Source organism: Lethenteron reissneri, chromosome 37 (assembly GCF_015708825.2).
Source record: "Lethenteron reissneri isolate LAM-NWPU_2019-01 chromosome 37, ASM1570882v1, whole genome shotgun sequence".
Lineage (NCBI taxonomy): Eukaryota > Metazoa > Chordata > Hyperoartia > Petromyzontiformes > Petromyzontidae > Lethenteron > Lethenteron reissneri.
Window position 1 is genome coordinate 12,664,791 of NC_083815.1, and position 66,482 is coordinate 12,731,272.

Here is a 66,482-nt window from a genome sequence, read left to right on the forward strand (position 1 = left end):
TGTAATGTATTACTTACTGTTAGTAGCTCAGCTTATTGGAGAGTATATTTAGTATACTGATGATACTATGGAGTTTATACTTTAGTTTTTTACGTGGTTGTTTGGTTGCTGCAGCTGCATACTATTCACATTCCTTCCCTTTGTTGGTGCTGCCCCTGCCCCTGCCCCCTCCCTTTGATGCTGCTAATCCTGCATAATGCATGGGCATAATATGACTTTGAAACCCCCCGCCCACCTCCCACGCATTTCACAATTAGCACTATTCGCATTCCTGCATTTCCCATAAATATGCTAAATTCCTCTTCAAATGCAAATTCTTTTGTCAAGGCTCTCTTCCTCCTCCCTCACAGCTTAAATAGACACTCCAAGCCTAAGACGTGTCATTTAGACTCTGTCTTATCGCCAGACATGTTCTTCACCTGAGGATGGCTGCTTGCGTTGTGGCCGAAACGTCGTGAGAATTATTTTATTATGTTTTATTTTTATTATTTTATTACTTCCCTTTCTACGTGACTTTACCGAAAGAACCAAGAAGATGAATCCCTGCAGTCACGAAAGAAGCTTTAAATCGAAATTAAATTATGTTTTATTATTTTATTATTTCCCTTCTACGTGACTTTATCGAAAGAACCAAGAAGATGAATCCCTGCAGTCACGAAAGCTTTAAATCGAAATGTAAAGGCTATTTCCTCCAATATTTGAGGTGCCGCAGGCCCAGCAGGGCCAATCCCACTTTGCCCCGTTTTGTTATATGAGCGGAGAGATTTCTCCTCCCCCAAGAACTCAGAAAAGCTCAAAATATATTATACTAGATTCGAAGCTTTCGTGACTGCAGGAATTACTCTTTAGTTATTTTAGTAATCGAAATGTCGGATTCTATTATTATTAAATTTATGTTCTTTCTACGTGACTTTACCGAAAGAATCACAATATATTCCTTCATTCACGAAAATATTTTAAGTCAAAATGTATGCTGGTAGTGATTACAGTGATGGGCCAGCTTCATGGTGATTATGGGACTCTAGTTGGTCGGGTGATGCGGATGGAGTGATGGAGATTGGTGATGTTCGTGGGGGTTGGAGAGGGTGATTGCAGGAAGGATGGGGGTCATGCTGATTGGGAGAGTGGCTTAGGTTTGATGGGGAAAGCAACTGCATACATGTCAACCCCTTATCAGTGCCTACCTTATTACACACCAATTCAGACAGTATTAGTCACCCCGTGCCCTTATAAATCTCAACGTTCATCCTACAAAGTCCCATCACAAGGGAGAAACAAAAACAAATTGACAAAAAATAAAAAATAAATATTGAATATGTAATATATAATATATGAAAAAAATTGCCTGTATTAAAAGGGCTTTACGCCTTATGGACCTGAAAACTCAATTTCCCCATACAAGAATACAGGTAAATCGTATGGGTTGACAGGTATGCAACTGAGATGTGGAGGGGGTACAGGGTGATGGGATTGGGTAGGGAATGGTGATGGGCGGTGATGATGGAGTACATTGGGGGACATCGTGATGCGAGTGGAGTTTTGAAGTCGCGTCCCGCTCCTCTTCACAAAATCCTCACAGGAGTTCCGCAGGTTCCTGCTGACGTCGGCCTCCCCGAGGTCTACCTCAGCATCATTGAGCACCGAGTGCGGTGTGTCAACATCCCCACTGGGTAGACAGGCAACCGGACCTATTGCTGCCCATCCACCTCGTGTGCCGTGCCGGCCATCATAAATGTTGCTCTCTAAGTGCACTTGCCCCAAGAGTATGTTAAGGTTACAAGGGGGATATTTGTCTTTGTGTTCGCATGTGAAAGTGTGAGTGTGTGTTAAATTTTGAGAGTTTACTCCTGAATAGCGCTCTGCTCCCCATCATAAAATCCACGCAGAAGTTCCGCGGGTTCCTGCTAGTTAGTAGTATTACACGTGTTGGTTTACCCAGCAAAGCCTCATTAAGTCTCCAGACTCTCTAACAGGAGGGCCCTATTGCCCAGTTTTCATCGCAGTAGGGGCGATGTTGCTGTGTGTGTCATCACAATGGAATAACTGGCAGGTCATTTTTCAGCAATTGGATGCTTGGCCAATACCAGTTTTACGATGGACGGAAACCATGCAGAACAGCGGGAGAACATACAAACTCCACTCAGAAAGGCACCCTAGTCGGGAATTGAACCAAAGCCCTTTTTGCTGTGACGTGCAACCACTTGGCGAACCTGCTGCGCTGACAGTCTGTCACCCAGTACCAATGATAGCGAGAAAGCTTGGAATCCTGTCATCGGATGTGACTGCATACCACACAGGAAACATTCCAGACAGGTACAGTCTTCATGTGTTTGGTGGCCTTGGGAAACAAAAACAACCTCATGTACCCCTAGAGGTCACCAGCAGGGATAGAGGTCACCAGCAACAGGGTGGTCTCCGTCTGTCCTTGTATGTCGCTGTCACTCTCTCTCTGCATCTCTCTTTACATCTCTGTCTCTCTATCTGTTTCTATGTCAGCCTGTGTATCACTGTCTGTATCTTTCTCCCTATGTCTCTGTATTTATGTTTCTATCTCTGTGTCTGTCTCTATATTCAATTGGAACTTCTTTCGTACCGTAGATAGCCAACCGTGCTAATCGGAGGTGCGGGGGAAAGACAGCCTACTAAACACAAAAAGAAGTTTCAAGAAATGAGTTTTCAATCTATGTTTAAAATCGCATATCTCCAGTGGCTTCCTTATATCGGGACAGCGTTCCAGACGGCCGTAGAACTGCATCATTAAACACGCGATGCGGTGACCATCTTTGTTCGATGGCCAGCCAAAAGCCACTGTGAGGATGACCGGAGTCCGCGTGATGGTTTTTCTCTGTGTCTGTGTCCCTTTGTGTGTGTGTGTGTTTGTAGGCCTGGGCTCTGGGTAGTTCTTCGTGCTTTCGAAGTCCCTAACCCTCTGTTCACGATCATTAAGGAACTTCATGATGGTGAGCAGGCCCGGGTAAAACTACGTGGCCGGGAGTCAGAGCAATTCCCTGTACACCTTGGGGTGCGACAGGGATGTCCTCTGGCTCCCACATTATTTAACATCTATTTTGACCACGTAGTTCGTGAATACTTCAATAGCTGTACCGGAGGAATTTCCATTTGGTACAGATACAATGGGAGGCTGATCGATGCGCGGGTAATTTCTGCTCACTCAGAGGAGGAGTTGGAGGCTCTGCTGCTGAACCTGGAGCTTGCCACCAAGGGAATCACGTTTACAAACGGTGCATCTATCACCTGCTGTGACGTATGTATCAGACACAGCGATATATCAAATGAGTGTAGCTAATACTTGAACGAGGAAGACAAGGACATATGATCTCTCGATGAATGTATCAGCATCTGCGTGCTGAAGAAGGAAAATAAATGCATGGAAATGTTAAACATCAGAATGATCTGAGATTGAAAACATCGGTAGACCTGCTGCTGGCGGATGGTTCGTAGGCACCCAGTTACGTAGCCCACCAGTAATTCAATTCGTCACAATTCAGAATTTACAATTGCTTATGCCTCTATTTTTTTTACCGTTTCCTGTGTAGACACACACACAACAAAAGCTGGGCGGTGGCGGCGACGCTGCTGCACGTGGCTGCAGCACTGTGGAGGCAGCAGCGACTTGTTGTGAAACTCCCTTGCCATGGGCGTCGAGGAGGTGCCATACCCTGGCTATGCCAGGAGAAGGCGGTACAGAAAGAATGTGGACTGCATGGGATTGAGTGTTGGCCCCCTTCGCACGCATGGGAGCCACGGTGGTGAGATGTTACCTACCTCGCCTGGTATACAGGAGGTCGTGGATTCGATCCCGACCCAGACGCCTGTTGTATATTTGGAGTTTGCATGTCTCTGTTTCCCCGTGGTCGCGTGGATTTTTTCCGGGTCCTCCGGTTTTTACCTCCTCAGATTCAGAATAAACGAGCGTTTTGAGTATTTGACTGCTGTAAATTTCCACAAGATAAGCCACTTCGTTGAGCTATCATTTGGGGCCAGGTCGTTTCTGAAAAAAGAGCTGGAAAGCTGAGTGAACTTTACCTGGTGAACATTTTTTGTTTAGTTATTCTTCAGGTGCTCCGGTTTCTTCCCACATTGATTGGCCCACACAACCTCAAATTGTAGAGGACCGCAGAACTTGGGCAATCGTTGGCGCCGACTAGTCGCCTGGCTGCTGCCTTCCCGCTCATCCGTGGTTCCTCCTCGCGCCTCAGAGTCGTTGTCCTCTCTGCGAGAGCGAGCGAGTGATGTGCGGTAGCGGCGTGTTGGAAGTTGACATTATTATTATTATTGACACACACACTCGGGGACGGATAAGGTGGCGTGAACTCACATGCATGACAACTGACCCATCGACAGACACCGCTCACCATGCGGGCACTCACCACTCACCATATATCATTCACCTGGCACACACATGATATACTCACCAACCACCACACACCTGATCCGAACCACACACTCCAGGCATTTGCCATTCACTCGCACACACACTCACACCATTCTCACATATTCGTCCATAACATTGACAAAAAACAAGTCTCATTCACAATCGTGTATCTGTCTCATCGCATAAAACAAAAAAATCAATAGTTTTTTTTATCCCATCAGCCCCACGGTCTTTTGGAGTGCAAAATGTCAGCAGTATTAGTTCAATACAAAGCAAGCTATGGGCTCGCTTCGACATTCAGCGTCTCATCAGTAGTCAGGCTTGCCCCAACCAACGTTGGTGAATCGCAAGATACTAAAGATGCTATTAAGCAAAGACGCCCCAACCCCGCTAACTTCGAGATAATGAGTCCGAGTTTTCACGCAGAACGGTATACTGTAGTGTAATATATTCTGATATAAAGTACACATTACTCAATTGGGATTATACATAGCCATCCCCTTACTGTGAAAACTGGCATGACCCTCCTGAAAAAGAGCCACGAGGCTCACTCAGTGAGGCAGCGGCGGCCCTGGACCCGATGCTGCCAGCAACTGGCGCCCGAGGCAAACCACCCAATCGGCGCCCCCAAGCGCCAGGGGCAGATCGAGGCTGAGTTTTTTGGTAAACTGGGAAACATTTTGCCCCCATTTTCCGTTTAATGTTTTATTATTTTTGTATTTTAAAAGGAGCGTAATTATTCGGTTTGTCCGTCCGTCTGTCCAATCAATCAATTGTCAGAAATGTTGAGAAATTAATTATAAAAAATGTAGTATTTTTTTTTCTTTTAAAATTGGGCACCCCACTTAACTTGGCGCCCCAGGCGACCACCTAGATAGCCTATATGGACGTGTCTCGCCTGCAGTGAGGCTTTCCTGGGTAAACAAGCCTCATAATAATCATGATCATACTTGACACCACTTGCTTTTGGCCGTCTGATGCGTATTGTCTCCGCGGCACAGTACCGTGTTTAGTCCAGCAGGGGCTGCTCCGGCAATGTTGTTGACGCACGTGTTGGCTTTCGTGCTATGAAGAAGAGCAATTGACCAAATGTGGCGTATTAAAAAATAAATACTTTTAAGACCACGGTTTGTTATTTTACGAATTTTCGCTGAGTTGTCATTGCACTGCAGCACGTGACTTTTTTTATTTATCGAGGTCAAGAGTCATAACATAGGCAATTTGCAATTTCAAAGATCCCCATGGATGATTCTGGTGGGTTTCGATTTAAAGCTTTCGTGACTGCAGGGATTCATCTTCTTGGTTCTTTCGGTAAAGTCACGTAGAAGGGAAGTAATAAAATAATAAAAATAAAACATAATAAAATAAAATAATTCTCACGACGTTTCGGCTACAACGCAAGCAGCCGTCTTCAGGTGAAGAATGAGACACTGCCAAGCTAGGAGCTTATATATAAGCTGAGTTGGAGGTGGAAGAGCGCCTTAACAAAAAGAATGTGCATATCAAGAGGAATTTAGCATATTCATGAGAAATGCGTAGGAGGTGGGCGGGGGGGGGTTTCAAAGTCATATTATGTCCATGCATTATGCAGGATCAGCAGCACCAAGGGAGGATGCAGGGAGTAGCATTAACAAAGGAAAGGAATGTTAATAGTGTGTAGCTGCAGTTACTAAACAACCACGTAGAAAACTAAAGTATAAACTACATAAAAAACTAAAGTATAAACTGCATAGCACCATCAGTATACTTACTATACTCTACAATAAGCTGAGTTACTAACAGCAAGTAATACATTACAATTCTACGTCGTAAAAAATATAATATGCTTCCATCTAAACTGATTCCAAAGAACACAGGATGAGATGTTACTATCCTTTGTGCAAGCACTTCCAAGAGTTCATGAACAGTGAGCCTGGTGAAATTTGGGGAGCGCATCGTCAGTAGTGACCCTTTGGTTCCTAGGGTGTTTCGGCCTTTCATACTATACACCCTCCCCAAAGGCGGCCAGCGACAGGGTGATCAATCCTACGCTTGCGTCCCATTCCCAATTAGTCATAGGAGTTGCCTTGTTGTTGATAGCCAACATCCCATGGGACTATGCATGGCAGGGGCGTCCTCCTCCCTGAGTCAAGCATTGTTGACTGCATACCTCCTAGCCCTCTCACTTTGGGGCCCAGCTGGGGTCTTTCCTCTTCATCCAGAGCCACTGACTGCTGCCTTCTGCCGCCTCCGATACAGCTCTGATTGCCGAACGCTGGCTCTGGCCCTTAATTCCCAGGTCTCTAAGCAGTCTGGTTGTAGATGTTGCCACAAAACCTCTGCAGCCCACCTCCACTGGTCGGACTTCTGTGTTCCAGCCATGATGCTGTGCTTCGGCAGCTAGATCGGCATAGCGCAGATGTTTTCGCTCATAAGCCTCATCTACTGAGTCCTCCCAGGGTACTGTGAGCTCAATGATGAAGACCTTCTTGAGCGAACGGGACCAGAGCACCATGTCAGGTCTTAGGGTGGTGGTTGCGATCTCCGGAGGAAACACAAGTTGCCGGCCAATGTCAGCTAGCATTTTCCAGTCGCGGGCCAAGCGCAGCTGGTCTCGCTCTATTGGTGTAGAGCCGCTCTTCGGTGGTTTAGCCCCTTCGCGGACAAAGGTCGTCCGTAAGGGGTGTGATGCTGCTGGGGGTGGTAGGGAGTTGGTGGCAGCTCGCTTGTCCTCCAGGGCGGACGCAAGGTTTTTAAGGACGTGGTTGTGACGCCAAGTGTAGCGTCCTTGGGTGAGGCTTGTTTTACACCCTGTGAGAATGTGCCTGAGGTTGGCTGGCATGGAACAGTCCGGATCTTCACCATACCATTGGTGAAGATTAACTGGTGTTGGAAGGATGTCATATGTTGCTCTGATGGAAAAGCTCAACCGCCTCGCTTCCATGGCCCACAGATCCTTCCAGCTGATCTTCCTCTTCTCCACACTGTCCCATCGAGTCCACTGTCCTTGTTTGGCAAGAGAGACTGCCTTGGCCCACCTTGCAGCCTCCTCCTGATGGCGTACTTCCTGCACTACCATCTTCCAGCCGCTCTGGTGCAGTGGCCTTACTCCAAGCAGCACGGCTAGTTAGCCCAAGGCCTCCTCTCCCTTGCTGAACATGACCCACAATGTCAGCATGTCTGAGGGCTGCTGTTGCCTCCTGGACTGCTTTTCCTGGCCTCCATTTGCGCCCAGTTGCCAAGGTCGGCGCGTTGTTGCTCACCACTGGGTCTCGAGATTCATTCAGTGTCATCTGAATTCTCTTATACATTTTAATATAACACTATGTATTATTCTACCCACCCTAATGTGTATCACACTGCTATATGTTTACTATAGTATCGTAACTGTATAGTAAACATATAGCAGTGTGATACACATTAGGGTGGGTAGAATAATACATAGTGTTATATTAAAATGTATAAGGTATAGGGTGGTTTATAGCAATACAGTATGTAATTTAATGTTGGGTTTATCTATGGCAGTATATAGTACGGTGTATGCTCGTGTGATGTAAGAGAATAAAGTTTAGATGGAAGCATATTATATAATTTTTACGACGTAGAATTGTAATGTATTACTTGCTGTTAGTAACTCAGCTTATTGTACAGTATAGTAAGTATACTGATGGTGCTATGCAGTTTATACTTTAGTTTTTTATGTAGTTTATACTTTAGTTTTCTACGTGGTTGTTTAGTAACTGCAGCTACATACTATTAACATTCCTTTCCTTTACTATGGGGACCTCATTTGCCAGTAAAAATATGATAATTGGTTCTTTACCCTTCTATCTGGCAACAAAACTCACACCTTTTTGCAAGGAGTCATGTTTGCATAGACCGCAATACCTGCAGTCATAATACAAACAAAAGAACATAACTCTGATAATGTGCACTGTCCTTGAAGTTGATTGGTCCACACCCGAGACAGCTTTCCTTCGAGCCTAGTCTCATATGGGTTGGACCAGATGACGCCAAAAGGCGCACAACTCAAGGACAATGCACCATCAGAGTATGAGAGCTCGGGGCAAGCATCTACACTATGGGGACCTCATTTGCCAGTAAAAATGATAATTGGTTCTTTACCCTTCTATCTGGCAACAAAACTGACACCTTTTTGCAAGGAGTCATGTTTGCATAGACCGCAATACCTGCAGTCATAATACAAACAAAAGAACATAACTCTGATAATGTCAGAGTTATACATTATCAGAGTTATGTTCTTTTGTTTGTATTATGACTGCAGGTATTGCGGTCTATGCAAACATGACTCCTTGCAAAAAGGTGTCAGTTTTGTTGCCAGATAGAAGGGTAAAGAACCAATTATCATATTTTTACTGGCAAATGAGGTCCCCATAGTGTAGATGCTTGCCCCGAGCTCTCATACTCTGATGGTGCATTGTCCTTGAGTTGTGCGCCTTTTGGCGTCATCTGGTCCAACCCATATGAGACTAGGCTCGAAGGAAAGCTGTCTCGGGTGTGGACCAATCAACTTCAAGGACAGTGCACATTATCAGAGTTATGTTCTTTTGTTTGTATTATGACTGCAGGTATTGCGGTCTATGCAAACATGACTCCTTGCAAAAAGGTGTCAGTGTTGTTGCCAGATAGAAGGGTAAAGAACCAATTATCATATTTTTACTGGCAAATGAGGTCCCCATAGTGTAGATGCTTGCCCCGAGCTCTCATACTCTGATGGTGCATTGTCCTTGAGTTGTGCGCCTTTTGGCGTCATCTGGTCCAACCCATATGAGACTAGGCTCGAAGGAAAGCTGTCTCGGGTGTGGACCAATCAACTTCAAGGACAGTGCACATTATCAGAGTTATGTTCTTTTGTTTGTATTATGACTGCAGGTATTGCGGTCTATGCAAACATGACTCCTTGCAAAAAGGTGTCAGTTTTGTTGCCAGATAGAAGGGTAAAGAACCAATTATCATATTTTTACTGGCAAATGAGGTCCCCATAGTGTAGATGCTTGCCCCGAGCTCTCATACTCTGATGGTGCATTGTCCTTGAGTTGTGCGCCTTTTGGCGTCATCTGGTCCAACCCATATGAGACTAGGCTCGAAGGAAAGCTGTCTCGGGTGTGGACCAATCAACTTCAAGGACAGTGCACATTATCAGAGTTATGTTCTTTTGTTTGTATTATGACTGCAGGTATTGCGGTCTATGCAAACATGACCCCCTGCCCACCTCCTACGCATTTCCCATGAATATGCTAAATTCCTCTTGATATGCACATTCTTTTTGTTAAGGCGCTCTTCCACCTCCAACCCAGCTTATATATAAGCTCCTAGCTTGGCAGTGTCTCATTCTTCACCTGAAGACGGCTGCTTGCGTTGTAGCCGAAACGTCGTGAGAATTATTTTATTTTATTATGTTTTATTTTTATTATTTTATTACTTCCCTTCTACGTGACTTTACCGAAAGAACCAAGAAGATGATTCTGGTGGGTGTTTCAGATTGCCATCAAACACCCGACCTGTGTCACGCACATTGAACACCATAGCCAGCTGGATTAATACGGGCAAAATAAGTTATTTTTCGACTTTGTACGTTGAGAAGTACTCAATTTAATCCTGCGAAAACACACCGGCTTATGTAAGCCGATTCATAATCTGTGCCATAACTCACACATGTCTCCCTTGTTGCCTCTCCAGAGGCTGGCCCCACTCCTTCCCTTGTCCTCGCCCCTCCAACAGTTGGCCCTGTTCAGCGCCATCCACCACATGAACCACGGATTTTTTTTTTATCTAGTTTAGAGGCGATATGCAGTTGTTATAGGTCATTAAAATACACTAGGTAATTGGTTTCTGGTTAAAATCAGCTGGACCGTAAAACGAAAATTACAGGCTTATGAACACCCGACTTAGGAACACCCGACTTACAGACACTAGCACTTAAGAATCAGCTTTCATTAGATCTTTTTTTTTCTTTAACATCGTCTTAAAAACGCGAACTCACACTTTGTAAACTGACCCGCAGAACTATTTTGTCCAGCGGAGCGATCCTCTGCAAGATGTAACGAGTCAGCCTCATGCTTTTCACAATCGAAAAAAAATAATACGCATAAATATTGAAACGATTGAATAATGTACATAAATAATTAACCTTCGCAGGGAATTCACCAAAAAGATCTGCATCTTGGAATATATGAAGGCGTCGCTGTTGCCCTGCAGAGGTGCCGTGAAGCTGTAGTCGTGTAGTGGATGGATGATGACGTGGACTCCCGTGTGGCGCTTCTTGTTTGGCCATCTCGTGGCGCTCGTGGAAATTCGATTTCGTCAACATAATTTGTAACGTAGCTGGCTGTGTGTGGGTTTGGGGCTGGCTGTGTGTGGGTTTGGGGCTGGCTGTGTGTGGGTTTGGGGCTGGCTGAGTGTGGGTTTGGGGCTGGCTGTGTGTGGGTTTGGGGCTGGCTGTGTGTGGGTTTGGGGCTGGCTGTGTGTGGGTTTGGGGCTGGCTGAGTGGGTGCTGTGTGTGGGTTTGGGGCTGGCTGAGTGGGTGCTGTGTGTGGGTTTGGGGCTGGCTGAGTGGGTGCTGTGTGAGTGAGTGCTGTGTGTGGGTTTGGGGCTGGCTGAGTGGGTGCTGTGTGAGTGGGTGCTGTGTGTGGGGTTGGGGCTGGCTGAGTGGGTGCTGTGTGTGGGTTTGGGGCTGGCTGAGTGGGTGCTGTGTGAGTGAGTGCTGTGTGTGGGTTTGGGGCTGGTTGAGTGGGTGCTGTGTGTGGGTTTGGGGCTGGCTGAGTGGGTGCTGTGTGAGTGAGTGCTGTGTGTGGGTTTGGGGCTGGCTGAGTGGGTGCTGTGTGTGGGTTTGGGGCTGGCTGAGTGGGTGCTGTGTGTGGGTTTGGGGCTGGCTGAGTGAGTGCTGTGTGTGGGTTTGGGGCTGGCTGAGTGGGTGCTGTGTGTGGGTTTGGGGCTGGCTGAGTGGGTGCTGTGTGAGTGAGTGCTGTGTGTGGGTTTGGGGCCGGCTGAGTGGGTGCTGTGTGTGGGTTTGGGGCCGGCTGAGTGGGTGCTGTGTGTGGGTTTGGGGCTGGCTGAGTGGGTGCTGTGTGTGGGTTTGGGGCTGGCTGAGTGGGTGCTGTGTGTGGGTTTGGGGCTGGCTGAGTGGGTGCTGTGTGTGGGTTTGGGGCTGGCTGAGTGGGTGCTGTGTGAGTGAGTGCTGTGTGTGGGTTTGGGGCTGGCTGAGTGGGTGCTGTGTGTGGGTTTGGGGCTGGCTGAGTGGGTGCTGTGTGTGGGTTTGGGGCTGGCTGAGTGAGTGCTGTGTGTGGGTTTGGGGCCGGCTGAGTGGGTGCTGTGTGTGGGTTTGGGGCTGGCTGAGTGGGTGCTGTGTGTGGGTTTGGGGCTGGCTGAGTGGATGCTGTGTGTAGGGTTTGGGGCTGGTTGAGTGCTGTGTGTGGGTTTGGGGCTGGCTGAGTGGGTGCTGTGTGTGGGTTTGGGGCCGGCTGAGTGGGTGCTGTGTGTGGGTTTGGGGCTGGCTGAGTGAGTGCTGCGTGTGGGTTTGGGGCCGGCTGAGTGGGTGCTGTGTGTGGGTTTGGGGCCGGCTGAGTGCTGTGTGTGGGTTTGGGGCTGGCTGAGTAAGTGCTGTGTGTGGGTTTGGAGCTGGCTGAGTGGGTGCTGTGTGTGGGTTTGGGGCCGGCTGAGTGAGTGCTGTGTGTGGGTTTGGGGCTGGCTGAGTGGGTGCTGTGTGTGGGTTTGGGGCCGGCTGAGTGAGTGCTGTGTGTGGGTTTGGGGCTGGCTGAGTGGGTGTTGTGTGTGGTTTTGGGGCTGGCTGAGTGAGTGCTGTGTGTGGGGTTGGGGCTGGCTGAGTGAGTGCTGTGTGTGGGGTTGGAGCTGGCTGAGTGGGTGCTGTGTGTGGGTTTGGGGCTGGCTGAGTGAGTCCTGTGTGTGGGCTTGGGGCTGGCTGTATGTGGGTTTGGGGCTGGCTGTGTGTGGGTTTGGGGCTGGCTGAGTGTGGGTTTGGGGCTGGCTGAGTGGGTGCTGTGTGTGGGTTTGGGGCTGGCTGAGTGGGTGCTGTGTGTGGGTTTGGGGCTGGTTGAGTGGGTGCTGTGTGTGGGTTTGGGGCTGGCTGAGTGGGTGCTGGGTGGGTTTGGGGCTGGCTGAGTGGGTGCTGTGTGTGGGTTTGGGGCTGGTTGAGTGGGTGCTGTGTGTGGGTTTGGGGCTGGCTGAGTGGGTGCTGTGTGTGGGTTTGGGGCTGGCTGAGTGGGTGCTGGGTGGGTTTGGGGCTGGCTGAGTGGGTGCTGTGTGTGTGTTTGGGGCTGGCTGAGCGGGTGCTGGGTGTGGGTTTGGGGCTGGCTGAGTGAGTGCTGGGTGTGGGTTTGGGGCTGGCTGAGTGAGTGCTGTGTGTGGGTTTGGGGCTGGCTGAGTGGGTGCTGGGTGTGGGTTTGGGGCTGGCTGAGCGGGTGCTGTGTGTGGGTTTGGGGCTGGTTGAGTGAGTGCTGTGTGTGTGTTTGGGGCTGGCTGAGTGGGTGCTGGGTGTGGGTTTGGGGCTGGCTGAGTGGGTGCTGTGTATGGGTTTGGGGCTGGCTGAGTGAGTGCTGTGTGTGTGTTTGGGGCTGGCTGAGTGGGTGCTGTGTATGGGTTTGGGGCTGGCTGAGTGGGTGCTGGGTGTGGGTTTGGGGCTGGCCGAGTGGGTGCTGGGTGTGGGTTTGGGGCTGGCTGAGTGGGTGCTGGGTGTGGGTTTGGGGCTGGCCGAGTGGGTGCTGGGTGTGGGTTTGGGGCTGGCCGAGTGGGTGCTGGGTGTGGGTTTGGGGCTGGCTGAGTGGGTGCTGGGGGTGGGTTTGGGGCTGGCCGAGTGGGTGCTGGGTGTGGGTTTGGGGCTGGGTGAGTGAGTGCTGGGTGTGGGTTTGGGGCTGGCTGACTGGGTGCTGGGTGTGGGTTTGGGGCTGGCTGAGTGAGTGCTGGGTGTGGGTTTGGGGCTGGGTGAGTGAGTGCTGGGTGTGGGTTTGGGGCTGGCTGACTGGGTGCTGGGTGTGGGTTTGGGGCTGGCTGAGTGAGTGCTGGGTGTGGGTTTGGGGCTGGCCGAGTGGGTGCTGGGTTTGGGGCTGGCTGAGTGGGTGCTGGGTGTGGGTTTGGGGCTGGCTGAGTGGGTGCTGGGTGTGGGTTTGGGGCTGGCTGAGTGGGTGCTGGGTGTGGGTTTGGGGCTGGCTGACTGGGTGCTGGGTGTGGGTTTGGGGCTGGCTGAGTGAGTGCTGGGTGTGGGTTTGGGGCTGGGTTTCAGGGTCTGGAATTGGGCGGGCGGGGCTCCGGATCCGCCCAGAACCCCGCAGCCTCGTCCGCTCGACGCCCTCGCCTCTTCATTACCGCCACCACCGCGGCCATGGCCACGTCCCCGGTGAAGTCTCCGACCGGATCGCTCAAGGGGAAGAAGGACGACTCCTTCCTTGGGAAGTTCGGCACCCTGACGAGGAAGAAGAAGTCGAAGGAAGGTGAGGATGGCTTGCCGGGGCCTCATCACGAGCGTCAACAACCGCCATCGTTATCAGCACCATCACCACCATCATCGTCGTGGCTACCGCCACTACCACCGTTATCATCATAAAGCTGCACAGATTTAGAGAGCGGAGTGGCCGCGCTAATGAGTGTGACGATGAGTGGGTTTGGTGAGAATTGTGGTTATTTTTAATGGTGTCGCGAGAGAGGACGTGCAGCTCGCATGCTGTAAGTTGTGAGTGGGGGGGTTGCTCTTCGTCTGGAATTCCCCTCGACTGCCAACGCTTTCGTTAAAACGAAGTTGACTCGGCTTTCATGCGGCTCTATTTAAAAAAAAACATTCATACGACGCGTTCAGCGCAAGCACCAGTGTACATCTACAGCTGTGTCTATTCACTTTTGCACGTATAGCGCGCTCTATCCAAGTAATAAAATGTTTATGAATAATAATTATTGGCGCATAAATGTGCAGAAATCCCGGTCCCGAAAACGCCGGGCGTTGTACGTCGTGATTCCCCCCTCCCGACGGGGGACCCCCGGGGCCGAGAGGGTGGGGGGGCTTCATTCCTGGGGGCGGGGTCCCACTGTGTGTGTGTGTGGAGTCTCTCACCAGATTTGGTGATTTCTCATCCACGCGTTGGGTCTCACTCTGTGCGTAGTCTGTCATCGGGATTTGGTGAATTCTCTCACCCACGCGTCTCACGCTCTCACGCATTGGGCCCCACTTTGTGTGGTGTATATCACCAGGATTTGGTGAATTCTCTCACCCACGCGTCTCACGCTCTCACGCATTCGGCCCCACTGTGTGTGGTGTATATCACCAGGATTTGGTGAATTATCTCACCCACGTGTCTCAGGCGTGAAAGACATGAGCCGGAGTACAACATGATTCCATTTAAGGTAGCAAATATGTTAGATGTGCCGATAAGAGTGAAATACAGTACTTAAAAACCCGCTCATTTCAGACATCACAATTCACTGTTATGAGCCTCGTAAAGAAATCGTAACCACTAATGAAGTGACAACCACCAAAGGTGGAAGCAACATGTGACATATCTGGACTGTTGTGCGTGGAGGTTTGCTCACCAGTCTCATGCCCCTCCACTCTGACGCATTGGGCGTTAGATTGTGTCAATTGCACGCTGATTCTCATGCACGCGAGTGTGTTTCACATCTAGACCTGGAGTGGCAGTGATTTAAGTGAACGCGTCACAATGTGGTGGCTGTATAATCGGTGAAGTATGTACGTGTGAATAGAGGGCGGCACTGCATTGAGCGTCGTGCTTGTAGGTAAGGCCGTAATTATAATAAATATATGATTGTGGCTATGGTTATACTTTATTAATTCCTAATCTCTGCCATTACATACAATGAAACAAGAAAATGTAAAAAAGAAAAAACAGAGCAATGTAATAAAATACACTATTAGACATTATTGTAAAAAATAAATAAAAAGCCCATCCTATGTGTTAGTGAATGTTCTAATATTTTAGGCAGGAAATTCGTTTTCAAATTTAGATTTTTTTTTTCTGGGGCGGGACCCCCCAGACCCCCTGGAAGATCCCCCCCCCCCATGTTCACTCCATGGCTACGGCCTTGCTTGCAGGGCAACTGAAGCATAGGGGGAGATGTGTGAGAAGGTCGGGTAAGTGAATGTCTGTAGAAAATGACAAGTTACACCGCTGTGCACAAATAGGTCACTGGGCAAATATTCAGCACAATCTGCTGTACACGTAGACGAATGCGTTGCTGTACTTTAGACATAAGCGAACGTATACGAGATACGCGCCTTGTTTTGTGTAGGTATGCACATTTGTGTGCGATGTACATACTCTGCAGCTTACTAAAGTATTGCTCAAGATTTCAGTTTCTATCAGGGCTACCGTCAACTCGGCGTGCGCCAGTCGATTGCTCGTTACGCTTCCTGGACTCAAATCGAAATGCGAAAGGGAGACACGTTCTTATTTACAAGCAGCTTGGGATCATCTAGGCAATCAGAAGCAATGGCATACAGATCGCAGCAACTATAATCTCAAATCCTCTTATTTGTTTGGTTACAAGCAACCTGATACGCTTTGTTTTGAAAGAATACAGTTATAGCAATAATCAAGAAATTAGGCTTCAGACGAAAATTATGTTAGTGAAAACTGAAACCGAGTATGAAGACAAGGTAATACCGATCGCCTTTACACTCACATCTGCTGCTGTCACTTCTGTCTCTAAAACCTTCTGCTGCTAGACCACCCAGATTTTCCCATATAACCTCTTGTCGCAGCAGCTCTTTCTCCTGCGTCAGCAGTTCTCCCGCTGTGTTTGTCTCACCTGATGACGATTGTTTGTGTTGGGATCGAAACGTCGTGATCTATTTTTTTTCTACCTACGTGACTTTACCGAAAGAACCAACGAATACGAGTATGTCTTCTTTGTGTATTGTTTATTGCTAGAGGTGCTACAGTTAGCATTAAGTGTCAGTTTCAGTAGATACTTTCAGAACCAAACCTGAGTTCAAATCACATCAGAAGTCCCACGTGGTGTACAGAGCAGGCTACAGCTCCAGAGTTATAATCTCTTCTGGCCTCTAATCTCTCTGCTACGAAGAAGACCCACTGCTCCAAATATCACGTATTATATTTGTATATTTTCCTTTTTGTTGGGAAGCTGATGTTTGATGTTATCCCTGGGGTTGACTGGATATAATGATTACCTCATTTGACGTGCGTGACACTGTGACGATAAATACGACGGCCAGCCTGATGCTGCCCTCACCCCTCTAGGGGGGCACGTTATGCACTCTACCCTTCAGTAGCCTCCATGGGCCCCCTTGGCTGCTCGACTTGAGCCGCCGTTGAAAATTTCCCCAACTGCTAAACAGTCGCCACATGGCTGGAATAGTGTCTGTGATGGAAGGAGTGCGTAGCGCAGCGGTTAGCATGCTGCTGCGCTACGAACACCGTGTCCCGAGTTCGATTCCTGCTCACGGCCAACACCAGTGATGATTATCTAAGTGGATGCTGGACCTCTCTCCTAGGTCGACTCGGACTCAAATGAGTACCTGGGGCGGTATGTAAACATCGCCACTCGGAAGACAAAGGTGGCCGGGCGTAGTGTTGGCCACCCACCCCCTCATGTGCCACAGTGCGGGCCTTCGTATGTGCTCGCTAACAGCACTTGCCCCAACAGTCTGATGCTATAGGGGGATCTTTACCTTTGTATTCGCATTGAAGAGCCAGACTTTAATGAACTGGCAAAGAAGCTTCTTCTAGCCTTGGAATATAGGCATATGTGGATAACGCTAGAAATGTCATGTAGTTGTTGCCTCCTTTATTAAACCAGGATATGAAATAATAAACCCATTGAGACACATAAGACATACATTCCTAAATTGTAAGATCAATCTGGGTTCTATTAAGAACAAGTTAAGATAAAAACAAATTGTAAAGAAATGCATACATTTAACAGATCTGGACTGAATATGGTAGGATATAGTGAGCAACTTGGGAGTGATCGTGATGGTTTCAACTTGAAACGCACAGCACAGTATTCGCTTGCCCTTGAAGAGAGAGAACAACTTGGAGGTGTGAGGAACCACAGACAAGCAGGAAGGCATGCCAGGCGGTGGGCCGGCACCAAATCTCCCCTCAAAGCTCTGTGGGCCTCTATATATTCAGATATTTTGCTCAATTAATGAGAGTCTACGTGTCATTAAAAAACGGAGCACCCAGAGAAAAACTCATGCATGCGATGGGGCAACACTATTCCATGCAGATAGAACAGGTGAAATCCACATTAGCTGTACCACATTCTCGTGGAAAGCAAAGGGTATGGGCACCTTCACGACACCCACGGGAAGGGAGTTTCGTAACATTTGTGTGATTCACCAACCCTCACCTCCACAGTGCTGGTTTGCAGGCAAACGCAACTGCCACCGCCCGGCTAAATATAACGTCGCAAGAAATCAATGTGGAGGTTGTGCTGGCCGAGGGGCATGTGTGTAGGAAAGAGTTGTGCTGAATGCAGCAAGCCATTGGAATGGTATTCCAGACGCGGCTGACTCGAGCAAATACTTGAAGCCAGATGTTGAGATACTGTAAGTGAACCTTGGCGTGCAGGTGTTGACTTGAAGCAGTTACATAATCTCAGGGAGAGGATGATGAAGGACGAGAATAATTACGATGATGATTTGTGGAGACATCATCAGCATTGGTCGTGTTACTAATCTATTTGTCTGGATGGCTAGAGTTTGTCTATGTGCAGTAATGCACATCTTGATTTTGGCACAGTGTGATATTACTATATTTTCGACGTAGGATCAAGATTAACGATAATACAATGGAAATATATTTTTTAAAACAGGTATTATAATAATATATGAGTGCTTATCATGACACCTTCCCGTCTTCACCAACTGGCACCAACTAGCATGGTGAAGTATGGTCACACAACCCCCATGACGATACAGTGGGTGTGTGTGGGGGGGCTTTGGCAGTGTATTGACTAAGAACTCTTACACATAGACACCTCTCAGTTTAGCACTCATCTGGTGAAAGATCAGGCTTCGTAAACTTAACAATTTTTAAAACTTTATTTTATTTTACCAGGTATGGAACACTAAGCTATACAATAGTTCCTTGGTTAACGCTTTTAATCCGTTCCACTAAAAATACGGTGAACCAATATAACCCTTAATCGAATATAGGAATTACATGTTAAAAGCATTCATCCATTTCAAGACGATCGGAAGTTGACCTTTTTGACCCTAAAAGTTTATAACATTTAAAAACCAATTACTTTCCTACTCCTCTTTTCCTCTTGCGAATTCACTTTAGGGGCCATTGCAATCACTATTAATTCCCCTATAAGTTGGAAATAACTAAAAGTCTGCAAAAGAGCTGCTTCACACTCCCAAACCAGAAAACATAATATAAACAAAGCCAGTTGAGGGTCTAAACGATCATAAATGGACATCGCTGATTGGCTGAAGAGGCATGGCTCAGCCCTACTTACGAGCGCTCGGATTGGCCGAAATCGGCGCCCGCGTGCATAACGTAAACATATCGTTAATCAAAATGTTAACGTTAGTCGAAACCATGGGGTCCTATAGGAGGCGCAACGCCTACCGAAAAATCGTTAACCGATATCATTGTTAATCGGTGTCACTTGTTACCTGAGGGGCTACTGTAAAGCTCTTTTCAGAAGTGACCTGGCCAAAAATGACAGCTCAACGAAGTGGCTCATCACGTGGACATTTATCGCAGCCAAATACTCTAAACGCATGTTTCTAATTGTGGAGGGAAACACCAGAGGAAAATCCACGCGACCACAGGGAGACCACGCAAACTCCAAATATACAGCAGGCGTCAGGGTCGGGATCGAACCCACGACCTCCTGTAAATCAGGCGAGGTAGTCAACATCTAGCCACTGTGATAGCGACCACAGGGAGACCACGCCAACTATAAATATACAGCAGGCGTCACAGGGTCGGGATCGAACCCACGACCTCCTGTATACCAGGCGAGGTAGTTAACATCTCACCGCCGTGGCGCCGCAAATGAGAGCATTCTCCTGTTCGAGGCTTGTCCTATCTCATTCCAACCCCAGCAGCGCCAGTGGCTCGCAGAGCGTGCTTATTTTAGGTGGTGTATTCGTGTGGGTGCTTGAAACTATTTTAAAAAAACTATTCCGTTATTGGAATGGGGTTTGGCATCGCATTGTACAAGACCTGGGGTCGTTAAGGTTCTAAAGTCAAGCTTGTATTTACGTATATATTAAACATAAACTGTGTGTGTGTGTTGTACCGTACTGAGTGGGGTTTCGGTGGCCCAGTGCTTAGCACTGCACTACGAATCTGTTCACCCGAGTTATATTCCAACTCGCGACCAACTATAACATTGGCGGATATTTAAACCCGGTCCTGGTGGGCCTCCACTAAGTTGGCGCAGCCTTAAATAAGTACCTGTTGCGGTGTGTACAAACATCAGCATTGGGGAGACAAAGGCGGCCTGGCTTGGTGCTGACCACACAACCCACTCTCGTCCGCTGTATGTCGGCTTTGATGGGCGCTCATGAACAGCACTTACGCCAGTCTTCTTCATATCAAGGCCCGCGGACCACTTGCGGCCCCTGGTGGATTTTAGTGCGGCCCCTGACGTGCCACCCCTGACAATACACAAATCGTGAAAACATCAAACACCCCCCATCATCATCATCGTGCTGCTGTCAAACCCCAATGGTTAACCAATGTGTGGCGGTCCTCACACTGACGATGGATGTCTTATCGGCAAAAGTGACCCCTCCCCCTGAAAATTATTGAAGGACACTGCCTTAGGCCAACAATCTGGATGGCTTTTTGTATCCGTAAATATGCGCAGGTCACGTAAGGGCACCTTTAAGATAAATCATCGTTAAATGTACAGTTTCTGGGCAGCGGCGCGTTGGATTGGCTGGGAGGTTCAAATCGAGTGAAAGGCGGGAGTGGAGGATGCGTAGGGGTGGAGAAGTAATAAAGAGGGCGTTTGGCGGAGATGGGGAGGAGAGGGAATATTTTACTGGTAGGAACGAAGTGGACCAGACCACCAATAGATTAATGTGTCCGTCTGTCCGTCCGACTGTCTGTCCGTCCGTCCGTCCGTGTATCAACATCGCCCCCTACTGCAAACATTTGGCATGACTCTGTCCGACAAGATGGCCGCCCGCTCCCCCTGCGATCTGTGAATTAAACAAGATGGCCGTCGCTTCCGGCGCATCACGGCAAAACTTTAAACTTCGCTTCAAAATTACTTTACTGAAACGCAGCACGTTTTTTTTAACACAGAGACAAGAAACATTTATTAACACAGAGACGAGATACATTTAATCGCCTTGTGCACGAAAAGCACGGCGCGAGGCCTAGTGCGGCAGGCTTCGCGAGGCCTAGTGCGGCAGGCTTATTAACACAGAGATGAAACGCAGCACGTTTATTAAAAAAAAATTTACTTTACTGAAACGCAGCACGTTTTTTTAACACAGAGACAAGAAACATTTATTAATACAGAGACGAGATACATTTAATCACCTTATTTGTGCACGAAAAGCACGGCGCGAGGCCTAGTGCAGCAGGCTTCGCGAGGCCTAGTGCGGCAGGCTTATTAACACAGAGATGAAACGCAGCACGTTTATTTAAAAAAAAAAATTTACTTTACTGAAACGCAGCACGTTTTTTTAACACAGGAGACAAGAAACATTTATTAACACAGAGACGAGATACATTCAATCACCTTATTTGTGCACGAAAAGCACGGCGCGAGGCCTAGTGCGGCAGGCTTCGCGAGGCCTAGTGCGGCAGGCTTATTAACACAGAGATGAAACGCAGCACGTTTATTTAAAAAAAATGTACTTTACTGAAACGCAGCACGTTTTGTTTAACACAGAGACAAGAAACATGTATTAACACAGAGACGAGATACATTTAATCGCCTTATTTGTGCACGAAAAGCACGGCGCGAGGCCTAGTGCGGCAGGCTTCGCGAGGCCTAGTGCGGCAGGCTTCGCGAGGCCTAGTGCGGCAGGCTTCGCGAGGCCTAGTGCGGCAGGCTTCGCGAGGCCTAGTGCGGCAGGCTTCGCGAGACCTAGTGCAGAAGGTGGTGGTGGGGGGTGGTGGGGTGGTGGTGGTGGGGGGGTGGTGGTGGGGGGGTGGTGGGGGGGTGGTGGAGGGGTGGTGGGAGGGGTGGTGTTGGGGGGTCTTTAAATCTCACAGCGTTTCTTGTCAAAACAAACACTTTTAATTAACATTACACTAGAATACAGTAATTTTTTCTTTAACTCCTCTATACCCGGTCGATATCCCTGTACCGGTACTAAGTATTATTCCTACCAGCCCACCCCGCAGGGTCCTGTTAAAGGGTTCAGGAAGGAACGGGGTGGAGGGGGGGGACTGAAAGCACGTGGGTGTTTTGGCGGTGAAGCGTCCCTAAGACTACGTGTGCTGTGTTAATGGGACACTAAAATTCCCTTTACCAGGACGATTTCTGTGTGGGTCTCCCTATCACACACGAGAAGACAAGGATCCTTCTGTGTGTACACGTGTGTGTTAGTGTGTTTATTAGTGTGCATTTGTTAGCTTACACGCGTGCCCGTGTACATGTGTGCACGTTGACATGTGGATGTGTGCGTATATGTATGTGTTTTTACATTGTTTTAGTGTGTGGAGTATTGTATACTGTAGCATACGCCATCGTGTGTGTTATACGGTATTATGTGTAGTATATAATGTACAGTAGTGTGTGGTGTAATGAGTATCGTGTGTGTTTGTGGTGTATAGCATAATGTGTGTGAGGTATAGTGCGAGTGTGAATTCCGCGAGGTTGAGTTCAGGCTGAAATGAGTGTGAGTAGGGTGGGTGAATCTGTGTACGTATGTAGCTAGAGTCGGGTTGTGGTAGGGGCTTATATTTTAACGGAATATATATATAGCGCCTTAACTAAGACGCTTTACAGATAATTAAGAATGGTACGACATATGAATGTAATGGTGGAGATGAGGTGAAGTAAATAGATGAGAGGAAGCAATGGGGGCGAATCTGTGTTGCGTGAATTCGTTGAAAGCGAAATTGACGATGAATGTAAATGATGAATGGATTGAATGAATGGGGAATGAGTGATAGCCAAATAATGAGAATATGAACAGGGAAGAGTGACGGTGGTGGTTATGAGGAGATTAAGGGGCCGTGGGGCGAGCGAGAGAACAACAAGTGAGTTTTGAGTGAGGAGCGAAAACTGGTGAGTGAAAGTGATTGTTTAATGTGGCTGGCAAGCCCTCTCTACAATTCAATTACTTTACCAAAAATCATGGAGGAAACACCAAAAATAAGCTTGTGCTTATACTGGAAGCCACAGGGGAAAGATGTCTTCTGGCCAAACCCCATTAGGCAGAGACAGGGTTCCTTCAGAAAAACAGAAAAAAAACACGAACTACCCTTGGCCATGTAGAACATTTGCATGCTTACTGTGGAGGAGCTGGACCGGTACCGCTTGAATCGCTGTGGTATACAGGATGTCTTGTTGGAATGGCTGTGGCTCCAGTCACCATGAGGGGGTGGACAGTCTTCCACTTGGGGCAGGAAACTGCAAAACAACAGTGGCCTGTTGAACAAACTAATACAGGGGGCATGGGAGTGTGGCGTGAGGTATGGGGAGCTGTGAGTCCCAAGCTGTTGTTGGCTTGCTTCCCCATCAACATAGAGGAATGCAGGGAAGGCTGATGAGTCAAATGCATATATAATCGCCTGCCCTAGTTTCTTACTAAAGTGGCCTCTCGGGATAGTCATCTTTTAGCATTCTCAGGAAGAACGTAATCAACCATATAGGGTGTTGACTGTTATGTTATCCGACTCTGTTGTATTACATTACATTTCTAAGTATACTAGATTTGTGTTTCTATTTAATTTATACCTGATGATGATTGCTTGTGTTGCAATCGAAACGTCGTATGCTAGTATTTAATTAAATGTATTATTTTATCTTTATACGTGACTTTACCGAAAGAACCTAAATAATTCCTGCAGTCACGAAAGCTCCAAATTAAGTTTGATAGTCATCTTGTTGGGTGACTTTAATGCCCGAGTTGGTCATGACGGAGGCACCTGGACCAGAGTGATCAGAAGGCATAGGTCAGATCAACTCGGGAACAATGGCAGGAGGCTGCACGACTTCTGTGCAGCCTGTGGGCCTGTAATCACCAACACGCTGTTGTGGCATTGGCGCATCCACACATCATAGATGCGCATTGGGTCTAAGAAAAAACATCTGCTGGACTATATAGTGATGGAACAGCGAATACAGGCTCATGTCCTTGACACCAGGACCTACTGTGGAGCTAAAAAATGATCTGCCCAATGAGCAAAATGTGCCTGCCATATATCCACCTAGGAGCCCATTCAACGCACAACAGCCTGGCCTCAGCCAGCTGATGAAGTGATAATTTTATCATTGCTTGCATCTGGGGTTGGCTTCATACTCCCCTCCTCCTGTAACACGTGCAGCTGCAATGGCTGCATTGGATATGTGGTCAAGACCTAAAACTAAACTATTACTAAACTACATTTTTTACTTAACTTTCGTAACTACAGGAATTCATATTGTATGGTTCTTTTGGTAAAGTCATGTAGATAGAAGAAATAATAATAATAATAAAATAATAAAAATGAAAATAAAGTTAATCAAATAAATAAAAATATCACGATGTTTCGATCACAACACAAGCGTTCTATCTATGTGACTTTACCGAAAGAATCATAGAATATATTACTGAACTATTTTTATTTTACGAGGTAAGGCCCACGAGGCCATACAGCTCTTTTTCAGAAGTGACCTGGCCACAAACGATAGCTCAACGAAGTGGCTTTGCACGTGGAAATTTATAGCAGCCAAATACTCTAAACTCATGTTTTTAAATGTGGAGGAAAATACCGGAGGACCCGGAGAATAATCCACGTGACCACGGAGAGAAAATGCAAACTTCAAATATACAGGTGTCAGGGTCGGGTCGGGTCGGACCTACGACCTCCTGTATACTAAGTGAGGTAGTTAACATCTCACCACTTCCACAGAGACCCTGGCTGAGGGAAGATGTGTTCTGACTAGCTGAGCGAAAACCTCACGTTCACTCCAACCATCTACAATATTCCATGTCCGAGAATGAGGAGGCTTACCGCAGCCTTCGCTTGGAGTATTGGTGGTGGTCCCAGGCTTTCTGAAGATATGAAAACGCACCTAAATAGCGCACAATCACAAATCACCATTGAATTAAATGTAAAAGTAACTTTCAGCACCACACATATTATCATCCTTAAGGAAAAGAATGGTACTCTTTGGTTCTTTCAAGAAAGTCACGTAGGTAGAAATAAAATAAATCACGACGTTTCGATCGCAACACAAGCGAACTTCATCAGGTGGGACAACCATAGCAAGAAAATGCTGAAGTCGGCGGGAGAGCTGCCGTGGCAAGAGGTTATATAGGTAAGAGAGGGGGGAGGAGGCAAGCGGGGAGAGAGAGAGGGGGGGTAGGGGGAGGGTCGCGTGAGCGCTAGGGGAAGAGGATGTGAGGTTGGGGGGGGGGGGCTAGCAGTAAACCGGCAGGTACGATGGAAACAACAACAACCACTTAAGGCATTACCTGGTTTATAACATCCTTGCAATGATTGTTCAATTTGTATCCATTTTCTCGGTTGAAGTTTTGTCTATGTTTATATATCTGGATGGCTTCATGAACAAACCTTTGATAGTAGCCCCAAGGTTTGCAGAGTACTTTGGTCTCGGAAAAAAACAATATCATAGTCGATTTAAAGCTTTCGTGACTGCAGGGATTCATCTTCTTGGTTCTTTCGGTAAAGTCACGTAGAAGGGAAGTAATAAAATAATAAAAATAATACATAATAAAATAATTCTCACGACGTTTCGGCCACAACGCAAGCAGCCGTCCTCAGGTGAAGAATGAAACACCACCAAGCTTGGAGCGTATATTTAAGCTGGGTTGGAGGGGGGAAGAACACGGTAGGACAAACACCTCAGCCGTGGCAGATCACTGTTACAATTCAGTGGGCTCACATGACATTGACTTCTCCAAGACAGAGGTTCTCTGCAAGCCATCTGGCTACCATGAGAGATTCGTTCATGAGGCGATCCACATATACAAACACAGATACAATTTCAACCGAGAAGATGGATTCTGGCTCAGCAATCATTGGAAGGACGTAGTAAACCATTTCGGATCTTAACTGATTGTGTTCACGTTTACGGTGACTTTCAGACCGCAGTCCACTCACTGGCATTGACTATATATCTTGTATTCTCCACAGGGAATGGATTCTTTGCTCCGCTGCAAGTCTCCTTTCACCACTCTCCCATTGACATATTTCGTTGCTTCCTCTTGGTATCTTTCACGCGACGGTCAATGGTATAGTGTATAGCAGATTGTATAAATAGTATAAAATTGTAATGTTTAATACAATGTATAAGGTAATATACAGTATCGTAATTGTATAGTTAATATACAGCAGTGTGGTATACAGTAGGGTGGGTAGAATAATACTTAGGGTAATATTATAGTCGAAGGTATGGAGTGGTGTATAGCAATACAGTATATAATTTAATGTTGGGTTTTTCTATGGCAGTATATAGTACGGGGTAGACCCATGTTATGTAAGAGAAAAAAGTTTAGCTGGAAGCATATTATATTTTTCGCGACATAGAATTGTAATGTATTACTTACTGTTAGTAGCTCAGCTTATTGGAGAGTATATTTAGTATACTGATGATACTATGTAGTTTATACTTTAGTTTTTTACGTAGTTGTTTAGTAACTGCAGCTACATACTATTAACATTCCTTCCCTTTGTTAATGCTACCCCCATCCCCTCCCTTTGATACTGCTAATCCTGCATAATGCACGGGCATAATATGACTTTGAAACCCCCTGCCCACCTCCTACGCATTTCCCATAAATATGCTAAATTCCTCTTTATATGCAAATTATTTTGTCAAGGCGCTCTCCTTTCCCCCTCCAACCCAGCTTAAATATACGCTCCAAGCTTGGTGGTGTTTCATTCTTCACCTGTGGACGGCTGCTTGCGTTGTGGCCGAAACGTCGTGAGAATTATTTTATTATGTTTTATTTTTGTTATTTGATTATTTTCCTTCTACGTGACTTTACCGAAAGAACCAAGAAGAATATCATAGTCATCTGATTTATAACCCCCATGAACAAGTCTACTGAGCTTTTCTGAGTTCTTGGGGGAGGAGAAATCTCTCCGCTCATATAACAAAATGGGGCAAGGTGGGATTGGCCCTGCTGGGCCTGCGGCACCTCAAATATTGGAGGAAATAGCCTTTACATTTTTACATGAAACTTTCGTGACTGCAGGAATTCATATTCTATGGTTCTTTCGGTAAAGTCACGTTGATAGAAAAAATAATAACAATAAAATAATTTTTAAAATAATTAAAATATCACGACGTTTCGATCGCAACACAAGCAATCGTCATCAGGAGAAAAAAGAGGGGGAAAGCTGCTGAGGGAGGCTGTTTATAAAGGTTTAGAGATGGGCGGGGCAGCTAATGTTAATGTAGGCGAGGTCTCCTACACCGGAAGTAGGTCTACACCAATCAAAGAGCTGTTTATAAAGGGTTAGAGATGGGCGGGGCAGCTAATGTGAGTGTAGGAAAGGTCTCTGACACCGGCAGTAGGTCTACAACAATCAAAGCATTGCACCTCGCTTCACACACCCACACTGCTGATGGTGGAGGTGGACAAGAAAACACAAATCAAGTCATGACCCAAAGTGGTTGATGACATCTTTCGAATGATTGCTGAGGTTAAAACCATCGTCTCGGTTGAAATTGTGTCTGGGTTTGTATATATGGATGGCTTTGTGAACAAATCTTTGTTGATCGCCAGTCGGCTTGCAAAGTACCATTGTCTTAGAGAAATCAATTTCACGTGAGCCAGCCGCATTAAAGTAAAGATCAGCCATGGCAGGAGTATTGGTCCTGCCATGTTTCAGATCTGCCTTATGTTCACGAACACCGTCCGAGACATGTCGTTTGGTTTCCCCAATGTAACTGCTGCCGCAGATACAGCTTAGTTTGTAGACGCCGGGATATTGCATGTCAGAAATCTTGTCCTTCACAGATTAGATCAGCTCACGAATTTTATGCAAGATTTTGGAAATGTTTTGGTTATCCCTGCTATGTAAGATAAGGTGATGCTTTTGATTGGATCCTCAGATGGCTCCTTCCTCACGGTTGGGGTGATGGCTTTGCGCATTGTGTAGTCAGAATATCCATTTGCCTTGAGAGCCTGGTGTACGTGTTTGAGTTCACTGGTCAGGTGTTCATGGTCGGAGATACATTGAGCTCTATGGTGTAGCGTTTTGATGAGGGAATTCTTCTGGGATGGATGGTGGTGGGAATCAGGTTTTAGGTAGGCATCAGTATGGGTTACTTTCCTGTAGACAGAGTGGCTCATTGAGCCATCTGGTCTCTTTTTGATTAAGACATCCAAGAAGGATGGCATGCCACCCTTTTCTACCTCCATGGTGAATTTGATTGCTGGGTGTATGGAATTGATGTGGTTGAGGAATTGTTCCAGAGCCGGTCGGCCATGTGGCCAGATGACAAACGTGTCATCCACGTACCTCTTCCACAAGGACGGGCGTAGAGTGGATGCCTGGATGGCGTCCATCTCAACATTTTCCATTAAAATTTTGGCCCCAACCGGAGATAAGGAAGAACCCATTGGGATGCCTTCAATTTGTTTGTAGAATGCTACATTCCAGGTGAAATATGTATTGGTGAGGCAGTGTCTCACCAGGGCTGGTACATCAGCATTCAGTCCTTGTTGAACCAAATCTTCAATTATTGCAATGGTATCGGGCACAGGAACTTTGGTGAACAGAGAAACTACATCGAAACTAACGGGCAAATCACCTGGGGACAGTGAGATGTCCTTAATTGACGATACCAGGTGAGCTGAGTTAAGAACAGAAGAGGTGGTCTTACCAGTGAATGGTTGCAAGGTCTCAGACAGATATCGGGCAGTTTGTAGGTGGGTGAGCCACTGGTGGAGACGATGGGACGAAGGGGTGTATCTTCTTTATGGATTTTAGGGAAGCCATATAGGCTGGGTGGTCTAGCAGCAGAAGATTGTAGCCTTTCCCTGTGAGTGTATGTGCCATTTGTTGAGGAGGTGCAAGGAGCAATCTGGAGCCTGAAACCAGGTAAAGCAGAGATGACCTCCCAACTGAATTGCTGATGGAGGGTGACGAGTTCCACATAATTTGAAGTATGCTCTGGTGATCCCACTTTTTATCAAAGGGGACTGTATTGATTGCAAAAACTACCGGGACATCTCTATCTTCAATATGCCGAAAACACTCCTGGCAAAGATTATTAAACATCGCCTTGCCAGTCAATTTGAGGAGAGGCTTGCAGAGCCCCAATGGGATTTAACTTGGGGTAGAGCTGCACAGACGCCATATTCTCTGTCCCTCTACTACAGTATATGTCTGTGGAATTTCAATGGGACCTACATCTTTGCTTTAATGGCATGGTCAGGTCCTATCATATGATAAATAAGCCAGGGCTTTGGGTTATTCTTCATGCTTTCAGGGTCCATTAGCCTCTGGTTAAAATCATTAAGGACCCTCATGATGGTGGGTGGCCCTGGTAAAGCTGGGACCGGGAGTCAAATACTGAAGGGGTGGTGGGGTGTGAATTATTACCTACTATGCTAGAATGCATAATAGGTAACTTTTTATGGCTGTACCAGAGGAATTTGTATCTGGAATATATACAACGGGAGGCTGATTGATGCCCAGGTACAGTGAAGAGATGGTTCCCTATTGGTCAACCATGTTATGTACGTGGATGATCTCGTAATTGGTGCAGTAAGAACGAGATGGAGATTATTCTGCTGAGTGTGGAGTGTGCCACGAAGAGGTGGGGCCTTACCCATCAGCCCCACCAAAACAAAGCACGTACCTGGGTATTTTATGCCATCAAATACTCAACCCCCTCAATTCCCCATGTGTGATGATGGGGCAGTTTTTGAGACAGTGGAGATATTTTCGTGCTGTGCTGATTGCCAGCTTCGGTATTTAGAGCAGAGGACTTAATAGAGTGGCATTGATTTTTTGTCAGCTGTGTAACACTATGTGGAAGCTACCTTTCCTATTGCTCTATGTGAAGCTCCGGGTCTTCTCAGGCACGGTTATGCCCTCCCTCCTCTATGGTTGTAAAACGTGGACCCCTTGGAAGGAACATCTGCACCAGTTTTAAACATTCAGTCTGTCCTGCCTACAATCCATCATGGGTTTAACAAGACTGGATTGTGTGAGAAGCTCACTGATCTTTGAAAGATCTGGACACAGGCCCATTAGTGAGCTCCTCTGGCAGGCGAGGGTGCATTGGGTAGGCCATGTAGTCATTCTCACATACCCAGCCGCTGCATGCCCAAGCAGCTTACATTTAGCCAGATAAAGGGGGTTAAATGGGAATGGCATGGGCTAGAGAAAAGATGTGGAGCTCACTGGACTTTCTGATGACTTGTACCAGCGGTGTTAAGATCAGAATATTTGGAGGAGGCTCTTGAAGGATGCTACTGGGCAGTTTGAGGCAGTCGCTGTCCGGCAGCAACGGAGGGAAAAGGAGCGACGCTCACAACAACGAGCGGAGTGCTGAGTGGCTAAAATACAGAAAGTAGACACAGTGAGAAGCACAGGTGGTGCATTTACCAGTATTTTCAGTCAGTCAATCCACAACACCTGAGTCTGTCACTTAACGTGCTGGCGAGCCTTCGACGCTTCACTTAGCCACAAGGTACATCGTAGTCTGGCACAAGCGCCGCGTTTATGATACCGCCACTTAGCGAGGAATGGCGGTTGTTCTTGTGTATGGGGCAGTTGTTGGAGAGAGTGGAGGTGTTCCCCTACTTAGGCAGTGTGCTAATGAACAGCTCTGGTTTGGCAGCAGGGGTCTCATATCGAATCAGTCGAGAGGCATTATGTTTCTATTGGCTGCGTAAGTAATGCTGTGTCAGTAATGTGTAAGGTGTCTGGCCTGTCACTCCAAACGAAGCTCCTGGTCCTCTCAGTTACAGTTATGCTTTCCCGTCTCTGTGTTTGTGCAACATGGACCCCATTTACAAAGATACCTGCGCCGGCTTGAAACGTTCAGGCTGGCCTGCCTGATATCAATTCTGTAATTATTAACCAGGCTGGTTAACAACAGCTGAAGAAGAGTGTGCAAATAAGCGTAGCGGAATGCATGCTTAGAATTGCACTGAAAGAAAGAGTGCCAACCACATGGCTCAGGGAACAAAGATATAAGAGGCATTATTAACTTGTATAAAGTAAGTGGGCTTAGATAGGACACATCTCCAGAAGGGATGATGGCTGATGGAAGAGACTATTCATGGAATATCTGCCAAAGAGGATGACTTGTCTCAGAGGATGACCACTGCAGAGATAGACCAATCCAAAAGTAACATGTTAAAACTCGTGAAGCAGACAGCTGTTAACGTACGTATTTATCATTTTGCAAGCAGGTGCCAGTGGGTTATAACCATTGCTATGCTTGGCATGAGTTCCAAACGCTGCCCACATATTAAAATAAATATATCCTTGTATCCTGAGAAGTCCCTGGAAGCTCTGCCTCACCGTCACACACAATGTGCAGTGCTGTGCCAAGGACTAAAGTCATCAACTGCCCCCCCCGCCCGCCCCCCCCCCCGGTGTTTCTCAGCAGAGACGGATCACTCCCCTTGTGGCGCACGTAAATGGACCGTTTGTCAGTCCACTGTTGAACGAGGCTCTCCCCCACACCATGTGGGATCGTGGGGGTCATTTGATCGCACTTCAACCTTGCCGATCGGTACGGGTTGGTGAAGGCAGGGAGCATCGTCATGGGAGCAAAGAAGTGCAGTACAATAACTGCCAATGGAGGGCTGTACTGTTTATGTTTCATGGCAGTTCTCGCGTAGCACACTGGATGTTTCGGCCAAGAGAAACAGGAGTGCCACTGGAGTGCCATGAACTTTTGTACTACAGTGAGTATCCTTTGTGACGTGCTGCTCCGCTCCACTTACACAAGGCTTTGGCATCAGGGATACGCAGAAGCATCAGATAGAAAATATCTCATAGATCAGTGCAGGGCTGGCGATCCATCTTTTTGAGTAATTGCTCTTCATTCAGAGTATTTTTGGCATCGCCTTCGCATGTCAGGATTTGAATGACTTTGGCCTTATTACAGCAGTTCTTTTGTCGAGTGGATTGAATTCGTCTTGCCTTCTGGCATAGGAGGCATGTTATAATTCACACCCCACCACCCCTTCGGTTTTTGATTAGTTTTTACAATCGGGGTCCTAGGTTGCGTGTAAACTGATAATAATGCTTTTGATAATTTAGTCATTTTCCCATGCCCAAAGCACTGAACAGTAAAAAGTATTCTACATTATACATACTAAAACACAATTATTACATGAAAAAAAACAATGGCATATATAGAAAAAAAATGCAATATAACTACAGGCTTCTCATGAACCAAATCATTCACACATGTATCAAAAGGGAACACTTGCAATTGATTCTTGTACACATGTTAGTATCTATTTTAATCAATGGATTGCTGTGTTATTTAATGTGCCGTGTGAAACCACCAAAGCAAAATGTGTCGATTTTAAAACAGCTGCAAACACTGCCATATGCCTGGACCGTGCTACCATTAGATCGTTGTATAGTGGATAATTCTACTGGTAGGAACCTCCTGGTTACACCAGTCCACAGGGGATTATTGTGTTCGTCGTGCAGGGAGGGGCTGGGTGGGGAGGGAGGGGCTGGGTGGGGAGGGGAGGGTGTGGGGCTAGGTGGGGAGGGGAGGGTGGGGAGGGGCTGGGTGGGGAGGGTGGGGAGGGGCTGGGTGGGGCTGGGTGGGGGGTGGGAGGGGTGGGGCTGGGTGGGGAGGGCCGGTCACCCCGTGGTGCCCTTATAAAACTCAACGTTTAACCTACTCACTTCGGCTTGTGCCCGCCCTCACAGTCGGGCATATTTGCGGAATACACCACGCCGCCGTTGACCCTGGCCATTGACCGAGCAATCCAACGTTCCTACCAGCTCCCTCCGCAGGAATGTGTTTATAGTCATTTAATAAGGTGCTGGGTGGATAATTGCACCGCAAGGATCGTGACAGATGGTGGCGGCTTGGTGGGGGGTGGGGGACCTTTATCCAGCAGTGGATTGATGACGACGATAGTGGATAATGTCACACAGTTGTATGTGGAAGCAATAAATATACATCCCAACACGTAGGCTTTTCCAGACACATTTTGCAAGATTGGTTTTAACGCATTCTTCCTAAACTTTGCGGGCACGCCGAAATTATAACATTTAATATTTCAATTTATTAGGCTATGCCAAGTGTTTGGATGACACAAAATTGTCCAGATCATTACGTGGCCTAACCCAAGACCGGCTATTGACTCAATACACAGTCGAGTATGTTACAATCACCTAACGATCCCGTTTCAACTACGTAATGGTCCCCTCGCCAGGGCAGTAAACAGGGGGTCCCACGTTCCAGGTCCTTCACTAACAAGCTGGGACACGGCAGAGTGGATGGCAGCTGATCGCTGCTTTCGCGACACAGTTTCCCCCACGGGAGACTGTGGAAGTCACCCTTGGATAATCGCCTCTGCAAAACCTGACCAAAAAGCCGCTCTCTCTTCAGTCGTTCCCGTGGAGATAAAGCAGATAGATCCCCTCCCCACCTCCTTGTGAGGATTCCTCGATCGGCTCCCACCTTCGCGTGACACCTGAGGCCGTTTCTCGTTTGTTTTGGCCTCTCCAGCTCCTTTTGGCTTGAGAGAGAGAGAGAAAAACAAACACACACTTCCATCCCCACCCAGTGTCAGGGGGCGCTATGCCCCCTTTCCCTAACATCCGATACTTCCCCACCCACTCTCGACCAGCGCACACGAGAACGCACATTCCAGCCCGCATTTCACACGTGCACACCACACCCCACTCACGGCACACCTCTGCGCTCACGCCATTCTCCCACAGCAATCTGTACCCGCTCGCCGCAAACAACTGCACGCCGTTCGAAGCGAGTAAAAAATGCCAGGACACAAACCAACCAAACCGACTATTTGCGGACATCCCGATTTCGAATCAAACAACCCTCGCCAGTGGCGCTATGTTGCCACGGTGGAATGATCAGCGCACTTGACAATCGAGAGGTCGGTGGCTATTATCTCCCAGTGCGTGCGGCAGTTGAAACAACAATGGGCAAGTTCCCACTTTACTGAATTCGAGTAAATGGAACGTCCTGGTAATGAACGACACGCAAGAGGGAATAACGCCGCCCCAAAAGATCCACGCATGTGAGTTGCTGATCCGATTTGCTGTACTGCCTTTTCCCCGGCGATCTCTTCCAGCTCAGAGGGATTTTGGTGGTGGGGTGTGAGGGGGGGTTCAGAAATCAGCACGATCCACGAGCCCTCGGGTCACGCGCGTGTGTCTAATTGGCGCTGTGTGTACGGATTGCACTGACAGGCAGGCGGGTGGGTAAGGGGCCCTTTTTTTGTTACGAAGAGAAAACACATGCGGGGTATTTATGTTACAAATCTCTGATAATTGTGTTCACGTGATGCAATGTGAGTGGATAATCGTTGTGTACACACTCAGCGTGAGCACAAAGAGAGCCCCTCGGAGCTCCACACAGATGGGTTCACGATCCAACTCGCCGTGCTGCCATCTTTCCTCGCCACTTCACAGAGTCGAACGAGCACGTCACGGCCCGATGTAATCCGCCAACCCTCTCGCCTCGATAGTGCTGGGTTACAGGCATGCGCCATTGCTGCTGATGACAAAACTCGTCATGATGATAATGATGATATCATTTTTATACTGCAACCAGCAGACCAAAGCTGCGCAGCTCTGTGATATAATCAGACTAACGAAAATAGTTTGGCAATTATTTATTAATTAAACAGTGCCTTGCTTTACCCCCACGGTGTCTCGGGGCTCTCTGCATCACTTTTCGTATCAAGCGCTTGAAAGGGGCACCCCCCAGTGGCAGTTGTCCTTGTGGATATAATTATTCTCACATACGCTTGCTGTTAAAGTGAGCTGACCGCATGCAGACACATGTTGTGTGGGTATTCCTTTGCTGTTCCAATTAAAAGCTGAACGCCCGTCGCCTGTGCGATGTTTTTTTCTTTCAGTGTCCGAACTTCAAGAAGAGGGGAAGAATGCGATCAACTCCCCTCTCTCACCAACTCCCCTGGATCTCTACCCAGAGGACACCATGCTTGGTACGTGTTTGCCGGAGCTTTTCTGGAGCTACACTGTTTAAGAGTGACGTAGACCTATCTGCATTACGGACAATTCAGTGATGCTGTTGCAGCAATACCAGTGGTGCACAAGCACAATTAATAAATAAAAAATCTACACGATCGTCAATAACACCGCCTCAAAGAGAATGCCCCTTCTGCATAGCACATCGAGAAGGGCCATTGCCCGGAACGTCACCTGTTTTTATTTTTGCCATAGGCGGAGTTTGACTTCTTTATTTGGGGGAGGGGCAGGGGTTCGCTTCGTCCCTCTTATTAGGAATTGCAGGTGCATATAATGAATGTATTTATTTGTTATCTTAATTGTAAGCGACTGAAAAAAAGTAATAAAGGTGTCTAGTTTGGCGCGTATTGTATGCACCGTGCGTTAATGCGTACATGCGGGGCACGCTTCATGGTCCCTTCTGGGACATCGCATCAAATACGAGCCACCCGTAATCAGGCGCTGCAGCCGAATACCCAGGAGCTGATCACGTGGTGGGGGGTGGCGGGGGGGGGAGACCCTTCACGAGCTGGCGACAGATCACGATGGGGGCCAAATCTAACGTGCGAGTGGCTGGGGAAGATGGACGGATGCACGGCCACGCTTGCGGCAACCGGGCGTCGTGGTGCTGTTCCCTTTTAAGGGTCGCACATGCGCGCGTGGGGAATGTATCCATTGAATTATCACTGTGTTTATCCAAGGATAATGTTGTGGATAAGAAAGGAATATCTTTCCCCACAGAAAAAAGAAGTGAAAATGCCTCTCCCCAACTAAAATTGTGCTGATCCGCCAACGGGCGGGCATTGCGCCCGCCACATGATTATGTAAATAAAGAGCGTGTGTGGCATTTGCGATTTTACAACATTCCTGCACAATGGGGTGGAGCGGTGGCTCAGCGGTTTGTGCGCTGCGCAATATATACTGGGTTCTGCCCCCCCCCCTCCATCAACTTGCACTGACGCACAGGTTCCATTGACCGATATACCTTGGCAGATCGTCCATCCCGAAGTGGACAAAAGGCTGCGTACTATAATTAGTGGTACTTCACATGAACTGAATATTCAACAAGCAATTGCATGAAACTGAAGCTGTTAACCTTGCTGTGTGTCGTTTTGGCAGAGGAGAATGAAGAGAGGAGTATTATCGATCCCAACTACAAGGATGAGCCAAAGCTGCAGGAACTCATTCGGGTACTGGGCTCACACCGTTACTGATTTTGCCTGCAGTTCCACTAAGGCCGTGCTATGCGCAATTAGGATCACACACAGCATGCGTCACCCCCTACTGTGATATTACCGCAGATTACCTTAATGGATAGAGGACTCCAGAGCTTGGGAAATCGTTTGGACCGGCTAACCTGGCTGCTGCCATTCCCGCTCGTCTGTGGTTCCTCGCACCTCTGAGTCATTCTCTGTCACTGAAGGCGAGCGAATACTATACGGCACGTCAAAAGTTGAAGTTGTTATCATGACTTTGTCTGTGAACACAGCACCTTCCGATAAGAATGGCGTGTATACCAATATTATCCGTAATAATTATTTTGGGTTAGATCGCATAAAATAAACAACACATGCCAATTAGGTACTAGGATAGCACACACCGGTGTGCTGTACTAGTAACTAATTGGCGTGTTCTGTTTTCGTCACAAACCTTACTAATTAGCTGTGTCGGGTGGTGGTGGGTTTAACGACGCATTCATATTCATGCGATCTAACCCAAAAAAAACTCTTGTGGATAATATCGTTTGCGAAAGCCTACGTGTTAAATTGACCAATGGTACTCGTGATGTCATTTGCTATGACTACTGCGTGATGCACTGTAACCGTGCGCTTGATTAGAACGGAGTGACGCTGTCCTGACAGGTGCTGATCGACTGGATAAACGATGTCCTCGTCGATGAACGCATCATTGTGAAGAACTTGGAAGAGGACCTCTACGATGGGCAGGTTCTGCAGAAACTCTTGGGTGAGTGTGGCTTGCCGTCGTCTGTCGATTCTTGAGACTCGCTGAGATTTTCCAATCATGATTCGAACTTGTAACGCTGCGCCGCCACCACCGCACAGTGTTCGTTCGCTCACTCGAGAAGAGAATATACGTATGTTTGTTGAACTTCTTTCGCACCATGCGTAGCCAACCGTGCTAATCCGAGGTGCGAGATGAAAGACGACAAACTAAACGCACACAAACAAAAAATTACTCGGAGGTGCGAGGAGTAACCACAGATGAGATGGAAGGCAGCCATGCTGGTGAGCCGGCACTACCAACGATTGTCCAAGCTCTGCCGTCCCCTATATAGATTAAATATCTTTTCAGATAATTAACGAGTGTTTACATGGGCAAGCAAACCAGAGCGCCCGGAGAAAATCCACGCATGCGAGGTCAACACTATCCTATACAGACGGAACAGGTGCAGTCCGCATTTTTGCTGGTACTCCTTGCCACAACATTTTTGCGATCCCCCAACTCTCGCCACGACAACGCTGGATTACAGGCGTGCACCACCGCTGTTCGCGAAGATATACTTAAGAATAATAATCCAGGAGACTCGATTATCCACGCTAATGATGGGGAGGATGGCCAAGGATGATTCAAAATCGCGGATAATAAAAAAAAAATCCATTTACCACAGATCTCTATCCCAAAAACCACGACAATAGGTATAAATTATTGTCCAAGTTAAGCAAATTGAGTTCGCTAATGGACAAAACAAAAATTTGTAGTACAGACTCAACCGATCAATAATGTGCTTGCTCAGTGATAACACTTTCCTGTTCCCACACAGAAGAGTCTGCCCACAAAGTGGATGGCAGAGCCACGCCAATCAAAATCAATCAAACTCTGCCCATTGTTGTAGAGATATGCAACTACTGTACTGTAGAGGAGATCACGTGGATTTCGGATTAACAGGAGCAACATATTTGTTTGGTTTAACCACGTGACTTATTACTAATTTGGGCTTAAGGGAAAATCCACCAGTTATTAATTTATGATGAAATCGGATAAACCTCACGAGGATAATAGTCTACTGTAATAGTTAAAAATAACGCAGGCCTCGTGTCTCTTATTCATCCACGAGGTGGTCGTCTGTGACCGCGGCCGCGTGAATCCCGTGTTGTGTGCTCCCCTGCGCCTGTCCCCGGCCGGTGGCAGAGGCCCTGGGGCAGCAGAAGTTGAACGTGGCGGAGGTGACGCAGTCGGAGATTGGACAAAAGCAGAAGCTTCAGACGGTGCTGCTCGCCGTCAATCACATCCTCAAGCCCCAGCAGTGGAGCATCAAGTGGTCCGTTGACCGTACGTTTTCGTTTGCATCAGTTGCTCGTTACGAACTAAATTGGGATGGCACACGCAGCAGCAGCGGCAACCGTCGACCTCCAAAACTCACGAACCGTTGCCCCTTTTGCTGGCCGGGTGCCGAGTCTCCTTGTGCCGCACAGGGGCAGCTGGCACTGGGAGTGCGCGCTGCCCAATGCTTTGAGATTAGACGGGATGCAAGTCGCTTGTTGTGTGTAAAGCACTCTTAAGACACGTCGGCGTGGAGGAGGGCCGCTCCATCATAAATAAATCATTGCCATTTATTATTATTCAGGTTCATTCCCCACTATACACGGATGGAATGGTAACAAGACACGCGTATGGCAGCGAGTTAACAGATCGATGTTTAATTCTAACCGTGAGAAACCAGGGACCTATACGATTGACTTTGACCTTTTACTATTACTACCCATGACCTCTGGCAAAGACAAAATCTGATGGCCTGCTAATTGCAGTTAGTGGTCCGCCACCTGTCGGACCAAGCGTGCTATAGCACGTCATGTGGAGATGCTGCCCATGCAAGACGAAAAAGGGGAGTCTGTACCATGAGCAGATACTTCACCATGTCAGCCATAGGAGAGTGGGTGAGTGTCTGGTGTGTCTGTGAGTGGTGCGTATGAGTGGTGAGTATCTCGTGCGTATGAGTGGTGAGTATCTGGTGAGCATGAGTGCCATTTGACTGGTGTCCAATGACCCTATCTGGTGAGTATTATTTGAGTGTCTGGTGAGTTTTGTGTTTGGTGAGTGGGGAGCGTCAGGTGACTTATTATGTCACCCCATACAAAAGGGACGGGCTTCCCTAGAGTTAATTATCATAATGATTGATGATTACATTCTTACACGTCCTAAATCAGATTCAAATTCAATCTGCATTAAAGAACATTAAAATAATGCATACGACAATGACAGCCGTGTGTTGACGTGTAAGTGAATGTTATTGGGCAGTACTGGCGTTATAAAGCGGGGCTAATGGCAGTGATGAAGTGCCCTTGTGTAGCAGTGTCAACAGTAATCCTGTGAGTGCTGTGTAAATGCAATGAGGCCACTCTGCCGATTGGAATGAAAACGCCAGCTGCTGCGATTGCCAGCAATGCCCTCTGTTTGTCGTTTAAACCAAATTCCCTACCTACGGATGTACTGTATGTTGAACTCCTTCCACACCATACGTAGTCAACCATGCTAATTTGAGGTGTGGGGGATGGACAACAAACTAAGCACAAAAAGCAGTTCTAAAGAAGTGAGTTTTCAATCTAGATTTAAAATCTCCACACCCCGTTCACACACTTAGTCTGGTTTAGTGATAATGTCCCCATCTAAAACCAAACTGATATTCCTCAAGTTCTTAATGGAATTTGCTATGTTTTTTAATGTAAATATATAGTGCAGAGGGCTAGCATTGCATTGCACGCCTAACCCTGCGACCCGAGTTAGATTCTCGCTCACGGACAACACCAGTGACAATTATCTGAAGCGGTTTCTGGGCCCTCCCGTAGGTCGACTCAGCCTTCAATGAGTACAGGGACTCCTCTACTCACAAACATTCAACTTACGAACTTTCAGAGATACGAACAAACCTGTTTGTTTGTATCCCGAGCGCGTGACCATCCAGCTGTTGTTTGTATGTCCAGTTACCTGTTTGGACCGAAAGTTCTAAGTTCAACTGCCACGCAATAGATGCCGGTGGTACCATCTACATCTGCAGAACATGGAGAGCCAGCGGCATCTACAAGATATACATATTTTAAAGCCATTCCCCATGTTTAGCCTACACGTGTTTGGAATCGACAGAAGTAAAGTTGAACTTACGAACAAATCGGCTTACGAACAGAGCTCTGGGACTTAACTCGTTCGTAAGTAGAGGAGTCATGTTTATCTTACACCAAATTTCGATTTAAAGACATGTGGAGTTCTTTAGAAACTCCTTTTTTGTTTTCCACATAATGCACTAGCTTGATACGCGGTGGTTTGGGCTGTTGCAGTTCTTTATTATTCAAATTTCCCTCCCTTTATTACTGCTAATCCTACATAATACACTAGCATAATATGACCCCCCACCGCCTACACATTCCACAAGGAGTGACTAATTCCATATCTGCATTTGCTAAATTCCTCTGTTGATATGTAAACTCCTTTGTCAAGGTGCTGTCCTCCTCCCACCAAGCTTAAAATACGCTGCCAAGCTTAGCAGTGTTCATTAAGACGCTGTCTTTCCGACAACTCTGTTTCTTCACCTGATGACAGCTGCTTGCGTTGTGGCCGAAACGTCGTGAGAATTTTATTTTATTATGTTTTATTTATATTATTGTATTATTTCCCTTCTACGTGACTTTACCAAGAGAACCAAGAATATCTTACACCAGCAAATGTCCACAATCTCATAGGAATCATGTGGTGATGCTGCTGCTACTGCTGCTTTGGCAGTGGTGCACAATGGACAAAAACACTCGGCACGTTTTTGTTAATAACAACACTGCTAGGGCTATGGGCCCTTCCCTCCTTCATAGCAACATAAATCATGGCAAATGAATACACTCTGATTAGCACGGTTGGCTACGTACGGTGCGAAAGGGGTTCAACATGCATACATACAAGATGGTCGTGGGTTGAAACTTTGCTCTCTATTGTACACAACTTGCATGTGCATTTGGCAGCATTTTAACCTTTAAATTACAGCCAGTCACTCGGGACATTGATGCAACAAAGCAACGCCTTTTTTGCGAGTTAACCGCACCGGTTTTGTCTTTTCGTGGCTTCCTTCTTGCGGCAGTGATTCACTCCAAAAACCTGGTGGCCATCCTCCACCTGCTGGTGGCGCTGGCCATCCACTACCGCGCTCCCATCCGCCTGCCCGAGCACGTGACCATCCAGCTGCTCGTCGTGCAGGTGCGGCGCCGGGCTCCCACGCGCTGCTGCGTCTCCGTGTGCGCAGAGCTTCCTGCGTGCAGCTGTGGCTGCAGGGCCCACTCGTGTGTGTGTTGGTGGGATATGGCGCAAATCTGAGATTGTAAACGAACGCTCTGTTCAACTCCCACCTGGAATTTCTAGAGGTAATCCATTTGCACGTGTAAAATAAAGCACTCACCTGCCTTACAAGTGTGCCACTCCTTCAGCAAAGGACTTCCAGATATTAATATATTTTATAATGAGACCCACGGTAACTTTTATGAAAATAACAAATACCAGGATCTTTTCTGTGGCTTAGAGTGAAGCCTTCGTGTACACAGTAATATGCAGCGGCTACTGTCTCTCGTTGTTCAAACATGAAGTCATGGGCGAGCAGATGGTTTTAATTCACTGGGTTTGATTTGTACCGTGTGGCATGCACTGTCACGCTTCGTGTGATTTTGTTCCAGAAACGAGGAGGAAGCTTGCAAACGCGTCAAGTGCAGGAAAAAATCACCACCACTACTGAGTGAGTGGAACGGCAACCATATCTTCACATTTAAACTCATTTTGATTATGATTATTATCCGCTGCTACTAATTGGCAGCGGAGCACAAGCACAATTAACAAAACAACTCAACACATTCGTCAATAGCACCGTGGCCTTCCTTCACGGCCATGTGCTGGGGAAGAAAGAACGATTTTATCAATCCGACTTTTCCTAAACAATTCCCAAAATGTCACATTTATTTCATAACCCTTGGCTCATTAAATGGGTGACCCGACTTAAGTTTCTCTTATGCTCTTGAATGATTGATATTTCCAGAATTACTTGCGCATCCCGTTAATGATTAATATTTGTATTTGCAGGTCAATGACGGGAAGATTTGGTGAGTACAAATTGCCGAACCCTCAAAATCCGGCGCTTTTAAGATGATAATCGTGGCGATTTGTTTTTGTCGCCCTTCGTGTCATCACCGTCCGCGTGTTGCATTTCTATTTGGCAGAGCGCGACGCATTTGACACGCTATTTGACCACGCTCCCGACAAACTGAACGTCGTCAAAAAGGTACGGAAATGTCCGCGCGCCATTGCGAGCTCACGCGCATAGCACACCTTCGTTCTGGGGAGACCGGCAAAAAACATCCGTTTGTGCTATCTGGCGTGACGATTTCAACTTGCATCTTCTTGGGAATTTTTTTTTTCTTTGCAAGTATTTGGTTACAATTGTTTGGCCCATTGTGGTTGCTTCACTTTTATTCTGGCCTTTTAAAAACATGTTTACTTCTCCCCCCCCCCCCCCCCCCCCCGCTTATAACGTCCCACGGAAGGCATTTGCAGACCTCGTAGAACCTACAGGCTATCCTGGCCACATGCCGGCTAATATAAAAGCGTCGGGTGTATCCCGCATCCAAAATGTGTTGAAAATATGAACCCCCCCCCCCGATGCGTTGTAACAAACCTATGAGTTGGTTGTTTCATCGTTGACAAAAAAGTGTTTACCCCTAAACCCCTAGCCATCACGACTGTTCATTGGATGCCTTCAGATAATATCACTTATTTTGCAGCACTTCACATCGATATATTTTGCAAGTAACTGTTGGAAAAGTATCGCTCCAGTTTTCGATTCCTTCTGTAACGTGGTTGTGTTTTGCCATGCGGTTGTTTTTGGGCTGATTTCTATTCGCTTCGTTGTTGTACTTGTTAAGTGATTGTTTTGGTAACCGTGGTCGCTCTTGTGAACGAGGCAATTCTCGTCCCTCGAGTTCTCACTGAGTTAAGCAAAATAATGTAAAGACCAGATTTGAAGCTTTCGTGACTGCAAGGATTCATACTCTGTTTTTTTTAGTAAAGTCACGTAGGTTAAAAAAGAAAACAAATAAATTAAATCACGACGTTTCGGAGGCAACACAAGCTTCCGTCTTCAGGTGAAACCGTCACAGCAAAATTGCTGTATCAAGTGAAGAGACGTTCCAAGAGGCACGACCTTATATACTGGTTAAGGGGGGAGGAGGAGTTGTGAGATAGTCAGTACTGCTGCTGGAACTGAGCCTTTGTAATGTAGATGGCAGAAGTAGATAAGCAAGCTAGGATTAAGCCGCCTTTTGTTATGCTGCTGGGTGGGTAAAATTCAAAGCAGGTAACTAAAGTAAAAAAGAAGCTAAACATGATAAGCAACATGTAGTGATGTTGATGGTGGTGCGTAGAGCTGGGGGTAACAGACTGGTAATATGGATATGTTTAAGAAGATAAATCTCAACTGACTGTCTATCAGTAAACTGCACGGTAACTAAAGTTTAACTTGGTTAATTACATCTTTCCAATGATTGCTCAATCTGAATCTATCATCTCGGTTGAAGTTATGTCTGTGTTTGTATATCTGGATGGCCTCATGGACAAATATTTGGTAGTATCCAGGTTTGCAAAGTACCTTGGTATCTGAGAACACAATGTCATGCGAGCCAGCAGTATTATAACAGTTGTCAGCCACGACCGACGAATTCGTCTTGCCATGTTTCAAATCCGACTTGTGCTCGCGAATGCAGTCAGCAATGTGTCGTTTCGTTTCCCTGATATAGCAGTCACCATAGGTACAACTTAATCTGTAAACACCGGGGTACTGTAATTCAGGAATGGCGTCCTTTACGGATGGGATCAGATCACGGATTTTGTGTACTGTATTGAATCGGACCTGGATCTTGTGTTTGTTTAGAATTTTGGAAATGTTTTTGGTCACGCCTGCTATGTATGGCAACGTGATGGTTTTAATCAGAGTTTCAGGTGCTTGTTTCTGTATGGTGGGAGAAACAGCTTGGCGGATAGTGCGATCAGAGTATTCGTTCATCTTGAGGGCCCGATGTACATGCTTTAATTCACTGGCCAGGTGGTGTTGGTCAGAGATGCAATGAGCCTTATAGTATAGTATTTTGATGAGGGAATTATTTTGAGCCGGGTGGTGGTGGGAATCAGGCTTCAAGTAGGAATCTGTGTGGGTGGCCTTCCTGTAAACAGAATGACCCAAAGAGCCATCGGGCCTCCTCTCAAACAGAACATCCAAGAATGGTAGCTTGCCATCTTTCTCCACTTCCATGGTAAATTGGATGGATGGGTGTCTGGAATTGATGTGGTCCAGGAATTGGTTCAATGCTGTGAGGAATTGGTTCAGTGCCGTGAGGCCATGTGGCCTCATTGCATCTCTGACCAACACCACCTGGCCAGTGAATTAAAACATGTACATCGGGCCCTCAAGATGAACGGATACTCTGACCGCACTATCCGCCAAGTTGTTTCTCCCACCATGCAGAAACAACCACCTGAAACTCCATCCTGGCTCCTCCCCCCTTAACCAGTATATCAGGTCGTGCCTCTTGGGACTTCTCTTCACTTGATACAGCAATTTTGCTGTGACGGTTTCACCTGAAGACGGAAGCTTGTGTTGCCTCCGAAACGTCGTGATTTAATTGATTTGTTTTATTTTTTATCTACGTGACTTTACCGAAAAAACCAAAGAGTATAATATAAACGCTGCCTGGTTTACAAAACAAAAAGTGGACTCATATTTTAGACAATAACTATTATTAAATTGCTCCCTGCTCTAAAGCTAGGCCAATTTATTATTTTTTATAATGCGCTTATTTATTAAATAACTTTCTAGCGCAGCATTCGGAGATGCAATTTTTTTCATGGACGTTATACACATTATAACGAGTGACATGAGAATAATTAAGGTTTAACATTATTTATAGTCGCGTGCTGCTGTGTCGTTAAGGTCAACACACTGAACCTGTGAACGCAGAGGTCGACGGTTCAATCTCCAGGCGCGGCAGTTTAAACAATGGGGTGGCAAGTTTCTTAAACCCCCCCCCCCCCGTCGCCTCCAGCAGTGTGAATGGGTACAACACAGTCAGTCGGCAGGTGTGGTGGGGTCAAGTGTGGGCACTTCCACCTCTACCAAGAAGTCTGGCAAGTGTGGAAGAGTCGGCTAACGTACCCTGCAGAGGGTGTCTCTAGAGCTCTCTTCGAGGCCCACCCGCTAGCACTGACGTGAGCTAGCAAGCCTTCATATGTTGCATACAAACTGTCCTGATAAAAAATATATATTTTTATATATATATGAAAAGTTTAATCTTTTGGAATGTATTTTGTTTCAGTCTCTGATCACCTTCGTGAACAAACATCTCAACAAACTGAACCTGGAAGTGACCGAGCTGGAAACGCAGGTAGGCTCCCGTGCTCTGCCCTAAGCTCCTCTGCTGCTGGTGGAATACACAGTGAATGTGGGGCGCCATGGTGGCGAGATGTTAACTACCTCACGTGGTATGCAGGAGGTCTAGGGTTTGATCCCCACCCTGACGATGCCTGTATATTTGGAGTTTGTGTGTTCTCCCCATGGTCGTGTGGATTTTTCTTTGCATCCTCTGGTTTTTCCCTCCACATTTAGAATCAACACGCGTTTAGAGTATTTGGCTGCTATACATTTCCACGTGACGATAAACAACTTAATTCAGCTAACTGTTGTAGCCAGGTCACTTCTGAAAAAAGAGCTATATATAGCTCAGTGAGCCTTACCTGGTAAAATAAAAATACTTTTAGTTCATAGTTTGAAAAAATAGTAACCTGTGACCCAGAGTCGCCAGTGCTGCTCCATGTAGGCATACATTATTGATTCCATTTCTGGGAGCTTCACTCTGAATACATTTTTTATATGTCCAGGATATCGGTACACCTATAATTCCGGCATTCATAAGCTCAGATTATTCAAGCTAATATGCAAGTTAATACAATTAACTAATTACCCACCTAATTTATGTTTTTTTATCATTCGGTTACATGATCCTCAGCTCATTAAATAATTAATCTTAATGAACTATCTTTTATTCTCTTTAATATTTCCAGAAATTTATACTCGTGTATCCTGTTAATGAAAATAGCATTTGCATCTGAACAACCTGAACCTGACTCCGTTTGACACGTAGGTAAGCTACTGCACTGGAAATCGCCTGATGATGCTGGTTGCGACTACCAGCGAAACGTCATACCACATTGTTAAAAATCTTGTAGGCTGCTCTTCAACATTCTGGTGTGCTGAAACAATAAAAGAAAACAACTTGCACGTTTGTTCACGTGATAACTCAGTGTATTTGCCTGTGCCGGATGGAGGAGAGCGTAAGCTCTTTACTCACGTGGCAATCTGACCCAACTGTGCCGCACGCTCTCCCACATGGCCTTGTGGGAGCCTCGGTACTGATAAAAGTTTCTTTTATTTTATTAAAACCAAAATAAACTGATGACGTGCACATACGTCATCGGAATGGCAAAGGGTGAATATTTGGAGGACTACAGAGCCAGGGCAAGTGTTGGCACCAGCTCATCGCATGACGACCTTCCTGCCTGTCCGTGGTTCCTTGCATCCTGTGAGTTGTTCTCTCTCTATGACAGTGAGCGAACACTGTATGACGGCTCATTATGAGTTTAAATTGTTATTGAAGGTTATTCTGTGTATAGATGCTTTGTTAGTAATGGTCTGTTTTTCTGGTGAGCTCATCGATTGGATCTGTTGCTTCACAGTTTGCGGACGGGGTGTACCTGGTGTTGCTCATGGGCCTACTGGAGGGATACTTCGTGCCGCTGTACGGATTTTACTTAACGCCCGATAGTTTCGATCAGAAGGTAACGCGCACAATCGGTCTCGGCAGTCTCTCGCGTCACGGCTTCTGTGCACGCCCACTCCTCGCGCTCTCTCCCCGGGCTCCGTTTGTAACCCTACCACGGCCTTCCTCCTTGCCGCCATTGACCATTGCCCATGGAATCATAATCAGAAAATGTAGTTATACTGGAAGAATCTGACGAGCTATAAAGCTCGTTTTCACAGATGTCCAGTCGGGGCGGGTAAGAACGTAAGAATGTTACAACAACAAACTATAAAAAACATGCTTTAGGCCAGTTCATTGATGGCAAATGTTTGACACACAAATGGAAAGCGGAAGAAACTGTCCAGTGGTTATCTCTTCCCCGCCCCCTCTTCCCCCCCCACCCCCATATATAAGCTTCCCTCCCCCCCCCACCCTGACGGAAGATCCTCAGGTTGGGGCATCTCGGCGACCACCCCCCACCCAAGGATGGCTCTGAAACGCCGATAGCCCCCCACCCTCCCCCCCTCCAGAAACCATTGGCGCATTGTATCATAAATAAATACAAAGAGGAAAGTATATATTTTTAAAAACTCAGTGTGCGACTGGTCACCCAGAACAGAACAGACCATGGGAACGTATCGCAGCTCAATACCCAATAAACGAACACGAAGGAGCCATCGTCACAGCGATACACTCGGCTACTCCTGACAGCAACTATCTGGTTCAAGCACCTCAATGTAAAGTTATAGTTACCGTTGAATCGGAACGGAAGAAGTTTGAGAGGTTTCTGTTATGTTGCAATGCTAAAGGAATGTTGGGGTTTGGAAGGTGGCACAGTGGTTGTAACTTTGCTTTCCACACCTGGGGACGTGAGTTTGATTCCCGGCCATTGCTAACATTGGCGGTCAGTATATCTGAACTGGTCCTGCGTTCCCTTTCACCAACCTGCCCTGACCAGCGCGGTGACGTTTGATCGAGCAACTCCCAGATGGCTTGGGGGGGAGGCCTTCGTCCAGTCGTGGACTGACAATTTTGGCTGTGTAAGAAATGCAGACCAGTATATACACATTATTATTATTTTATTTCTATTATTTTTTAACTTTTATTATTTATTTTTACCTACGTGACTTTACCGAAAAACCTTAGAGTATAGTATATACACATATATATTGCACAGCTCCACACCAACCAATTCTCAATATGTGGTTGAAACCGTTTAAGTAGGATTCAATATGGAATGCATAACCAGTACACAGCAATAAAATATTACCATTGAAGCAGCTTTAATTAGTTACATTGGTGCTTTATCAATCAACTGCTGCACGATGGCTTCCACATGCCGTGTTGGTCATGGGGGTTTGTTTTCCCATACTTCACCGTGATGGTCAATGCGGGTTGGTGAAGAGGGAGAGCCCAGGGCCGGTTTAGACGTCAATTGCCCTCCTGGGCTACGCGCCGACCACTGCGCCATTGCTCCACTCCTACTATAAGGTTATCACTTGGAGCCCAGGGCCGGTTTTTCCTTCCACATTTAGAATCAACATCACGTGTTCACAGTATTTGGCTGCTGCTGTACATTTCCATGGGACAAGCCACTTCGTTGAGCTATCATTTGTGGCCAGGTCGCTTCTGTAAAACAGCTATGTATAGCTCATTGGGCCTTACCTAGTAAAATAAAAAAGTGTTCTTTTATCAACTTCTTATCTTTTATCTTACTCCTCTTTGCTCCCTCTGGAGCAGAAGGCCGCAACAAGCCCACGCAATGCCGGACGGTCGTTAGCAGCTTTCTCTGCTTCACTCCAAGATGGGCCTATGGTCTTTAGTTTTTTTTTATCAGCTTGCTACTGTACATTTAGCAAACTTAGAATGTATTAATATATTGAGTTCAAATGTAAATATAGAATTGGTTTAAATCATGTGTATATTGTAATGTAAGTTGGTTGAACTTCTTTTGCACAATATGAAGCCAACCGCGCTAATATTGCATTGCGGTTGCTTATGTTTGACAAGATGGTAAAGAGTTCATGATGTCTCAGTCGGTGGCTATTGAAGGTCGCGACTCGTCTTTAACAGTTGACTATTCAAGATACTCCACTCTATGACTTTCAACACTGGTAACAACAATTAACACATTAAACATCGGTCAAACTTAAAAGTAAAAACTAAATAGTGAACATTACATTTGATGTGAAATCTGTCGCGTTCGAGGCTTCTACTCCAAAATCGACCTCGAATGTGTGCCAGGTCCACAACGTCACCTTTGCCTTCGAGCTGATGCAGGACGGCGGGCTGGGCAAACCCAAGGCGCGTCCTGAAGGTGAGGACCCCGATGGCTTCGGTGATCACTCGTTGCCTCTCAGCTCTGTGTTTTGTTGCCGGGGATGCCGCCGTGATCCTAGCAGTCGGCACACCGGACTTTACCATCCAAAGGTCGCAGCTTGCACCTGCCAATGCCAACAGCTGAAGCAGTCGGGCAGCGGTGGCCAACCCGGCGTTTGCCCAAAGCCACCTCGTGCGGCTCTGTCGAAGGGGCGTAATGTCGACAAAGATCCCCCGTATAGGCTGAACAGACTGTTGGGGCAAGTGCTGTTATCCTATGAAGGCCGGGACGGCACACAAAGGAGTGGGGGGGCCAGCACCACGCCTGGCCGCCTTTGTCTACACACCACACCAGATACTCATTTGAGGCTGAGTCGACCTAGGGGAGGCCCATGACTAGTTAAGATAATCGTCATTGGTGTTGGTGGCAGTGAGTGGGAATGGATCCCGAGTCGCCGGATTCATAGCGCAGCTCGCTAACCACGACACTACCGCTCCCCATAAGGTAGACCATTCTATCACAGTCGCAAAAACAATAATGAATATCTCTCATGCTGTCAATATACTTTTATATATATATTGACTTGGCTCTTTGCAGAACTCACGGATACTTTTTGGCTCTTGGTCTGTTACAGGTTGGCCACCCCTGCAGTAGTGCAAGCTTCGTAACATCCCCCCCCCCCACCACCACCTCTGTCCACCACAGTTCATCAGCAGTGTCTGTGTGTGGTGGGGCAAAGTGTGGGTACTCCCACGTTTGTTTTCGAGGCATCTGACCAGCGTGGAAAGAATCGGCCTCATTGTCCTGTAGAGAGGCTCCAGAGTGGCCTCAAGTGGAGGCCCTTCTGCCAGCAGTGGCACGAGCAAGTAATTGCAGGGCTGGACCTTTGCCTTTTATTCATTATTATTTTAAGGGCTGGAACTCCCCACCTAGGTACTTGACACTGGAGAGGCCAGGTTGTTGGCTGAACCCCGTCTGGCTTTTTCCAGGCTGTGGGCTCAGCTCAGAAATCCCATTCCCCGTATCTCATCCCGATCAAAAGCCGTGAGTTGAACAGCTCCGTCACTCTCGTATGTTACTAGCAACAGTAGCACCTCACATGGGCATTATTTATCAAAGCATGACAGTAACTAGATTATGGAAAAACAGGTGTTAAGATGTTCAAACACCAAATAGAAACCTTTTGCAAGGAATCACGTCTGCATTAACCACACGCACTTGTGGTGAGCATGCAAACAAACATGCTCTGATAATATACGCAGTATCTTTGATACTGGCAAAAAGGTCCCATGAGACGTTAATTACCTAATTTCTAATTGATCCTGTTGTACATCCACTTGTAGTCACCCAACATTCAGGGTTCCCTTGTGAGATGGTGCTCGAAGCTCAAATGGGCGAATGTCGAAATAGTGATCGATAACGCTGTAGGAAACTGGGTTATAACAGGGCATCCTCTGGGTTAGACTTTCTTCTGCCTGATGACGATTGCTTGCCTTCCGATCGAAACGTCGTGATCTATTATTTTTTCTACCTACGTGACTTTACCGAAAGAACCAAAGAGTATGGTTATGACACGTTCTTTCACGACCAATATTATCCATTATAAAGGGGGGGGGGGGGAGGGTTTGGGTTAGATCGCGTGAATATAAATGTGTTCTTAAACCTGCCACCACCCAACAGCCAATTAGTAAAGTTTGAGTACTTAAATTGTAAATGTTGTGGGTTTACTCTCCAACACACCGGCGTGCTGAAGTTGAAACGAATTGGCACGTTTTGTTTACGTGACAAACCTTACTTATTGGTTGTGTCGGTGGTGGAGGGTTTAACAACACATTTATATTTACGCGATCTAATAAAAAAAACCTTCATTATGGTGTACTGGGATCATGGACATACTTGCATTAATGGGATCTTCCATACCTTCAAGAGCAGGTTCTGTGGTGAGCCGGATAACTCCATCCTGGGTCTAAAGTTTTCCCAGAGTCTTGTAATGATATGACCCCCTCGTGCATTCAAATCCAAGTCAAGCATTAACTTGTGAGGGTGAGATGACTGTACAGGATGTTCCATGTGTCTTGTGTGACCCCCCCCCCCCCCATTGAACTATCTAACACTTCATATTTTTAAAGGTTTTATTTAACACAGAAATGAATATGCAAAGGGAAAAAATAAGGTGTTCAAATAATTATAATTGGGGCTGACAAGACATCTGGACCAGCCCTGTCGAGTGGCGCCATCTTAATGTTGCACGCGGCTCATTTCTGTTGGTTGGCCTGGGTCCGTGGTGGCATTAAGAAGAAACAAATCCAACTTGATGATGCATCGCTTGAGAAAAAGTGTTCTTGTTAAAATGTTATTGATGTTACAAGCACTGTTTTTTTTTTCTTCTGATTTTGTAAACAGTTAAGAAAGATTCATTTAAGGCCAAATATAAGTTGCATTTTTCTTATCTTAATATCATTTATTTAGCGCCTTAACTGAGGTGCTTTACAGAGAATTAAGAATGGTACATACGCATGTAATGGCGGAGATGAGGTGAATGAAATAGATTGAGAGGAGGCAATGGGCGAATCTGTAATGCGTGAATTTGGTGAAAGCGAAATTTATGACAGTAACTGATGATTAATGGATTGAATGACCGGGAAATGAGTGATGGCCATATAATGCGAATACGAGGGGACAGTGATTGTGGTGGTTATGAGGGGGTGGGATTCAGGGGTCGAGGGGTGAGCTCGGGGGAAAAAAGTGAGTTTTGAGGGAGGAGCGGAAACTCGTGAGCGAACGCGACAGCTGAGTGTGGAGGGGACGTTTGTAGTTTCAGGTGATGTCCCCCTCTCGGTCTAAACTATAAATGTGGCAGTGTCAAGTGCACACAAACGATAGGTGCCAAAATGTGATCGTGCTTTGGAGCCACTGTCACTGCAGGTCGTGGCTTGAGTCATTTGGAGATGATTATGTTTTTGTTGATGTAAAAAAGGGAAGTTTGTCAAATGGGCCTTCCTGTGGTCACGCAAACTGTTGTTTTGTCTCCGGAGTAAATATTTCCAAATATCACGGACACGTGAATTCGAACAGTTAACGGGGCATGGTATCAGTTGCTTTCTTGCTTCCGATTTGCATTACCTCTGCCATTATGGAAACTCGTTGAATATTCCCACATTTGTATCTTGCAATTTATTGTAACATAAGCCTGCCTCTCAACCCAACGCAGATGTGGTGAACCTCGACCTGAAGTCGACCCTACGAGTATTGTACAACCTCTTTACAAAGTACAAGCATCTGGATTGATGGCTGCTGCGGTCTTTCGAGTTTACGCATCCACACCACCGCCTGCATTTAGATCTTCCCTGCCAACGCAAACGTCCAAGACTCGTGCGCAAATCTTCAGAAGGTTACATTTAGAAACAATGTATTTGTTACAGCAGATTCTAGTTTTTGGTTACAAAATGCATTGTTAATCTGCGCATCCGATATTAAACTGTGTTTTTTACATTATTACACCTCATCACAATAACCACAGGTTTTTAAAGACACTGCAATAAACAGGCATATTACAGTAGTCCCTCGGTTAACGTTTTTAATCCGTTCCACAAAAACTATTCTTAACTGAAATAACTGTTAATTTAATATAGGAAACACATGTTAAAAGCATTAATTCGTTCCAAGATGATCAAAAGATTACCTTTTTGATCCTAAAAACTAAGTTTATAAGGCTAATTACTTTCCTACTCTTTTCCTTTTGCGAATTCACTTTAGGGGGCATTGCGTTTACTATTAATTCACCTGTGAGTTGAAACTGAAGTAAAAATCACTGAGTCTGCAAGAGAGCTGTTTCCACTGCCAAGACAACGTAACGTAAACAAAGCTAATGGAGGTCGAAACGCTCATAAATGGGCATCGCTGATTGGCAGAGGGCATGGCTCAGCCCCATTTACGAGCGCTCGGATTGGCCGAAATCGGCACCCGCGTGCATAACGTAAACGTGCCATTAATCAAGATTTTTACGTTCGTCAAAACCATGGGGTCCTACGGGAGGCAAAACGTGAACCGAAAAGCCGTTCACCAATGTCACTGTTATCCGAGGGGCTACTGTAATTGCAAAACACAATGCATGCCATTAATCAATAACTCCTCTTATCCAAACACTGCTGTTGAAGAATAGAGCACATTTGATAGAAGGCTATACTGGAAAAGTGTAAAGATTGCATGTATACACTGTAGTGTGCAGACATTACCTCTCCACTCCACACTTGGTATAGCTTGATGACACACGTGAATGCTGTTCATCATTGGGCATGAGGTTACCAGCGCAGATGGAAGATTTGGCAAGTCTGTTCGTGCAGCCAAGAACATCGCTTAAGCAGGGAGAATGCCAATTGAAAGAAAGCACGGATGCACGTCCAATGCTTCAACCGGTTACATTTCAAGAGATTTTTCTTCCTCGTATGGCCGATGTTGATGTCGAGGAACCACTTTTACATTGAGGTGGTTGAGCCAGATAATTGTCAGGGGTAGCGGAGTGCATCACTGTGATTATGCCTCTTAAGTTCCCTTCTGTTATCGCCACACCACGGTTTTAATATAATTTTCGAGGTTTGGATGAGTTTATTGCATTTCAAGGCAACTTGTGTTTAGGGCAGAGCATCTTACCCATAAAATGATAACCCACATTTTACCAGTGCACTTACCACTTATGTTGCCTTACACATTAAGAGTAAATGAAGCAATACCGACTATCCCCTAAATTGCCTGAAACAATTATAAAAAAAATTAAAATTGAACGGTCTGCTAAAACCATTCCATAATTTGTAAAAAAAAATTTAAAAAATCAGTATTACACTTCACTGTGGTATCAGTTGGCGAGTTCCATACTAATTAAGATTTGCCTTCACAAGAGTTTTAATCAGTTTCACTGTGAGATTGCACACGTTCCATCGGTAATTCACGTAGACATCTACTTCTATGCAGTTTCTATTTGATGTTAATAAAAAATAGGACATTGCCTAAGGTTCCAAATGGTGGACCAGATTGACACGAGAAAAAAACGATACGCTTTATGTACATTACTTGTTATAGGGTTGTGTGTTTTGAATGGCAGTGGCAAATTCCAAGTTTGGAGACCTGGAAGCTCAGGGTTTTTTTGTCCATCCCTTGAGAACTAGCTTGGTGATGACTACCCAGCGTTTCATCAGAATCTACGTTGTCTCCGCGTCTCATCATTTTGCAATTTTTAAACTCAACAAAAAAAAGCCAGAGGTGGATTTTGCCAGTTCCATCTCACGAAAGGATGAGGGCACTATTTAACGCGACTCTTCATGAGCAGATTCAGGCAGCAGGGCCCAGTGCCACATTTTCATGCATTTTAAATATATATCTAAAGAACATGTATCATGACAATCATTGACGGACACGAGTACGCGGTGTGCGTGATTTGCATCAAGCGTCCGATTCAAGTGTTTGCTGAAGGGAAGTTTTTACGAAGGTTTGGCAGGATAAAAACATTGTCACCAACCATTGCAAAACTGCCACGATGCCAATTCATTAAATAGACCGTGTATACGCCAACAAATGTACTTTATATGTTTAGCTTTTAAATCTAAACTGTTATTTATCACGCTTTAACATTGTATGCTTGCGCTATATGTTATTCTTACATGTATATTTTAATACACCCAATATATTAAGTATATAATTTCTTGCCATTCTATAATAGAATTTTTAAAAAAATGTTGACAGTTGCCACATGTTACAGTCACACCTCTAGGAATTCAGATCTCTCGTTTTCGCTGGATTAAAGTTCTGTGTTTTTATGTTTAAATATAAAACGCTCTCTTTATCCAAGATGACAATGAGGGCGGTTGAATTAAGGGACGATAATAGAAATGTGACCAGTTTTTTTCTCTTTACATTTTAATGAATTATACGTCTCGCACAATATATTTTAAACACTACGAAATAAAAACTGAATGTCTCGGTTGTGATGGTTTTGGTTGCGTGATAAATTCTAAGAATGCGTGCTAACTAGTTTTAAAGATTATCTGAGAGCCGAATAACAAAACTACGAATATCTGTGATTGGTTAAAATGTTTAGTTCCATCATACCATGATACTCCAATCTGTGCACCAACTTTGATGATTTCACCGCTCACAACTGTGTATTTGTAGATGCGATATATAATTAACAGAATGAATGTGTCCAGAACGATTTGATATGATGAAAATGTGTGGTAGATACAATAGAGTACAGCAGTTTACATACACGGGGGGGTGGGTGATGTAGTGGTTTATCACGGGGGGGGGGGGGTGATGTAGTGGTTTAACACGCGCCAAGGGGGGTAACTGCACACACGTACGTGTGGGGTACAGTGGGGTCATGTCGGGACATGCTGCTATTGTTGGGGGCCAACGGGTGAGTCGGAGACGGCCCGTTAGCCAATTATGGATGCAGGGCAGTGATTGGCCGGTTGTTGTTGTTGGGTACAAGGTGGCGCCTCCAAGTCTGGGAATGGAGACAGGTGGCGGCGGGGGGCAAGGGGCGTCGGGGGGATGCCAACTAATTAATTGGAAATGAATAGGGACATGGATAAATACAGGGATGTCAGAGAGACGGGGAGTTGGGGGTTGGAGTTGAGTTGAGATGTGCCTGGGAGCTGGATGGAGATGGTCAGAGCAGAAGACGAAGATACTAGAAGAAGCAGAGCAGCAGTGGAGTAGGAGAAGTATAGAGAAGCAGTGGAGTAAAGGAAGTATAGAGTAGCAGTGGAGTAAAGGAAGAAGCATAGAGTAGCAGTGGAGTAAAGGAAGAAATATAGAGTAGCAATGGAGTGAGGCGGAGAAGCCACGAGAGAGCGGCTGGAGTGAGACGAAGAAGCCGCGAGAAAGCGGCTGGAGTGTGACAGAGAAGCAAAGAAGGGAGTCGGGAGAGACGGAGAGAGAAGGAGGATCGGAGCGAGCGAGGCCGGCGGAGCGCGGCGAGCGAGCGGAGAACGCGCTGGAGAATGGTGGCAAAATATGCTGTGTTGGTAAAATAAAAGGACGACAGAAAAGCAAGAAGTTGTCTGCGTAAAGTTCAGCACTACAACTGGTGTCGGAAGTGATTGCTGAACAGCGCCGATATGTCGAAGAAATCGGCTAAACAAAGGAAAGTACCGGCGGACTCGTCGGCCAACAGCAGCGATGCAGACATGGTGCCTCCATCGGGGCTAGAGGTTGCCTGCTTCCCCGGCGGACCTGGACGATCGGTTGCCTCCGGGGCAGGAGGGCGACCCTGACGATGCAGAAAACCCGAGCCTGGTTCAAGAATGGAGGGCCGTTATGGGCCAGTGGGAGGCCAAGCTGGCGATGCTCACAGAGGCGTTCGACCGCTTTATGGTAACGGAACGAGTGGCGCCGATGGTGTCGGGCCAGTCCCCACACGGTCCTGCGCCACCGGTGGTGGCCGACGACGCGGCCGCGACTCCCGCTACACCACGGACGGAGCCAGACGCCGGGTTCATGACGCCGGCTACATGTGGAGCGCTTCGAGGCAAAAGTCGACGACTGGACGGCATTTACGCGGCGCTTCCGAGCAGCGTATGAATCGCTCGGCTGGGCGGAGAGCGATACGCTACGGGCCCTGCCGACGGCCCTGGATGACGATGCCCTGGTGGCGTTCTACAGCATCCCTGCTAAAGTCCGCTCATCGCTGGCGGGGGTATTCGCGGCTATGCAGGACATTTACGAACTGCAGTCAGTTGCCAAGCGGAAATTTCAGTTGAGAAAGCGGGCGGACACGGAGTCTCCCCTCGCTTACCGCAGCACACTATTAGCTCTCGGCAGGCGGCTTACCCGGCAATGGACCATGCCGCTCTTGACTCTCTGGCCCAGGAGAAGCTGCTGCTGATGGCAAAGGAGCTGCGGGTTGTCCTTTCGCTTCCCAGCAACAGCGACGACGAAATGTCGTCTTTGCAGATAGCCAGGAACATTGAAACCAACCTGGATCTTCGTGACAAACCAATGGCGGTGGCGGCGCAGCCTTTGGTGGTGTGCGCCGGCGCGGCTGGGTGCCCGATGGAGTTGGAGGAGCCAGGGTCGCTTGCAGCGGCGGCCGGATTGCCGCCCGCGGACGTGCTACGAGTGTGGGCGACGAGGACACTTCCCCCGGGACTGCTGGCGACGCAGAGGCGCTTTTCCAAGGGCGCCGGGCGACTACAACCGCGGATTTCCCCCATTCCGGGGTCAACAGGCAAGTCGCGACACATTTAATACACGGATGTTTCCTCCACATCACCCATCCGTGCTACCGTATTTTGTAACCACTCATTCGTACGAGTCGCACGGTAATGCTGTATGGGGCGCGTTAGTACATCGCGTTTTGGGTGCCGCGCCGGGTTTGTCGGACGTGATGGTGCTTGTTCAAGGGGTGCAAGTCAGGGTAATTGTCGATACGAGGGCTTCGGCGACCCTCATCTCCTTGCAGACTTTTCGCTCGTTGCCAACCTCGCCCCAGGCCTTGGAACCAGTTGATGGCCCGTGTATAGCAGCAAATGGGGGTAGCCTGGGAATTTTGGGTCGCATGCTCGCAACGATTCAGATTGGAGAGGTGTGCGTGACGGGATACATTTTGGTTTCCACTGCCCTGGCCGTACCGTGTTTGTTGGGCATGGATTTTTTGCAGAGAATGTCGCTCAAAATCTCCATAGAGAAGGGATGTTTGGAATTGCCATCGGGGAAATGTCTTAAATTTTTGGGTACTCCGTCTAAATTTGCAACTGCAAACGCCGTGGTGCAGGCGGTAGTCGCACGGTACGCGTTCCACCTGCGACGCAGATGCTCGTGCCGTTGCGCTTGAAAAATGGTCTGCCGTTGGACAACCCGCGGCAGGGTATATTGTTAACGCCGTCAAACGCTGTGTCACGGACGTGATGGTGCCGGCAAATTGCGAACCATTCATACAGATTGTCAATACGGGGCACGAGCCTGTTGTTATTCAAGAGGGGACTACGCTAGTGCATGCGTCGGCGGCGCGGAACTCAGACGTGGAGGTGTGCTTGGCAGTGAGCGAGGGAGATGCGCTGCCACAGTGTGACGAGGAACCGGACTGGTTACGGGATTTGTACGAGCAAAATGATGATTTGACACCCGAGCAGCGGTTGCTTCTCCGCAAACTGCTTTTGGAATTTAAGGACATTTTTAGCTCAGGGGAATATGTTGGTCGTACGTCCTTGTTGCAGCATCACATTGAGACTAGAGATGCAGCTCCGATTCGCCTAAATTCCCATCGTATAAGTCCGCTGGAAAAGGATTGTATTCGGAAAACGGTAGACGAGATGTTGGAACAGGATATCATCTCTCCTTCTTCCAGCCCGTGGGGGGCTCCCATCATACTGGTTAAGAAACGTGATGGGTTCCTGTGATTTTGCGTCGATTATCGCAAGCTAAATAAGATTTCGGTAGCAGATGCGTACCCGCTTCCACGCATTGATGACTTATTGGACGCCCTGTCCGGCACAACATTTTTCTCGACCCTCGACCTCTTGTCGGGCTTTTGGCAATTTCCCCTGGACGAAGAGTCTAAGCCGAAAATGGCCTTCCGAACACCGCAGGGATTGTTCCATTTCAACGTGTTTCCGATGGGGCTACACTCCGCGCCGGTCACCTTCCAATGACTGATAGAACTCGTATTGTCTGGATTGCAGTGGGAGTCGTGTTTGATATACCTTGACGACGTCATTGTGTTCAGTAAAGATTTTGAAGGGCATTTGCAGCGGTTGCGTGCTGTGTTTGGCTGGGTTGGGGGTGCCAATTTGAAATTTAAGCCCCAAAAGTGCCACTTGTTGAGGACATCTGTCAAATATTTGGGTCATGTCAGCGTGGCGGGAGTCGCCACTGATCTGGACAAAACGAGCTGTGTACGCATGTGGCCAGTGCCGAAAATGGTGTCGGTGGTGCGTACCTTTGTGGGAATTGCGTCGTACTACCGCCGATTTGTCAAAGATTTTGCCACGATTGTGAGGCCGCTGCATACACTGACCGCCAAGGGCAAAAAGTTCCTCTGGAGTGACGAGGAACAGCGTTCGTTTGAGACGCTTCGGGACGCTTTAGCAGACGCGACGCCGCTCGGATATCCGGATTTTACCGAGATGTTTATTCTTCTTCTTGGTTCTTTCGGTAAAGTCACGTAGAAGGGAAATCATAAAATAATAAAAATAAAACGTAATAAAATACAATTCTCATGACGTTTCGGCCACAACGCAAGCAGCCGTCCTCAGGTGAAGAACAGGTCTGTCGGAAAGACAGCGTCTGAATGAAAACCACCAAGCTTGGCAGCGTATATTTAAGCTGGGTTAGAGGAGGAAGGGCGCCTAGACAAAGGAATTTGAATATCAACAGAGGAATTTAGCATATGGAAAATGCAGATATGGGATTAGTTACTACTTGTGGAATGTGTAGGAGGTGGTGGGGGCCTCAGTTATATTAGGCTCGTGGATTATGTAGGATTAGCAGTAATAAAGGGAGGAAGTAGGGTTAGCAGTAATAAAGGGAAGGAATTTTAATAGTAAGGAGCTGCAGCAGCTAAACCACCACGTAAAAAACTAAAATATAAACTACATCAGTATCATCAATATACTAAATATACTCTCCAATAAGCTGAGCTATTAACAGTAAGTCATACATTACAATTCTACGTCGAAAAAAATATAATATGCCTCCAGCTAAACTTTTTTCTCTTACATTACACCGGTCTACCCCGTACTATATACTGCCATAGACAAACCCAACATTAAATTATATACTGCATTACTATACACCACCCTATACCTTAGACTATACATTGTAATATTACACTATGTATTATTCTACCCCCCCTACTGTATACCATACTGCTGTATATTCACTATACAATTACGATACTATATATTACCTTATACATTATATTAAACATTACACTTTTATACTATTTATTATTATACAATCTGCTATACACTATACCAGGGGTCGGCAACCTACGGCTCCGGAGCCGCATGCGGCTCTTTACGGGCTGCTTCTTGACGATATGTACGTATGTACAGTATGTACTCAGATGCATTGCGGCTCTTGAAATACTGAATTTTGTACCGAATTGGAAAGAAATGGCTCTTCTTGTTATTTTGGTTGCCGACCCCTGCACTATACCATTGGCCATCGCGTCAAAGGTACTAAGAGGAAGCAACGAAATATGTCAATGGGAGAGTGGTGATAGGAGACTTGCAGCAGAGCAAATAATCCATTCCCTGCAGTGAATAAAATATATATAGTCAATGCCAGTGAGTGGACTGCGGTCTGAAAGTCACGGTAAACGTGAACACAATCAGTTAAGATCCGAAATGGTTTATTACGTCCTTCCAATGATTGCTGAGCCAGAATCAATTTTCTCGGTTGAAATTGTCTATGTGTTTGTATATGTGGATCGCCTCATGAACGAATCTCTCATGGTAGCCAGATGGCTTGCAGAGAACCTCTGTCTTGGAGAAATCAATGTCATGTGAGCCCAATGAATTGTAACAGTGATCTGCCACGGCTGAGGTGTTTGTCCTGCCGTGTTTCAGGTCTGCTTTATGTTCACGGATGCAGTCCGAGACATGTCGTTTGGTTTCTCCAATGTAACTGCTACCACAGAGGCAGCTTAGTTTGTAGACGCCAGGGTACTGTATGTCTGGAACCAAATCTTTTACAGACGGGACCAGATGACGGATTTTATGTACTGTGTTGAATCGGACCTGGATCTTGTGTTTAATCAGGATTTTGGAGATATTTTTTGTGACCCCAGCAATGTAGGCTAAGGTGATAGTTTTGAAAGGCTCCTCAACAGGATCCTTCTTGATGGTTGGAGTGATGGCTTTGCTGATTGTGTAGTCGGAGTAACCATTAGCCTTAAGAGCTTGGCGTACGTGCTTGAGTTCACTGGCAATGTGTTCCTGGTCGGAGATGCATTGGGCTCTATGGTGTAGAGTCTTAATGAGGGAATTCTTCTGGGATGGATGGTGGTGGGAATCCGGTTTTAGGTAAGCATTCGTATGGGTGGCTTTCCTGTAGACAGAGTGGCTCATTGAACCATCAGGTCTCCTTTTAATTAGGACATCCAAAAAGGGTATCTTGCCATCTTTTTCGACTTCCATGGTGAATCTGATGGCTGGGTGTATGGAATTGATGTGGTCGAGGAATTGGTCTAGAGCAGGCCGGCCATGTGGCCAGATGACAAAAGTGTCATCTACGTACCTCTTCCATAAGGTCGGGCGTAGAGTGGCAGTCTGGATGGCGTCAGTCTCAAATTTCTCCATGAAAACGTTCGCTACAACCGGAGATAGGGGGGAGCCCATTGGGGTGCCCTCAGTTTGTCTGTAGAAAGTTCCATTCCAGGTGAAGTATGTATTGGTTAAGCAGTGTCTCACCAGATACAGTTATCAAGTTCTTCCATTGTTGAATGTTTAAGAGACCCATTTAAAACTCAATTGTTTTGTTTGTATTTTCCTATTTTGTATATTTCCAACTTTTGAATAGCCATGAACCCTGTACACATCCAAATATTATCTTCACAAAAATACAATTTCCAGTTCTCACCTAAAAATCTACCCTGCAAGTCTTATAATGAATTATTCAAATGGCATCGCTGGTCTCCTCCCCTGGTATACAAACGGAATGCATTTGACTAATTTATACCATTTTACCTTTGCTCTACTGTCTCTACAATATATTTCAAGAGATGCTCTGAATAGTCTCCACTATTATTTGCATGCATTTTTGTTTACATGAAGGCACTTAATCAATTCTCTTCCAATCGTCACGTACATTCTCTTCTTGGGAAAATGTCCTTCATAGGTCCCATGGTAAGACAAAGTCTTTCATTTCCCATTGCTTTTGTAATTGCGACTGATACTTATGATGGGCCACAGGCTTTTCAATTTCTTCTTCTTGGTTCTTTCGGTAAAGTCACGTAGAATGGAAATAATAAAAATAAAACATAATAAAATAATTCTCACGACGTATGTTTTATTTTTATTATTTTATTATTTCCATTCTACGTGACTTTACCGAAAGAACCAAGAAGATGAATCCCTGCAGTCGCGAAAGCTTTAAATCGAAAATTTTCAATTTCTTGTTTTCTTATGGCTATTATTCCTCTTTAGTTATCTCTCAACACATTTTAGTCCCTTGTTTTAGTCTCCTCTACAACCTGCCTTTCATTATACACAAGTATAAGTGCTCCAAAGTATTCATTCACCTCTTCCTGATACCATATTCATTAATCACCACCTGTGATGCTTAATTGTTCTGTATAACCACCATACCTCTACATTTTTCATTTTCATTCATTACTCATGAATCGATCTCTTCCGTATCTGGTCCCTTATCTCTGCTTCAGATGCAGATAAACTGGTCCATGACTTAATCTCATCTCGCATCGACTCTTGCAAAGTCTTGCTCCTCCCTAGAATGGCTAAGAAGGTGCTTAACAATCTGCAGCATGTTCAAAATGCGGCTGCTTGGGTGATAATCAGAACACCTCCTTTAGATCACATACGCCTGCGTTGGCCTCTCTGCACTAGCTTCCAGTTTCACATAGGATTCAGTCTACAAACATACTGCTAACCTACAAAGCTCGGAACCACCTCGTCCCAGCCTATCTTAGAGACACACTGCACCCATGTCCCTTCAAGGCCCCTAAGATCTGGGGATGCAGATTTCCGTTCCCAGGTCAGAGGCTTCGGTCGATCGCGCTTTTTTCCGCATGGCCCCTCGACTCTGGAACTCTCTTTCAGGGTCTCTCGAGTCCGTAAACATTTGTAAAACTTTTTAAAACTAATTTATATACTTCCGTTGATTCAACTATTTGTTAAGAAAATGCCTATTGGCATTCATTTATATTTGTTTCATAAGTTATTTTTGTGCTCAGCGTTTGCCGCTGTGTTTTGGATAGCCCTTTGAGATCCTCGATGAAAGGCGCTTTATAAATTGAATTACAGACAGACCTTGCTTAGCGTGACCCCATAGGATGCCAATTCGTTATAGTGCTTGTCCTGGAGAAAAACTTTACCAAAAAACTGTAAATCCAAACTTCACTTACGAGAACACGCAGCGCCTGCCGCCATCCTTGTGTAATAAGTGGCTCCGACACAGTAAGTAGCTTCTGCATAATTTATTCAAATCTTGGTACAGCCACCTCCTCTTGTTCTTGTGGATGCTGACCCGCTCTCGTGGCTGCGCTGCCCCACGCCACGTGGCAGGTGGAGATGGCAGGGCAGCAGCGACGGGGAGCTCCTCTTCGATTTTCAACCACCGACCCCTAACGTTGCTGTACCCCCTGCTTATATTCTCTTCTCCGAGGCTAAGCCCCGCCTCTGGCCACGCCCCTCTAAAAACCTTCGAGAACGTTCCAGAGGCTTCCATTATAGATCCGCCCATTCACCTTTCCCCCAGATAGAATCCCTACTACTCAGTGCGTGGACTGTATGATGGTATGTAAATGTAACCCCACAATTATGCAGGAGATGGCGCTCACTTGTTACATTTGTTAACCTACGCTCAGTACGCTGAGTCAAATGGCACTCGGCAGTTTTTACAAAACACACCCGCCCGCCGATGTGTTTATTCCACCTTGATCTCTCTGCCGAATTCTCGTGTTTGTGTGAGCTTTTTGTACTACTCGCGACGACGCTGCCACAAAAGAGTACACGTGCCATCTTGTCCCATATTGTTTCCCAAGCGGCCATCACGCCGTCCCAGGTCATGTATTCCTGTAGTTCACCATTATTTTTTGCTCATTCAAAATACTTCCTGTTTAATGTTTGGGTTGATCTAGGATTCTAGGGTAACATGAAACAGGATGGGTTTTTTGTCTTAAGAACCGTGAGACAAACCCAAGTTTTCCCATATGCCTTTAAGTTTGCGGATTACGTATTTACTTTTCAAGAACGAAACCCACTTGATGGGCAATGGTTTTCTTTACATAATGGTTTGCATTACATAATACTTATTATACCTGAAGACGGCTGCTTGCGTTGTGGCCGAAACGTCGTGAGAATAATTTTATTGTTTTTTTTTATTATTTTCCTTCCACGTGACTTTACCGAAAGAACCAAGAAGATGAATCCCTGCAGTCACGAAAGCTTTAAATCGAAATAAAAATATATATTATAAAATGTTCACCATTTGTATTATTACCGTTACCGATACCCTAATGAAGCTCTCATATTGCTCAAACGTATGAAACAACGCTGTCGGGAACGCATACTCACATATACAATAGTATAATGACCCATTTTAGCTCCGATTCGATTCGCGCTCACTTCTCCAGGAACGTATCTTGAGCGCTAAGCGAGGTCTGCCTGTATTATTACTCAATCTGTAATGCACATACATTGAACTTAAAAGGACAGAGTTGCGGGAGAACAAATAAAAGTCTTAAAATTCCGACAAAAGGTCGACACCGAACGCTGAGGTGCAGCGCAGTGAAAGATGCGGGGGGAGTGAATTCGCAGATGAGCAGAGCCGCAACAGAGAAGCAACGTTCGCCATGTCTAGTTCCAGAGGCCACAGTTTTTGTCAAGGCGGCCACTTGAGGCAGATCTACATACACAGTGTTCCCAGCGTGCCAGACCATTGCCATGCTTCCTTCACTGTTGCTACGTTTGTGGCATATCCACACTCTATGATACTGGTAGGAACCCACTGGTTCCACCAGCCCACAGGGGATTATTGTGTCCGTCCGTCGTGCAGGGAGGGGCTGGGTGGGGAGGGGCTGGGTGGGGAGGGTGGGGCTGGGTGGGGAGGGTGGGGCTGGGTGGGGAGGGGCTGGTCACCCCGTGGTGCCCTTATAAAACTCAACGTTTAACCTACTCACGCCGGCTTGTGCCCGCCCTCACAGTCGGGTATATTTGCGGAATACACCACGTCGCCGTTGACCCTGGCCATTGACCGAGCAACCCAACGTTCCTACCATCTCCCTCCGCAGGAATGTGTTTCCTTTTCCTCTACTCCTCCTTCATGAATGCTATCATTTTGCTCTTGTTAACCTCAATTAATACCGTGTGTTCCACCATCAGTGCTCTTGTTGCAACGTTCCACCAATTCCCACAAACCTCAGCTGCTTCTGTTCATATTGTTTAATTCTACTTCACCTCCAACTGGCACAACTATTTCCCTTCTCGAATAGATCTCTTTAAACCTGTTGAAATTGCCTTCCTTTTGTTTACATATGTTTTTAATTTGTTTTTATCCCCTTTCTCCTAAGCCAGTGTAAAATGTATTAGTCATCAATGGTGAACCACCACTGCTTCCCCACACAATTTCTTGAGTCCAACACATTATTCCGATCTCTTATGTCTGACCGAAAAAATGACATAGGTATTTCAGATCAGTCCCGTGATGTAAAAAGTGGCATTACCGATTATTCGCCAACCTGTCACAAATATATAATACGCAAGAATGGAAATGACTGGACCACGATGCTTTCCGTAAGAAGTTCTGGTCATCAGTGTGTCTAAATCCTGCATCGACGGTCGTTTCATTTGCAGTTAAATTATAAAATGCCATCAATGCTGTTTTTGATTAACTTGTGCCCATCCGATCAACAAGCACAAAGAGAGCGGGGAACACGTGGCAACTGGCTGCCACCGGAGGCAATCGCTGCAAAGCAGAACCGGAGGAGGCTGGAGCGTCTTTGGAAGAAAACTGCTTTCGAGACTGTCCGACTCGCTTACAGAGCCGCCTGCTCTGAGCGTCAATGAGTCGGCTCGCGACCCTCGTGCTCTGTGGCGCATCGTGAAGGGCTGCTGCACCCCAACCATCAATCAACCAGTCAACCCGATCTGTGCAGAGTGCTTGCCACATTCTTCGCCAATAAAAGTGACAATCAAGACGGCAGTTTCTAACTTGAACGCAAGGCATACTCCCGGTCTGCCATCTGAGTTTGATCAACATGGAACCAATGCAAAACTCGAGACCCTGGCACCAACGTCAGTGACAGAGGTGTCGATGTTCATTGCACAGCCGCCAAATAAGACATCGGCGCTCGACAACATCATACTCGATCGTTGCTTGCGCTGCCGATTGTCCACCTGGCAAATCTCGAAACCTTGGGGTCAGCATTTACCTCTTCCAATTCGCCCCCTTCATCTCAATATCCACTGCCAAAATACTTATCCATTCCGTCATCTTTTATCGTCTCGACTACTCTAATTCCCTTCTTCTTGGTCTTACTGCTGACGCCCTTGCTCCTCTCCAGCAAATTCAAAACGCCTCAGCCCGGATAATATTTAATCTTCCACATAACACCCATTCCTCTGCTCTCCTTGCCACACTCCATTGGCTTCCCGTCTACTACCGCTGTTAATTCAAATTCCTCATCCTTGTGTAATGAGAGAGCACACCGACATACGGAGGGTTGCATAGGCATTGCCACATCGGTCATAGCCAATCAGGGCTACGGGTTCGATCTGGACCAAAGTTCATGGGCGGAGCTCAGGGGTACATGCGGGAACTATCGAGAAGGTTCTGAAGGGGGCGTGGTTAGAGGCGGGGCTTGGCTCTGCCAAGGAGGATATAAGGAGAGGCAAGAGGAGGACTCGGGGTTCGGTGTGGAAGCCTGGGTCCGGACTGCATCTCCACCA

General features: G+C 46.6%; 1 protein-coding gene across 1 annotated transcript; it reads left to right on the forward strand.

Moving 5' to 3' along the window:
* The first annotated feature begins 13,653 nt into the window (after positions 1–13,653).
* LOC133351329 (beta-parvin-like) lies at positions 13,654–54,831 on the forward strand. Its single transcript, XM_061566433.1, has 13 exons — positions 13,654–13,839; positions 34,596–34,685; positions 35,827–35,897; positions 36,570–36,672; positions 37,858–37,998; positions 40,787–40,902; positions 41,373–41,431; positions 41,773–41,792; positions 41,910–41,971; positions 45,054–45,122; positions 46,471–46,572; positions 48,780–48,852; positions 52,067–54,831. The coding sequence occupies exons 1-13, from the start codon at positions 13,731–13,733 to the stop codon at positions 52,141–52,143; spliced, it is 1,092 nt and encodes a 363-aa protein (XP_061422417.1). The 5' UTR covers positions 13,654–13,730; the 3' UTR covers positions 52,144–54,831.
* The last annotated feature ends 11,651 nt before the right edge of the window (positions 54,832–66,482 follow it).

What these genes read in the sequence shown, in the direction of transcription:
- LOC133351329 (XM_061566433.1), top strand. Translation starts at nt 13,731, where the DNA reads ATGGCCACGTCCCCGGTGAAGTCTCCGACCGGATCGCTCAAGGGGAAG. An exon ending in GGTTCTGCAGAAACTCTTGG is followed by an intron (nt 36,673 to 37,857) that starts GTGAGTGTGGCT and finishes GGCCGGTGGCAG; the next exon opens with AGGCCCTGGGGCAGCAGAAG. An exon ending in AACTGAACGTCGTCAAAAAG is followed by an intron (nt 41,972 to 45,053) that starts GTACGGAAATGT and finishes ATTTTGTTTCAG; the next exon opens with TCTCTGATCACCTTCGTGAA.